Source organism: Pelobates fuscus, chromosome 10, assembly GCF_036172605.1.
Source record: "Pelobates fuscus isolate aPelFus1 chromosome 10, aPelFus1.pri, whole genome shotgun sequence".
Taxonomy (NCBI): Eukaryota; Metazoa; Chordata; class Amphibia; order Anura; family Pelobatidae; genus Pelobates; species Pelobates fuscus.
In genome coordinates, this window is record NC_086326.1 from 150,281,266 (window position 1) to 150,338,052 (window position 56,787).

General features: G+C 44.1%; 1 protein-coding gene across 5 annotated transcripts; it reads left to right on the plus strand.

Annotated features, from left to right (window-relative positions):
• Positions 1–14,260: 14,260 nt before the first annotated feature.
• Positions 14,261–41,265, plus strand: LOC134575185 (oocyte zinc finger protein XlCOF22-like). 5 transcript variants are annotated; one of them, XM_063434417.1, is made up of 6 exons: positions 14,261–14,302; positions 25,443–25,627; positions 27,446–27,590; positions 28,041–28,161; positions 28,336–28,437; positions 38,994–41,265. In XM_063434417.1, the coding sequence occupies exons 3-6, from the start codon at positions 27,519–27,521 to the stop codon at positions 40,697–40,699; spliced, it is 2,001 nt and encodes a 666-aa protein (XP_063290487.1). In that variant the 5' UTR covers positions 14,261–14,302; positions 25,443–25,627; positions 27,446–27,518; the 3' UTR covers positions 40,700–41,265. The 5 variants fall into 5 exon arrangements, with proteins under 5 accessions (XP_063290487.1, XP_063290491.1, XP_063290488.1 ...); XM_063434421.1 differs by having other exon boundaries at positions 27,446–27,584; positions 38,994–41,264; XM_063434418.1 differs by lacking the exon at positions 25,443–25,627 and having other exon boundaries at positions 14,263–14,302.
• Positions 41,266–56,787: the final 15,522 nt, after the last annotated feature.

The window sequence follows — 56,787 nt, forward strand, 5'->3', positions numbered from 1 at the left end:
CAATATCTCTCTATTTCCTATTATCTCCTCCTTATCACATTATTAACACTCTCCATATTGCTATCTTAGCGCTAATGGCCGCCTATTGCCCATACTACTAATAAGGAGTAATATGAGCTTTGCCCTCATCCATCATGGCGCTGGGTGTGTCACCCCAGGCTCATTATAATAAACAATATCTCTCTATTTCCTATTATCTCCTCCTTATCACATTATTAACACTCTCCATATTGCTATCTTAGCGCTAATGGCCGCCTATTGCCCATACTACTAATAAGGATTAATAGGAGCTTTGCCCACATCCATCATGGCGCTGGGTGTGTCACTACAGGCTCATTATAATAAACAATATCTCTCTATTTCCTATTATCTCCTCCTTATCACATTATTAACACTCTCCATATTGCTATCTTAGTGCTAATGGCCGCCTATTGCCCATACTACTAATAAGGATTAATAGGAGCTTTGCCCACATCCATCATGGCGCCGGGTGTGTCACTCCAGGCTCATTATAATAAACAATATCTCTCTATTTCCTATTATCTCCTCCTTATCACATTATTAACACTCTCCATATTGCTATCTTAGTGCTAATGGCCGCCTATTGCCCATACTACTAATAAGGATTAATAGGAGCTGTGCCCACATCCATCATGGCGCCGGGTGTGTCACTCCAGGCTCATTATAATAAACAATATCTCTCTATTTCCTATTATCTCCTCCATATCACATTATTAACACTCTCCATATTGCTATCTTAGCGCTAATGGCCGCCTATTGCCCATACTACTAATAAGGATTAATAGGAGCTTTGCCCACATCCATCATGGCGCCGGGTGTGTCACTCCAGGCTCATTATAATAAACAATATCTCTCTATTTCCTATTATCTCCTCCATATCACATTATTAACACTCTCCATATTGCTATCTTAGCGCTAATGGCCGCCTTTTGCCCATACTACTAATAAGGATTAATAGGAGCTTTGCCCACATCCATCATGGCGCTGGGTGTGTCACTACAGGCTCATTATAATAAACAATATCTCTCTATTTCCTATTATCTCCTCCTTATCACATTATTAACACTCTCCATATTGCTATCTTAGTGCTAATGGCTGCCTATTGCCCATACTACTAATAAGGATTAATAGGAGCTTTGCCCACATCCATCATGGCGCTGGGTGTGTCACTCCAGGCTCATTATAATAAACAATATCTCTCTATTTCCTATTATCTCCTCCTTATCACATTATTAACACTCTCCATATTGCTATCTTAGCGCTAATGGCCGCCTATTGCCCATACTACTAATAAGGATTAATAGGAGCTTTGCCCACATCCATCATGGTGCCGGGTGTGTCACTCCAGGCTCATTATAATAAACAATATCTCTCTATTTCCTATTATCTTCTCCTTATCACATTATTAACACTCTCCATATTGCTATCTTAGCTCTAATGGACGCCTATTGCCCATACTACTAATAAGGATTAATAGGAGCTTTGCCCACATCCATCATGGTGCCGGGTGTGTCACTCCAGGCTCATTATAATAAACAATATCTCTCTATTTCCTATTATCTTCTCCTTATCACATTATTAACACTCTCCATATTGCTATCTTAGCTCTAATGGACGCCTATTGCCCATACTACTAATAAGGATTAATAGGAGCTTTGCCCACATCCATCATGGCGCTGGGTGTGTCACTCCAGGCTCATTATAATAAACAATATCTCTCTATTTCAAATGCGGACATTGTAAAGCCTGTAAATTTATTGCACCAACCAGGTCTGTCTGGAATAAAAGAACTTCAACAGAGATAACCATCAATGCATTCATCAACTGTAGTTCCACCAATGTTATCTATATAATAACATGTGAGTGTGGGCTACAGTATATAGGAAAAACCTATCAGCAACTACGCAGACGCATCTTACAGCATATTAATTCTATCTCCAATTTACACATTGAAACTCCGATTTCAAAACATGTAAGGATCAACCATGCGTCTAAACCTGAAGTCTTGAAGTTCCAGGTACTGCAACAACTGACTCTTAACCATCGAAAGGGTGACATTAATATTTCTTTGCTAAAGGCTGAATCTCGCTGGATCTATTCTTTTCAGACCCTATACCCTAGAGGACTGAATGAAGAATTCAATTTTACTCCGTTTATTCATGCCTAGGAATCTCTGGGAAGATATAAATAAGGAGGGGTCTGTTCCGTCACCTTTCGAATATTTTAACTAGTAGATGTTGAAAATGTGAAGTGTACATTTTCCCACAGCATTACTAGTTTGGTCTCTCTACTTTCATCGTGGCATTTACAGAGAGGGGTTATTCCCTATTGGAGATTGTACAGAATTCCAGATAATGGAACTACAGCACAATTTACAGCACTGGCTTACAACACAATATAACAGGATTTCATTTTTCTCATAAATATCTTTTCTTTATACATGTCTCTTTACATTTTTTCTCTTACCTAACTTTATCTTATTTTTATGCTCATATAAATCCTACATTCCACTAATCAAAGGATCTAGACATTTTAAATGAGAATACTGGGACACAGGGTGTCTCACTGGACCCCGAGGAGAATGTAGTCATACCAAAGGTGTGGGGGTTCTTGATGAACCATTACTTCCTAGAAACACCTAGAAAACGTTTCGTTTTAACTGAATGCCAGCACATCAACATTAGACTGTATGTTGTACAAGGATATTATATCTTAGTGTCTGGCAATATGTGTATATATAGAAACGGAGCAGGTATATAACTACTGATTGTGAACCTCTAATTGAAAATCTGGTTTGATGGTGGATGCTTTTTGTCCTAAGGACACTTCTGCCTCTAGTACCCAAAGACGATATAATCATTACTGTACCAATATAGGGTACAGCAACTTTAATGATGTCGGCTGAAGTGCCGAATCTGTACCCGTTCTCGAAGGGTTAAACTAACACTCTCTTATCCCAGCCCCTCCCCTCCCATTATTGGCTAACAATCGACCAATGGGAGGAGAGGGAGGGATATTTAAACTACCACCAGGCAGTAACCCGGTTCCCCTGGACGAGCCAATGTATTGGCGAAACGCGCGTCGGGACGCCTGATTAATTTATGTTTAATACTAGCTAGAGACGGAGCTTGGAAACTAGGGACAGATAGAAGTTTTCTTTGCAATACTCTCCAGTTGTTTCTCTAGCGCAGGGACGCCTGTCTAAGAATTATCGTAACTTTAGGGAGTTGAATAATAGGGACCGATAGGATGTTTCCTTTACTCTCCAGCGAATCTTGGTAACAATTGAACTGAAGCAGTGAGCTGTTTCTGTGTAACCGGTGGCAGGGACACTTAGCTTAACCACTCCTACCGCTACAGACTAGTGATGTGGAGGTTTTGATCAGGCTTTTCCTGGTCACTACTTACCCCTGAGTGTTACGCTATTTACAGACTACTTAACTGTGTCCTAGCTGCAGTGAGGATTGTTTTCAGCTTATTATAGGGGGCCCTAATCTGTATTTGTTTGGGTTTGTTTGCCTCCAGGGTGACAAGTTGTTGTGACATGAGGATGGTGTTTAAGCCAAACTCCGACAATCTTTACAAACCGGAATAATCACTACTTTTTTACTTTTTTGTTGTAACCACTGTGACTGGTAACAGACTGAGGCTATTCAAGCCCTGATAGTAATAAAGGCTAGTTGACTACAGCCTTTTTAGATTTTGTGTGTATATATATATATATTTTTTCTACTCGATTAAAAAACTTTGTTTCTACTACTTATTTTAAACGATCTATTAAAGGTTATATTTTAGTTTATTAATAAATACTGTGAATGGGTTGCTATAAAATAGACACTCGCTCCATATAGAGAAGAGAGAGTGGTTTATCCTATAGGACACCTCTCCTCCTTTAACTTGGGGTACGAGTTTCTTTGGTTCTACTTTTCTAATTTATTTCTCATAGGGGTTACCCCCCAATAATAATTAGCAACCTGACACTGTCTCTCTACCTGAGTCTCTTTTTTGCATTTCAGCTATCTTTGGGTTTCAATACCATTATTTAAGATAGGGAGACAACTGATACAACTGTAAGATCATTTTTTCCTTTTTTATAAAATGGAATAATAGTTTGGGCTCTATAGCAAACTGATATAAATATGACTGACTTTTTAGGACAAGTTGTCCATCCAGATTTAAGATCTGAAGACGTAGCTAATGTTTTTTCTAACAACCCATTGGGGAACAGTAGCTTTGATCCAACAGATATCAATCATGCATTTTTTTCTATTCAAAAACTATACCAAACCCAACTTAAAGGTTTTTGGGAACTTACTAGTCTAAGGCACTATATTGAACAGAAACTGGTACCTAGAGGTCTGAGGCCAGATATTTTATTGCCAGACAAAGTAAAAACGGAAGAACAGATTGCAGAGTGGAATTCCATTCTGCTAGACTGTTCTGCTAAGATTATGCAATTTCTGATAAAGTTAGAACAAGAGAATTTAGACAAGACTAATGGTGATTTGGATATTGAAATCAAGAAAATAAAAATATTTGATAAGGAACCCACATACACCACTATGGAAGTAAAATTACAAAAAAATTTGGAGAATTTCAAAAAAAATATAAGACAAAAGAAACATTACAAGTTCCAGAGGGACTATAGGGACTTCCAAGAGGGAAATATCTTTAAAAATAAAAACAAACGGAGGTTGAAGAATAATAATATGGGAAACAAAGGGTTCTCCTCCTCAGATGAAACGGAATGGTCGGAGTCAGAGGATAGACCAAGGTTCAATAAAAGATTTACATCTAGACAGAGACAACCTGCCCCTGGGGCCCAACCGAGAGGGATCCTGAGAAATTCTGATAGAAATATCTCTTTCTCAGATGGCTCAGCTCCCTCTGGTGGTGATTATCCCTCAGGACGTGAAGGCCCCTCAGGTCCCTCTGGCCCTATCCAGTCCACGTCTACTACTTTTTTAGACCAGGACTGGCCACGACCACAAAGGGAAAGACTAAGGGACAGAAAGAAGTGGGGGTACAAGATGCACAAATCCAACTACCAATAGAGACCTATATGGAAAACAAAATTATAAATCTATCTAATTTTGAATTGAAACCTAGGCATCTTACCCTATTGTCTAAGGGACTATCGTTTATACCAACCCCTACGTTTAACATGTTCAATTGGGCCAAAGACGTGAACTTATTTGGACGTAAACTGGCCCTACATGCCTACCATGAAAAGAGAAGTCTGAAAAATCTTAAAGAATTAGGCCTGACCCCTGAAGACTCTGATATTTTCCAAATCCTGACAGATTTATCCTCTGAACAGGCACTTGGAGAATCATTGACCGATTTGAAACCACTATCGTGGTTTACCCCCAACCTTAAAGAATTTCCCTGCATTGACATGTTTGTCCAGATCTGTACCAATGAATTAGAGAACCAAGGCATACACGAACCATCCAGGTCCAATCTAAACTATGTAGAAAAGTTGGCTCTACAAGAGCTAAAACAACAAAATGACATGGTTATAAAATCCTCCGACAAGGGGGGTAATATTGTTCTCATGGAGAGGGAACAATATGTGGACATGTGTATGGCACACCTTTCTGATACAGCTGCTTACCAGCTACTTAAGGGTGACCCAACGAAGATTTTCTTTAAGGAACTACAAGAGCTGGCACAGTTAGCTTTAACTGACAAAATAATTACCCAGAATGAATTCAAATACATTGTTGCACAATCTAATATAACCATAGCAACCTTTTACTGTCTCCCCAAGGTGCACAAAGATATGCACAAACCTCCGGGGAGACCAATTATTTCTGGGAACCATAGCTTGACTGAGCGAGCTAGTAAATTCCTGGACAAGATATTAAAACCACTGGTACAGAAACTGAAATCCTACATACGTGATACGAAACAGACCCTTCTGGCTCTAGAGAATCTGACGGTGCCCCCTTATACATCTATTGCCAGCTTGGATGTAGTGGCATTATATAACAACATCCCACACGAGAATGGTATAGCTGGAGTAGCCTATTTTTTGGAACAATCGGGAACCTTTATCGAACAAGAACAAACTTTTATTCTAACTTTGCTCCGTTTTGTGTTAACACACAACTATTTCACCTTTAATGGTAAATATTATTTACAGACAAGGGGCACGGCTATGGGTTCGTCTTGCGCACCCAGCTATGCGAATCTATTTTTGGGATGGTGGGAGGAGACAATTGTGTTTAATGTGTCAAACTCAAATTACTTTCCATCTATACAGAAATGGTTTCGCTACATAGATGATATTCTGATCTTTTGGACAGGTTCTTTCTCCCAATTCAAACAGCTGGTTGATGAACTCAATCGCAATGATATTAACCTCCAACTCACTCATGTCATTGACGAAAAACACTTAGTCTTCTTAGATCTGAACATAAACATACATGAAAATGGGGATGTAAGCACATCACTTTTTAGGAAACCCACAGCAACCAACAGTTTGCTGCACTGGCAAAGCTACCACCCTTTTCATGTAAAGGCCAACATTCCATATGGCCAATATTTAAGGGCTAAGAGAAACTGTTCAAACCAGGAGGATTTTGAAAAAGAAGCGAAAGATTTAAGAACTAGATTTAAGGCATTGGGCTATCCCAACAGAATTCTCAAAAGAGCCTACCAAAGAACCACCAATGTAGACAGATCCGAAAGCCTACATAGACCTCCTAGGGAACTCAGCAACACCCCGAGTCTGACAAGATTCATAGGAACTTTTGATAAACACTGGAACACAGCACAACATGTCTTAAGCAGAAACTGGCCGTTACTACAATATGACACCAGTTTGAGAAAGACCATCACTAAACAACCCTCTATGACTTGTAGACGAGCAAACAATCTTGGTGACATACTAACACACAGTCACCTGAAACCTGGCTCGACTACACCTCTCACCTCCACCTGGCTAACAACCAAAGGCCTTTTCAAATGCGGACATTGTAAAGCCTGTAAATTTATTGCACCAACCAGGTCTGTCTGGAATAAAAGAACTTCAACAGAGATAACCATCAATGCATTCATCAACTGTAGTTCCACCAATGTTATCTATATAATAACATGTGAGTGTGGGCTACAGTATATAGGAAAAACCTATCAGCAACTACGCAGACGCATCTTACAGCATATTAATTCTATCTCCAATTTACACATTGAAACTCCGATTTCAAAACATGTAAGGATCAACCATGCGTCTAAACCTGAAGTCTTGAAGTTCCAGGTACTGCAACAACTGACTCTTAACCATCGAAAGGGTGACATTAATATTTCTTTGCTAAAGGCTGAATCTCGCTGGATCTATTCTTTTCAGACCCTATACCCTAGAGGACTGAATGAAGAATTCAATTTTACTCCGTTTATTCATGCCTAGGAATCTCTGGGAAGATATAAATAAGGAGGGGTCTGTTCCGTCACCTTTCGAATATTTTAACTAGTAGATGTTGAAAATGTGAAGTGTACATTTTCCCACAGCATTACTAGTTTGGTCTCTCTACTTTCATCGTGGCATTTACAGAGAGGGGTTATTCCCTATTGGAGATTGTACAGAATTCCAGATAATGGAACTACAGCACAATTTACAGCACTGGCTTACAACACAATATAACAGGATTTCATTTTTCTCATAAATATCTTTTCTTTATACATGTCTCTTTACATTTTTTCTCTTACCTAACTTTATCTTATTTTTATGCTCATATAAATCCTACATTCCACTAATCAAAGGATCTAGACATTTTAAATGAGAATACTGGGACACAGGGTGTCTCACTGGACCCCGAGGAGAATGTAGTCATACCAAAGGTGTGGGGGTTCTTGATGAACCATTACTTCCTAGAAACACCTAGAAAACGTTTCGTTTTAACTGAATGCCAGCACATCAACATTAGACTGTATGTTGTACAAGGATATTATATCTTAGTGTCTGGCAATATGTGTATATATAGAAACGGAGCAGGTATATAACTACTGATTGTGAACCTCTAATTGAAAATCTGGTTTGATGGTGGATGCTTTTTGTCCTAAGGACACTTCTGCCTCTAGTACCCAAAGACGATATAATCATTACTGTACCAATATAGGGTACAGCAACTTTAATGATGTCGGCTGAAGTGCCGAATCTGTACCCGTTCTCGAAGGGTTAAACTAACACTCTCTTATCCCAGCCCCTCCCCTCCCATTATTGGCTAACAATCGACCAATGGGAGGAGAGGGAGGGATATTTAAACTACCACCAGGCAGTAACCCGGTTCCCCTGGACGAGCCAATGTATTGGCGAAACGCGCGTCGGGACGCCTGATTAATTTATGTTTAATACTAGCTAGAGACGGAGCTTGGAAACTAGGGACAGATAGAAGTTTTCTTTGCAATACTCTCCAGTTGTTTCTCTAGCGCAGGGACGCCTGTCTAAGAATTATCGTAACTTTAGGGAGTTGAATAATAGGGACCGATAGGATGTTTCCTTTACTCTCCAGCGAATCTTGGTAACAATTGAACTGAAGCAGTGAGCTGTTTCTGTGTAACCGGTGGCAGGGACACTTAGCTTAACCACTCCTACCGCTACAGACTAGTGATGTGGAGGTTTTGATCAGGCTTTTCCTGGTCACTACTTACCCCTGAGTGTTACGCTATTTACAGACTACTTAACTGTGTCCTAGCTGCAGTGAGGATTGTTTTCAGCTTATTATAGGGGGCCCTAATCTGTATTTGTTTGGGTTTGTTTGCCTCCAGGGTGACAAGTTGTTGTGACATGAGGATGGTGTTTAAGCCAAACTCCGACAATCTTTACAAACCGGAATAATCACTACTTTTTTACTTTTTTGTTGTAACCACTGTGACTGGTAACAGACTGAGGCTATTCAAGCCCTGATAGTAATAAAGGCTAGTTGACTACAGCCTTTTTAGATTTTGTGTGTATATATATATATATTTTTTCTACTCGATTAAAAAACTTTGTTTCTACTACTTATTTTAAACGATCTATTAAAGGTTATATTTTAGTTTATTAATAAATACTGTGAATGGGTTGCTATAAAATAGACACTCGCTCCATATAGAGAAGAGAGAGTGGTTTATCCTATAGGACACCTCTCCTCCTTTAACTTGGGGTACGAGTTTCTTTGGTTCTACTTTTCTAATTTAATTCTCTCTATTTCCTATTATCTCCTCCTTATCACATTACTAACACTCTCCATATTGCTATCTTAGCGCTAATGGCTGCCTATTGCCCATACTACTAATAAGCATTAATAGGAGCTTTGCCCACATCCATCATGGCGCTGGGTGTGTCACTCCAGGCTCATTATAATAAACAATATCTCTCTATTTCCTATTATCTCCTCCTTATCACATTATTAACACTCTCCATATTGCTATCTTAGCGCTAATAGCCGCCTATTGCCCATACTACTAATAAGGATTAATAGGAGCTTTGCCCTCATCCATCATGGCGCCGGGTGTGTCACTCCAGGCTCATTATAATAAACAATATCTCTCTATTTCCTATTATCTCCTCCTTATCACATTATTAACACTCTCCATATTGCTATCTTAGCACTAATGGCCGCCTATTGCCCATACTACTAATAAGGATTAATAGGAGCTTTGCCCACATCCATCATGGCGCTGGGTGTGTCACTCCAGACTCATTATAATAAACAATATCTCTCTATTTCCTATTATCTCCTCCTTATCACATTATTAACACTCTCCATATTGCTATCTTAGCGCTAATGGCTGCCTATTGCCCATACTACTAATAAGGATTAATAGGAGCTTTGCCCACATCCATCATGGCGCTGGGTGTGTCACTCCAGGCTCATTATAATAAACAATATCTCTCTATTTTCTATTATCTCCTCCTTATCACATTATTAACACTCTCCATATTGCTATCTTAGTGCTAATGGCCGCCTATTGCCCATACTACTAATAAGGATTAATAGGAGCTTTGCCCACATCCATCATGGCGCCGGGTGTGTCACTCCAGGCTCATTATAATAAACAATATCTCTCTATTTCCTATTATCTCCTCCATATCACATTACTAACACTCTCCATATTGCTATCTTAGCGCTAATGGCTGCCTATTGCCCATACTACTAATAAGGATTAATAGGAGCTTTGCCCACATCCATCATGGCGTCGGGTGTGTCACTCCAGGCTCATTATAATAAACAATATCTCTCTATTTCCTATTATCTCCTCCTTATCACATTATTAACACTCTCCATATTGCTATCTTAGCGCTAATGGCCGCCTATTGCCCATACTACTAATAAGGATTAATAGGAGCGTTGCCCACATCCATCATGGCGCTGGGTGTGTCACTCCAGGCTCATTATAATAAACAATATCTCTCTATTTCCTATTATCTTCTCCTTATCACATTATTAACACTCTCCATATTGCTATCTTAGTGCTAATTGCCACCTATTGCCCATACTACTAATAAGGATTAATAGGAGCTTTGCCCACATCCATCATGGCGCTGGGTGTGTCACTCCAGGCTCATTATAATAAACAATATCTCTCTATTTCCTATTATCTCCTCCTTATCACATTATTAACACTCTCCATATTGCTATCTTAGCGCTAATGGCCGCCTATTGCCCATACTACTAATAAGGAGTAATATGAGCTTTGCCCTCATCCATCATGGCGCTGGGTGTGTCACCCCAGGCTCATTATAATAAACAATATCTCTCTATTTCCTATTATCTCCTCCTTATCACATTATTAACACTCTCCATATTGCTATCTTAGCGCTAATGGCCGCCTATTGCCCATACTACTAATAAGGATTAATAGGAGCTTTGCCCACATCCATCATGGCGCTGGGTGTGTCACTACAGGCTCATTATAATAAACAATATCTCTCTATTTCCTATTATCTCCTCCTTATCACATTATTAACACTCTCCATATTGCTATCTTAGTGCTAATGGCCGCCTATTGCCCATACTACTAATAAGGATTAATAGGAGCTTTGCCCACATCCATCATGGCGCCGGGTGTGTCACTCCAGGCTCATTATAATAAACAATATCTCTCTATTTCCTATTATCTCCTCCTTATCACATTATTAACACTCTCCATATTGCTATCTTAGTGCTAATGGCCGCCTATTGCCCATACTACTAATAAGGATTAATAGGAGCTGTGCCCACATCCATCATGGCGCCGGGTGTGTCACTCCAGGCTCATTATAATAAACAATATCTCTCTATTTCCTATTATCTCCTCCATATCACATTATTAACACTCTCCATATTGCTATCTTAGCGCTAATGGCCGCCTATTGCCCATACTACTAATAAGGATTAATAGGAGCTTTGCCCACATCCATCATGGCGCCGGGTGTGTCACTCCAGGCTCATTATAATAAACAATATCTCTCTATTTCCTATTATCTCCTCCATATCACATTATTAACACTCTCCATATTGCTATCTTAGCGCTAATGGCCGCCTTTTGCCCATACTACTAATAAGGATTAATAGGAGCTTTGCCCACATCCATCATGGCGCTGGGTGTGTCACTACAGGCTCATTATAATAAACAATATCTCTCTATTTCCTATTATCTCCTCCTTATCACATTATTAACACTCTCCATATTGCTATCTTAGTGCTAATGGCTGCCTATTGCCCATACTACTAATAAGGATTAATAGGAGCTTTGCCCACATCCATCATGGCGCTGGGTGTGTCACTCCAGGCTCATTATAATAAACAATATCTCTCTATTTCCTATTATCTCCTCCTTATCACATTATTAACACTCTCCATATTGCTATCTTAGCGCTAATGGCCGCCTATTGCCCATACTACTAATAAGGATTAATAGGAGCTTTGCCCACATCCATCATGGTGCCGGGTGTGTCACTCCAGGCTCATTATAATAAACAATATCTCTCTATTTCCTATTATCTTCTCCTTATCACATTATTAACACTCTCCATATTGCTATCTTAGCTCTAATGGACGCCTATTGCCCATACTACTAATAAGGATTAATAGGAGCTTTGCCCACATCCATCATGGTGCCGGGTGTGTCACTCCAGGCTCATTATAATAAACAATATCTCTCTATTTCCTATTATCTTCTCCTTATCACATTATTAACACTCTCCATATTGCTATCTTAGCGCTAATGGCTGCCTATTGCCCATACTACTAATAAGGATTAATAGGAGCTTTGCCCACATCCATCATGGCGCTGGGTGTGTCACTCCAGGCTCATTATAATAAACAATATCTCTCTATTTCCTATTATCTCCTCCTTATCACATTATTAACACTCTCCATATTGCTATCTTAGAGCTAATGGCCGCCTATTGCCCATACTACTAATAAGGATTAATAGGAGCTTTGCCCACATCCATCATGGTGCCGGGTGTGTCACTCCAGGCTCATTATAATAAACAATATCTCTCTATTTCCTATTATCTCCTCCTTATCACATTATTAACACTCTCCATATTGCTATCTTAGCGCTAATGGCCGCCTATTGCCCATACTACTAATAAGGATTAATAGGAGCTTTGCCCACATCCATCATTGTGCCGGGTGTGTCACTCCAGGCTCATTATAATAAACAATATCTCTCTATTTCCTATTATCTCCTCCTTATCACATTATTAACACTCTCCATATTGCTATCTTAGCGCTAATGGCTGCCTATTGCCCATACTACTAATAAGGATTAATAGGAGCTTTGCCCACATCCATCATGGTGCCGGGTGTGTCACTCCAGGCTCATTATAATAAACAATATCTCTCTATTTCCTATTATCTCCTCCTTATCACATTATTAACACTCTCCATATTGCTATCTTAGAGCTAATGGCCGCCCATTGCCCATACTACTAATAAGGATTAATAGGAGCTTTGCCCACATCCATCATGGCGCTGGGTGTGTCACTCCAGGCTCATTATAATAAACAATATCTCTCTATTTCCTATTATCTCCTCCTTATCACATTATTAACACTCTCCATATTGCTATCTTAGAGCTAATGGCTGCCTATTGCCCATACTACTAATAAGGATTAATAGGAGCTTTGCCCACATCCATCATGGCGCTGGGTGTGTCACTCCAGGCTCATTATAATAAACAATATCTCTCTATTTCCTATTATCTCCTCCTTATCACATTATTAACACTCTCCATATTGCTATCTTAGTGCTAATGGCCGCCTATTGCCCATACTACTAATAAGGATTAATAGGAGCTTTGCCCATATCCATCATGGCGCTGGGTGTGTCACTCCAGGCTCATTATAATAAACAATATCTCTCTATTTCCTATTATCTCCTCCTTATCACATTATTAACACTCTCCATATTGCTATCTTAGCGCTAATGGCCGCCTATTGCCCATACTACTAATAAGGATTAATAGGAGCTTTGCCCACATCCATCATGGCGCTGGGTGTGTCACTCCAGGCTCATTATAATAAACAATATCTCTCTATTTCCTATTATCTCCTCCTTATCACATTATTAACACTCTCCATATTGCTATCTTAGAGCTAATGGCCGCCTATTGCCCATACTACTAATAAGGATTAATAGGAGCTTTGCCCACATCCATCATGGCGCCGGGTGTGTCACTCCAGGCTCATTATAATAAACAATATCTCTCTATTTCCTATTATCTCCTCCTTATCACATTATTAACACTCTCCATATTGCTATCTTAGAGCTAATGGCCGCCTATTGCCCATACTACTAATAAGGATTAATAGGAGCTTTGCTCTCATCCATCATGGCGCCGGGTGTGTCACTCCAGGCTCATTATAATAAACAATATCTCTCTATTTCCTATTATCTCCTCCTTATCACATTATTAACACTCTCCATATTGCTATCTTAGCGCTATGGCCGCCTATTGCCCATACTACTAATAAGGATTAATAGGAGCTTTGCCCACATCCCTCATGGCGCCGGGTGTGTCACTCCAGGCTCATTATAATAAACAATATCTCTCTATTTCCTATTATCTCCTCCTTATCACATTATTAACACTCTCCATATTGCTATCTTAGAGCTAATGGCCGCCTATTGCCCATACTACTAATAAGGATTAATAGGAGCTTTGCCCACATCCATCATGGCGGCAGTGGGGTCGCCGACGTCATTTCCGGTGTGTCGGAGCTCCTCCCCAGGCGGTTTCATTGCCCTCACTGACGTCATATGTGTGCGCCGTGCAGATCGTGCTGAGCCGCTGGGAGCGGAGGGTGAGGCTCGGGGTTTCGGGGATCATTGTGTTTATTGGGGTTATTACTGGTTACAGGTCAGTGACCCCGCCCCCGGGAGCATCATGTGACCCGGTAATGCTGCCAATCATTAATCAGTGAGCGGCAGGGAGGATACAGTATCAGTAATGGAATGCTGTCACTAATCAGCTGATTAAACCAATAACCAAATCAATACATCATATATATAACATGGAGAGAGAGAGAGAGAGAGTAACATGGAGAGAGAGAGAGAGAGTAACATGGAGAGATAGAGAGAGTAACATGGAGAGAGAGAGTAACATGGAGAGAGAGAGAGTAACATGGAGAGAGAGAGAGAGAGAGAGAGTAACATGGAGAGAGAGAGAGAGAGTAACATGGAGAGAGAGAGAGAGTGTAACATGGAGAGAGAGAGAGAGTGTAACATGGAGAGAGAGAGAGAGTGTAACATGGAGAGAGAGAGTAACATGGGGGGAGAGAGAGAGAGAGAGTGTAACATGGAGAGAGAGAGTAACATGGAGAGAGAGAGAGAGTGTAACATGGAGAGAGAGAGAGAGTGTAACATGGAGAGAGAGAGAGAGTGTAACATGGAGAGAGAGAGTAACATGGGGAGAGAGAGAGAGAGAGTGTAACATGGAGAGAGAGAGTAACATGGAGAGAGAGAGAGAGTAACATGGAGAGAGAGAGAGTAACATGGAGAGAGAGAGTAACATGGAGAGAGAGAGAGAGAGAGAGTAACATGGAGAGAGAGAGAGTAACATGGAGAGAGAGAGAGAGAGTAACATGGAGAGAGAGAGAGAGAGTAACATGGAGAGAGAGAGTAACATGGAGACAGAGAGAGTGTACCATGGAGAGAGAGAGAGAGAGTGTAACATGGAGAGAGAGAGAGTGTAACATGGAGAGAGAGAGAAACATGGAGAGAGAGAGAGAAACATGGAGAGAGAGAGAGAGAAACATGGAGAGAGAGAGAGAGAAACATGGAGAGAGAGAGAGAAACATGGAGAGAGAGAGAGTGTAACATGGAGAGAGAGAGAGTGTAACATGGAGAGAGAGAGAGAGTGTAACATGGAGAGAGAGAGAGTGTAACATGGAGAGAGAGAGAGAGTAACATGGGGAGAGAGAGTAACATGGGGAGAGAGAGTAACATGGGGAGAGAGAGTAACATGGGGAGAGAGAGAGTGTAACATGGAGAGAGAAAGAGAGTAACATGGAGAGAGAGAGAGAGAAACATGGAGAGAGAGAGAGAGTGTAACATGGAGAGAGAGAGTGTAAGATGGAGAGAGAGAGAGAGTAACATGGGGAGAGAGAGTAACATGGGGAGAGAGAGTAACATGGGGAGAGAGAGTAACATGGGGAGAGAGAGTACCATGGAGAGAGAGAGTGTACCATGGAGAGAGAGAGAGTGTGTAACATGGAGAGAGAGAGTAACATGGAGAGAGAGAGTAACATGGAGAGAGAGAGTAACATGGAGAGAGAGAGTAACATGGAGAGAGAGAGTAACATGGAGAGAGAGAGTAACATGGAGAGAGAGTGTAACATGGAGAGAGAGAGAGTGTAACATGGAGAGAGAGAGAGTGTAACATGGAGAGAGAGAGAGTGTAACATGGAGAGAGAGAGAGTGTAACATGGAGAGAGAGAGAGAGTAACATGGGGAGAGAGAGAGTAACATGGAGACAGAGAGAGAGTAACATGGGGAGAGAGAGTAACATGGGGAGAGAGAGTAACATGGGGAGAGAGAGTAACATGGGGAGAGAGAGTAACATGGGGAGAGAGAGAGTGTAACATGGAGAGAGAAAGAGAGTAACATGGAGAGAGAGAGAGAGAAACATGGAGAGAGAGAGAGAGTGTAACATGGAGAGAGAGAGTGTAAGATGGAGAGAGAGAGAGAGTAACATGGGGAGAGAGAGTAACATGGGGAGAGAGAGTAACATGGGGAGAGAGAGTAACATGGGGAGAGAGAGTAACATGGGGAGAGAGAGTACCATGGAGAGAGAGAGTGTACCATGGAGAGAGAGAGAGTGTGTAACATGGAGAGAGAGAGTAACATGGAGAGAGAGAGTAACATGGAGAGAGAGAGTAACATGGAGAGAGAGAGTAACATGGAGAGAGAGAGTAACATGGAGAGAGAGAGTAACATGGAGAGAGAGTGTAACATGGAGAGAGAGAGAGTGTAACATGGAGAGAGAGAGAGTGTAACATGGAGAGAGAGAGAGTGTAACATGGAGAGAGAGAGAGTGTAACATGGAGAGAGAGAGAGTGTAACATGGAGAGAGAGAGAGAGTAACATGGGGAGAGAGTGTAACATGGAGAGAGAGAGAGAGAGTAACATGGAGAGAGAGAGAGAGAGTAACATGGAGAGAGAGAGAGAGAGTAACATGGAGAGAGAGAGAGAGAGTAACATGGAGAGAGAGAGTAACATGGAGAGAGAGAGTAACATGGAGAGAGAGAGTAACATGGAGAGAGAGAGTAACATGGAGAGAGAGAGAGAGTAACATGGAGAGAGAGAGAGAGTAACATGGAGAGAGAGAGATCATTAATCAGTGAGCAGCAGGGAGGATACAGTATCAGTAATGGAATGCTGTCACTAATCAGCTGATTAAACCAATAACCAAAACAATACATCATATATATATATATATAACATGGAGAGAGAGAGTAACATGGAGAGAGAGAGAGAGTAACATGGAGAGAGAGAGAGAGTAACATGGAGAGAGAGAGAGAGAGTAACATGGAGAGAGAGAGAGAGAGAGTAACATGGAGAGAGTGAGTGAGAGTGTAACATGGAGAGAGAGAGAGTGTAACATGGAGAGAGAGAGAGATCATTAATCAGTGAGCAGCAGGGAGGATACAGTATCAGTAATGGAATGCTGTCACTAATCAGCTGATTAAACCAATAACCAAATCAATACATCATATATATAACATGGAGAGAGAGTAACATGGAGAGAGAGAGAGTGTAACATGGAGAGAGAGAGAGTAACATGGAGAGAGAGAGAGTAACATGGAGAGAGAGAGAGAGTAACATGGAGAGAGAGAGTAACATGGAGAGAGAGAGTAACATGGAGAGAGAGAGAAACATGGAGAGAGAGAGAGAGAAACATGGAGAGAGAGAGAAACATGGAGAGAGAGAGAGAGAAACATGGAGAGAGAAACATGGAGAGAGAGAGAGAAACATGGAGAGAGAGAGAGAAACATGGAGAGAGAGAGAGAAACATGGAGAGAGAGAGAGAAACATGGAGAGAGAGAGAGAAACATGGAGAGAGAGAGAGAAACATGGAGAGAGAGAGAGAAACATGGAGAGAGAGAGAAACATGGAGAGAGAGAGAAACATGGAGAGAGAGAGAAACATGGAGAGAGAAACATGGAGAGAGAAACATGGAGAGAGTAACATGGAGAGAGAGAGAAACATGGAGAGAGAGAGAGAGGGTAACATGGAGAGAGAGAGAGAGAGTAACATGGAGAGAGAGAGTAACATGGAGAGAGAGAAACATGGAGAGAGAGAGAAACATGGGGAGGGAGAGAGAAACATGGGGAGGGAGAGAGAAACATGGGGAGGGAGAGAGAAACATGGGGAGAGAGAGAGAAACATGGGGAGAGAGAGAGAAACATGGAGAGAGAGAGAGAGAAACATGGAGAGAGAGAGAGAGAAACATGGAGAGAGAGAAACATGGAGAGAGAGAGAAACATAGAGAGAGTAACATGTAGAGAGAGAGAGAGAGTAACACGGAGAGAGAGAAACATGTAGAGAGAGAGAGAGAGAGAAACATGGAGAGAGAGAGAGAGAAACATGGAGAGAGAGAGAGAGAGAGAGTAACATGGAGAGAGAGAGAGAGTAACATGGAGAGAGAGAGTGTAATATGGATTGCTTCCTAGCTGGGACCAGGGGAAACTGGTAGGGGAACTAGCTTTTTTTAGTCCTTACAAGGATGTTCCCCGTTGCATCCCCTGCAAGCTGGAACAGCAGACACGGGTTCAATCTTACTTCCCTCCAATAACCAGATGAAAACACCGTTCTGGAGGTTAAAACATTGACAATCTTTATTTGGAACACACAGCTTTCCATTCAGTACAACACAATCCCAGGCAGGAAGGGGTTGGGTTACAAACCCGGAGTCCTTCTCCCCAACTATAGGGTGCAGATGGGACAGCGGTCTCTGTCCCAAACCTACAGGGATGCTGGACGGCCGGTCCAGATCCCTAATCAACCCCGCAGGAATACCAGGAGGAGGAGGTAAGCGATCCCTCCCCTCCACACCTAATTCCCAACTGGGTCCTGGGGTTCGTGAATGGGACTACAAGAAGAGCTGGCATTAGGGCAGAGCGCCGCTGGCCTCTGCCCTACCTGCCCCCTTGTTACAGGGCAGGACTATATACCAGCGGAAGAACTGGCATCTGGGCAGAGAGCAACTGGTCTCTGTCCTCCCCTTTCCCTTTGTCCAGGGCCTGAATACTTGTAGGCCACCCCAGCAGAAGTGCTGGCAACACGGCAGAGACCCGCTGGCCTCTGTCCCCCAAGTACTTACAACTCTATGCCTGGGAACACAAGGAAGATCAGGGGTGACGGACGCACACTACGCAGCCTGGGACTTACAGGACAAAGCCGAGCAACAGAGATGTACAGGTCAAGCGCTTGTTTGTAGGTGGGCTGCCAGACTAACTCAGGTAGTGACCGGCAGCAGGTCAGGTACCTGGTTAGTCTTCCCTTGGGGGGAAAGATATGTGATGGACTGGACCCCGTTACGGGTTCTTGGAGGGAAATACTTGCCAGCCTCTTGCCCTGTGACTATGGCCCCTGTGTTAAATCCTGGTTAAACCACTGTGTGTGCCTTTTCTACTTGTATGGCCACAATTCGAACTTTCGAAGCGGCACTTCAAACTCCCAAAGCCATTTGAAGTGCCATTCGGCCACGAGGTGGCGGCCATCTTGTTCGCATGGACCAAAACCGTGAATAGACTTCAGTGGGACTTAGCCGCTATTCTATGGAACTATTTTTGGCTATGGGACCATGCCTGCGGTCGGTAAAAAAATGACTTCTATAACATTTCTGTACCCCTGAACTGATCTGGGTGATTTTGGGATATGTTGGTCACCCAGATCAGCGCTATTAAGGGATGTGGGGATACTATGTGTTTTGGGGTACTTTTTGGACTTTTTAGAAATGTGTTTTTTTTGTTTGGAGATTATTGAGTTCAGTATAGTTCTTGGCTCCATTATCTCCTAGTTAAAGGGGAAGGCTTATTGTATTGTATGTGGGAGTGTCATACATTGTAAACGTGTTCTCATTGGTTTGTAAGTTTGTGTCCCTGTCCCCAACAAGGTCCATGTGGGCGTACACCTTGCTTGGGGATTGTCATAAAAGGCCAGTGTGGCACCATTAAAATTGTGTTCCTGCTTAACCCTCAAAACGTAGCCTCGTCTTGTGCTTGTAGGGAACGTGCTTCACAGCTATATCACTAGCTCTTGTAAGAGCTTCACAGCTATACTCTCTGGAGGAGAGGCCTCCCACTGAGTTCCTGGATCCAGGAGTTTGGTCCAGGACGGGAAGGGACGGCGAGACCCCAACCAAGCTGCGGCAGTTTGTTGGGTCTATGGTGTTTATGGTGTCCTGTGTGGTGCTTACGGTCCTCAGTGCCTGCTAGGAAGCATTGATTGGCGGAGGTACCCAGTCGGGGTGCCAGGTGGTCCATTACAGACGGTGAGACCCTGTGGCGAAACTGACCTCGCCACGTGTCCTTGGAGGGGGCTGCTTGCCTGCCTCTTGCCTTTGGACTATGGACCAGACTTTATGTGAATGTGTTAACCCAGATAGCTATACCATGGAGCCTATTCATATAATGAAAGACTATGGGAAAGACTTTAGCTCCATGGCAATTGTACTGTGTGAATAGGATCTGAAATGTCTGTGTGTTATGGATAAAAAGTAACTTTCTGTATTTTAAAGTGTTTTATGTCTTTCTGTAACCATGTGGTTAATGGAGTCTGCTTCTAGCCCTGGATAATTGGATTACTTCCCTCTTTGTCTCCAGGATAGAGGCCTATGTAAAACCTGTCTAAACCGGTTTGCCATGCGGCTAGAAAGGGACAAAAGATACTTTTAGTAACTTTTGAATCCCTGGTCAGATTCATGCCATTTTTTAAATATGTTGTTCCCCTGAATGGATTGATTGTGGATATGTATTTTTATGTGAATGTGATGTATGGTTTTAGAGTTATGAAAGTTGTGTAAAAAGTATATTTTAAACTGTATGCATAATGGGATTATGTGTCACACTAAGGGGAGGGGATGTGTGGGTTGCACCCGTGATACTATTGGTCATTTTATGCCTCCCCCTGGGTGTGGCGTGTATGTGTGAGATGGAAATAAAAGCCAGGCTAGATGAGCCAGTCCAGAGTTCCTGTTTTACCCTCAAAGTGAAGTGTCGTCTCATTCTTGGGGGAGGATTTATTGCATGCTGTTCCAGTTTGACTGTTAGGAGTGCAAACCTATTCGTATGGTTCCTATTCAACTGTCTACAGCATTCAGAGGCTTGAGAGGATTCATATGCTTCTCTGATTCGGTGATTGTGGTGTCTGCCAGAGTGCTTGGAGTCCTCAGGAAATGCTAGGAGCATCCTTTAACGGAGGTACCAAGTCGGGGTGCCAGGTGATCCGTTACATTGGTGGCAAGCGGTGGGATGGCGTCCTAGTGCGAGGTAAAGCAGCTCGGAGACACAGTTCATTTGGAGTTACAAAGTGAGGGCGACGCTAGTGTTCATACAGCGTCCCTGTCTACACAAAGATTTGGGAAAATGGGGTTCGTGGATCCCTGGGCACTCACACCTGAGGAAGAGAGTGAATTGGAATGGAGAGATAATGCCCGGAAAGAATTGTGGTACGATGCCCTGGAGGAAGTCCAGTATCAACGGCAGCAGCGCCTTCCTGGTGTCGCATACCGGTTGGAGGAACAAATGGCCTGGCGGATGCCGCTTCTGGGAGACCAACCTGGAGGGCAGCGGGTAAGACAACTCGAGTACCTCGTGGAAAGGGAACTGAGCCTGGACGCCTCATACCGGGCACTGTGGTGGTGCACTGTCCAGCCAGAGACGTGGAGGGCAGAGGGCATCCAGCCAGAGGGGGAGAACTACACTAGCCCTGGCCTGTTGTGGAAAGCCTTAGCGGAAGACGTCGACTTCGGCAGTCCAGCAGAGTCACGGTACTGGGCTATCTTTCATTACCGAGGGGAGATGTTACAGGGTCCGAGATCTATGGGACTCGGGGAAGACCTCCGCCCTTTCGCTGCCATGGAACGAGAGCTGGAGATGGACTATGTGGAACTACTAAACTCATGTCAGCCACAGAGCATTGATGCAGAACGGGAAAACTGGGTGGCAGACCCAGACCTGCCAGCCTACAGCTGGGAAAACGAGGCAGAGGTACCCCCTGCTTCACTACCAGTTGCAGAAGTAGGGGACCTCATAGACTGGTCCTGGAGAGACCCACAGATGGCAGGTGGAGATGGGATCGAGATCTCTCTACCGGCCCTACAGGGATGCTGGGCAGTCGGCCCAGATCCCCAGCGGCAGTGTGTGTTACAGGGGGCTGAAGGTGCTGTCCTTGCTCCCCAGCGGCAGTCTAGCACACCAAGGGGAGACTGGAAGCCCCACAACAGTGCAGATGGGACCGCAGTCTCTGTACCTACACCACTGGGGATAAGGACAGTCTGTCCTGATCTCCAACAGCAAGACAAGGTATTGGAAGGGGAGGCAGTCGGTTTCCTCCGCCAGCAGAGAGAACGTCAGGGAGAGGAGCCTGTTACCCCCTCTCCCCAGCGGCAGTCTACAGTTCAGGGAGAGGAGCTGGTTACCCCCTCTTCCCAGCAGAAGCATAACCCACCATGGGGAGACAGTAAGCCCCACACCAGCGCAGATGGGACCGTGGTCTCTGCGCCCAAGTCACAGGGAGCTGAAGGTGTCGTCCTTCCTCCCCAGCGGCAGTGTGTACCCCAGGGAGCTGAGACCGTCAGTCTCGCACCCGAGCAGCAGGACAAAATAATGAAAGGGGAGCCAGCTGGTCCCCCTCTCCACCAGCAGAGAGAGTGTCAGGGAGAGGAGCCTGTTAACCCCTCTCCTCAGCGGCAGTTTACCGTCCAGAGAGAGGAGCTTGTTAATCCCTCTCTCCAGCGGCAGCCTAACCCACCAAGGGGAGATGTTACACCCCCCAACAGTGCAGATGGGACCGTAGTCTCTGCACTTGCAGCACAAGGGGTAGGGACGGTCGGTCCTGTCCCCCAGCCCCAGAGCTGTGTACCCAGAGGGGAGACGGTCGGTCTCCACCTCCCACAACCAGGCTCCAATCAGGCTACTTCAGTGGTAGCGCTGGCACCAGGGCAGAGTACCGCTGGTCTGTGCCCACTCAGCAACCCACCAAGACAGTCTACCAGCTCCCCGCACAGCTGTGGTGAGGAACCTGGATTTGGGCAAGCTGCTACTTTATCCAGGTGGAGTAAACATTTATTGTGGGTGGGAGGTACTGCTGTTTGTGCTTCGTGGGTGGGTTGCTGGACTAACCAGGGCACTGACCGGCAGGAGGTCAGATACCCTGTTAGTCTGGGGGGTAAAGGGGAGAAGTGTGGCGAAACTGACCTCGCCACGTGTCCTTGGAGGGGGCTGCTTGCCTGCCTCTTGCCTTTGGACTATGGACCAGACTTTATGTGAATGTGTTAACCCAGATAGCTATACCATGGAGCCTATTCATATAATGAAAGACTATGGGAAAGACTTTAGCTCCATGGCAATTGTACTGTGTGAATAGGATCTGCGCGCTATTCGGTAGTTTTGTGCGCTCAGATCCCAGCTATCTGGGGATATGTGAAATGTCTGTGTGTTATGGATAAAAAGTAACTTTCTGTATTTTAAAGTGTTTTATGTCTTTCTGTAACCATGTGGTTAATGGAGTCTGCTTCTAGCCCTGGATAATTGGATTACTTCCCTCTTTGTCTCCAGGATAGAGGCCTATGTAAAACCTGTCTAAACCGGTTTGCCATGCGGCTAGAAAGGGACAAAAGATACTTTTAGTAACTTTTGAATCCCTGGTCAGATTCATGCCATTTTTTAATATGTTGTTCCCCTGAATGGATTGATTGTGGATATGTATTATGTGAATGTGATGTATGGTTTTAGAGTTATGAAAGTTGTGTAAAAAGTATATTTGAAACTGTATGCATAATGGGATTATGTGTCACACTAAGGGGAGGGGATGTGTGGGTTGCACCCGTGATACTATTGGTCATTTTATGCCTCCCCCTGGGTGTGGCGTGTATGTGTGAGATGGAAATAAAAGCCAGGCTAGATGAGCCAGTCCAGAGTTCCTGTTTTACCCTCAAAGTGAAGTGTCGTCTCATTCTTGGGGGAGGATTTATTGCATGCTGTTCCAGTTTGACTGTTAGGAGTGCAAACCTATTCGTATGGTTCCTATTCAACTGTCTACAGCATTCAGAGGCTTGAGAGGATTCATATGCTTCTCTGATACGGTGATTGTGGTGTCTGCCAGAGTGCTTGGAGTCCTCAGGAAATGCTAGGAGCATCCTTTAACGGAGGTACCAAGTCGGGGTGCCAGGTGATCCGTTACAGACCCCAACCAAGCTGCGGCGGTTCGTGGAATCTAGTCGGGGTGCCAGGCGGTCCGTCACAAGTGGTTTTGCCACCAATCAGGAGAAAGGGCACAAAAATCCGTTTGAAGGGATTATCTTGTTTTGTGTGGGAGTATCCTGGACCTGAGAGCCAATGTAATGACAATGTGTACTTAGCCATAGTCCCCTCTTAGGTCCAGTGGGGAATGCCCCTGGAATTTGTCACGGTAACCCCTTGCATGGGGACTTGCAGTTGGCCTGAATAAATTCATTCCTGTTTTACCCTTTATCTAGTAAGGCTGATGTTTGGGTATGCGTCTGATTGCATCTGGAGAACGTTTGAATCAACACCCAAACTGCGAGCTATAAACACTCCGCTTTTAGCAGTTCGGGAGGAACCGGAAGCGAACGGGTATCTAAAATACCAGCGTTCCAATAGAGCGGATAATGGAGAGAGAGAGAGAGCGAGAGGGTAACATGGAGAGAGCGAGAGGGTAACATGGAGAGAGTGAGAGGGTAACATGGAGAGAGTGAGAGGGTAACATGGAGAGAGTGAGAGGGTAACATGGAGAGAGCGAGAGGGTAACATGGAGAGAGCGAGAGGGTAACATGGAGAGAGCGAGAGGGTAACATGGAGAGAGCGAGAGGGTAAATGGAGAGAGCGAGAGGGTAACATGGAGAGAGCGATAGGGTAACATGGAGAGAGCGATAGGGTAACATGGAGAGAGCGAGAGGGTAACATGGAGAGAGCGAGAGGGTAACATGGAGAGAGCGAGAGGGTAACATGGAGAGAGCGAGAGGGTAACATGGAGAGAGCGAGAGCGTAACATGGAGAGAGCGAGAGGGTAACATGGAGAGAGCGAGAGGGTAACATGGAGAGAGCGAGAGGGTAACATGGAGAGAGCGAGAGGGTAACATGGAGAGAGCGAGAGGGTAACATGGAGAGAGCGAAAGGGTAACATGGAGAGAGCGAGAGGGTAACCTGGAGAGAGCGAGAGGGTAACCTGGAGAGAGCGAGAGGGTAACCTGGAGAGAGCGAGAGGGTAACCTGGAGAGAGCGAGAGGGTAACCTGGAGAGAGCGAGAGGGTAACCTGGAGAGAGCGAGAGGGTAACCTGGAGAGAGCGAGAGGGTAACCTGGAGAGAGCGAGAGGGTAACCTGGAGAGAGCGAGAGGGTAACCTGGAGAGAGCGAGAGGGTAACCTGGAGAGAGCGAGAGGGTAACCTGGAGAGAGCGAGAGGGTAACCTGGAGAGAGCGAGAGGGTAACATGGAGAGAGCGAGAGGGTTACATGGAGAGAGCGAGAGGGTTACATGGAGAGAGCGAGAGGGTTACATGGAGAGATGAAGAGAGAGAGTAACATGGAGAGAGAGGGGGGTAACATGAAGAGAGAGAGAGATAGAGGGTAACATAGAGAGTCACTGTTAAATAGCCTGCTAGACCCTGCATTCCTGAGAGTAATTCAAGTTTAATTTATAGAGTTAAGAGTTATGTAAGTGAACATCTGAAAATCTATCCATTTTTTTTTTCTTGCAGGCCATGACAGTCACAGTCAGGCATGGTGTGGCTAAAGCTGCATGGACAGAAACAAAAATCCTAATTGGCAGAGCATTGAGGTCTATACACACAAACTGCTTTGTTGTGTTAAAGTAGTTCTGGTGACTATAGAGTCTTTTTAAAGCTAAAAATGGCTGTAAAACTCCTCTATATTTCAGCACTGGGTAAGTCTCCACTAAGCAGTCACTCCATTGAAGTAATCTGTAAGACTTCTGTCCAATCCATTGTATTCTGCATGTAGGGCACATGTGGAACAGTTGGCACACATGTTTCTTACAGTTCAGCATGATATCTGCTGATTCTCTATGAAATCCATTAAAGTGTTATCCCAAGCACCATGTTTGGGCTGGCTAATGGCAATCCTGTGCACATTTTCATGCAGTGTGCCATTTATTGGTAAGAGTAGTCAGCAGATGCCCTCAGCCAAAGAATGACGACATGATTAGCCAGAATTGCACCTCTAGAGGGGAAATCAGCTTGGGGACCCAAGTAAGATACCAAACCTTTTGCTAGACAGAAGGCTGTAGTGGTTATGATGATTAGAGTAAACCTTTAAGAGTGTTCAGCATAACCTTGCTGGGCATGATATGTTGAACGTGAAGACCTTTTCAAAGATCTTTATTAGGAAGAGTCTCATCACTAGAGGTGCGGTATCAGATAAATGTAAACATTACTGTTTCTCAAGACAGCATGTGTGCACTATGCAGCGGACCTCCTGTTAACCCGACCGGTTACCTCTGCTAATTCTCTTCCTTCAGCCGGTCAGTAGAGTATAAATTGACCCATTCTCCCCCCCCCCCATAACTGGACGACACAGAGTCCTGGAGGTACAACACGATTTTATTGCGCCACACTCTGCTTTTATGCATATGGCCATACCACCACCAAAGCACAGGGTTTCCCACACTAGTCACCAGGGGATCTTCTTCCCAGGAGCCTCTGTGCCTGGGAGTCCGTGCACGGGAAAAAGGAACCATCCCTTTGTCTCCCAAGCACAGGGAAGTCCTCCAGCGGGAAAAGAGCTGGTCTCTTTATCCCTCAGGCTCAGGAAAGCCCGCCAAACTTGCCCATGCTCCAAAAGTGCCCACACCAATCTCAGGGATCCCCACAACGGTCCTTCTGTCAGCTAGGTCTCGGTGTGACACCCAGACAATGGAAGGGTCTCCTTTCGGGGTATGCTCCCCCTGGCTGGCGTTCGTCTGTACGAATGGCGGCCACCCGGCAGAGCACACATTAATGACTTCCCTTGCAGTTTCACACCTAGGTTGCGAGTGCGAACGTTTTGATTAATTGGTGTATATGTTCTAATCAGGTGCTGGGGAGGTCCTCGTTCAGGAGACGAACGAGTCGGGAAACAACCACGAACGCTCCCCCTGGTTGGCGTTCGTCTAACGAAATGGCGGCCAGCCAGGGGAGCGCTCATTAATTGTTTCCCTTGTGGTTTGCGGTTTCGCACTTATGTTGCAAGGAAGGAACGTTCTAACTTAACATTCTAAATGAGGTATCGGGGTGGTCTTTGTTCGGGAGGTGAATTAATTCCCTTTGTGGAAGCATTCCCGAACGGGGAGCGGGCACAATACACTGTAATAGAAAAAGGAATTCCATGAACACGAGCCGTTCCACCACTAAAATGACTACATCAAGATAAAGTGGTTTTTAGTACCTATAGTGTGCCTTTAAGTCTGTATTATTGTATTAATTTATTTTATCCATTTGGCTATCTGTTCTGCCAGTGTACAAATATTGTAAATTCCTGTAGATTTAGTTTGAAAAAGGCAGTGAATATATTTAATTATGATGTGTGTAGACCACCTTATTGATATACCCTCTGTATATATCAGGATAGTGTGTGTGGGATCCTTTCATTTTGCATTGGGCAGTAAAATTAACATTTTCTTTCATTTAAACTCATTTGATGATGGAGATTGCCTGACGGTTATATTTGTATTTATGAGGTTAATTCCTTTGATGTGTGTTACCAGCCTCAACTAGAATCAGAGTGCAGTGTTTGGACAAAGCAAGTCATCCAGTGACTCGTGGATAATAAACTAGAAAATGGTGAAGGCACTTAGGACCTGCTTGGATCAGGTCTCAGAGATGGACTATCAGTTGAATGGACAGGTAAAGGTCAAATTCAGAAAATACACTTCTCTTGTCTTATCTTATCTTCCTGCCTTTGTGATAGAAAAGCATAACTCAATGTTATGGGAGAAGAAGACAAAGAAAGGCAAGCTTTCACCCTTTGTTAACTTGACAAAGAAAATGCCTTAAGCTCCACCCCTTTGTCACAATTGTCAAGTGTAGGAAAATACATAAGACAAAGTAGTTCCTTCTTTGTCTTATGTTTTAAAGAGAAATAGATCAGAAATTAAGAAAAGAAGATCATATCTTGAAAGAGGTAGAGTAGGGTAAACACAGAAGAAAGGCAACTTTAAGCCACTATCCTGCTTTAAAAGTTAAGGTCCATGGTACACTCACCAGTGGCGAGTAGGAATTTTGAGCCCTGAGTATAATTTATGTCTGGACAATTCTGGTGTAAATTGATGATCTGTTACAATAAAATGTCTTGTTTATCAGTGTGAGTTTGAGGAAGTGGCCGTTTACTTCTCCGAGGAGGAGTGGGACTATTTAAATTATGAAGAGAAGGAGCTTTATCGGGATGTGATGATGGAGAATTACCAGACCCTCAGCTCTCTGGGTAAGAAAACGTCACCCTATTTAGAGGAAATCTTTCTCATAAGAACATATTCATATCTGGGACAAATTGACATTTCTTCACATATGTTCCTAACTCATCGTAATCATAATAAATGTGTATCGCTTGAAAGATCTTTACATTCTAATTGTTAATAATGTGTCCCGTTAAATACAGGAAGGATTCACATGACGCCTTTGATTATATCAGCGATTGAGCGAGGGGAAGAGCCGTATGTCAGGAGCCACCTGCAGGATAGTCTTTTGAATACTGGCCCAGGTTAGTAATAAACATGTAGGTGGTATTAGGCTCTTTTCTGGGTCAGAGATCTAGGGGTTTTATTTTTTTTATTTATTTTTGTTATGCTGCTTTGTAGGACCCTTTGTAATTGTTTGGCGAGCTACCTAAGCCCAGGCTATTGTAAAGGTCTCTGTTCCAATGCATAGTGCTCCGTATATGTCTCTTTAGAAGAAGACAGTGTATACCGCGCCCAGTTTCAGTGTACAAATATTATACGAACATAGGTCTTTAAGTTGTTTAACACGGTTGACCTCAGAATAAGAACAAAAATAAACAATAGTGCAGCACAGTATGATGTATATAGGTAATGATTTTAAATTCTCGTATATAGTCAACTCATATTTGTTAGAGCTAACTTAGAGCTCTGCTGTTGTGCGCATGGACAGTATAATTCCCATCTAAGGATATATGATAATTCAGCCGACACAGGTGTGTGTGTATGAGTGCAGTGTGTGTGTATGAATGCAGTGTGTGTATGAATGCAGTGTGTGTATGAATGCAGTGTGTGTATGAATGCAGTGTGTGTATGAGTGCAGTGTGTGTGTGTGTGTATGAGTGCAGTGTGTGCAGTGCGTGTGTGTGTGTATGAGTACAGTGTGTGTGTATGAGTGCAGTGTGTATGAGTGCAGTGTGTGTGTATGAATGCAGTGTGTGTGTGTATGTGCGCAGTGTGTGTGTGTATGTATGCAGTGTGTGTGTGTGTGTGTGTTGCAGTGGTGGGGGGTGGGCAATTTTATTATTTTATTTATTATTTTTTTATTATTATTTTATTTATTATTTTTTCATTATTATTTCTTCTTCTTATTTTTTATTTAATTATTATTTCATTTATTTTTTCGTCCCCCCTCCCTGCTTGCTAGCTGGCCAGGGAGGGGGGCTCTTACTCCCTGGTGGTCCAGTGTCATTGGCAGTTCAGTGGGGGGGGGGCTGTGGGGGCTGCAGAGAGCGTTACTTACCTTTCCTGCAGCTCCTGTCAGCTCTCTCCTCCTCCGCGCCGTCCGGTCAGCTCTTCTGTCAGCTCCCACTGTAAGTCTCGCGAGAGCCGCGGCTCTCGCAAGACTTACAGTGGGAGCTGACAGAGGTGCTGAACGGACGGCGCGGAGGAGGAGGGAGCTGACAGGAGCTGCAGGAAAGGTAAGTAACGCTCTCTGCAGCCCCCACAGCCCCAGTCTGTATTATGGCAATGCAAATTGCCATAATACAGACTATGACTCGAGTATAAGCCGAGTTGGGGTTTTTCAGCTCAAAAAATGTGCTGAAAAACTCGGCTTATACTCGAGTATATACGGTAATAGTGAGAGCGTGGAAATTCCCATCTGCCCCAAAAATAACTCATTTTATATCTGAAATAGATAAACAATATACGTATGAAAACAAATTTACTTCCATTTTCCTCCCCACTAAAAGCTTTAAAGAATAGGAAAACCTGGTGATCGACCCAGAAAAAGCCTTCTGTGTGAGCTGGGCCACGATAAATGCTTCAACACTATAGTTACCTTGTTTGATGTTCAAAACTGGAAACCGTGACAGGTCGCTCCGAGCACCACACGGAGGAAAAACAATTACACTACCCCCCCCCCCCCACCCCACCAAAACGACTGTAGTGTATCCTAACGCTACATAGGGCGAAAGGGGAAAAAAACTACACCAAACAAGCCTCCCTCTGGGCTCACGATCGGGGAGATGTGGAGTCAAGCATGAGGCGCCAGCGGAGCCAACATGGCGGCACTACATGGCGGCTGCTCAGACTTCTCCGAAGACATGGACGAGGAGGACCAGCTGACTCCCACCCCGTTACAGAAGGCGAAACAAAGTGGCACAGGAGCGGGCTCAGAGCCGGTAACCACGGCAGCCCTAAAGGCACTGTTGGTAGACCTGCAAAAACACATCCACGAGGATGTCATGGAGCTACGCGCGGACCTAAGAGGCCTGACAGGCCGCATTATGAAACTGGAGGGATGCTCACAGTCCCAAGCCGAGGACATTGCCACGCTACAACAGACAGTGCAGAACCTACAATTGCAGACCCTACAACACGAACGCCGCCTGGCGGCTCAAGAGGACTCCAGGCGCAGGCATAACATAAAGATTAGGGGAGTCCCTGAAGAGGTACCAGACACTGAGCTGCCGAAAGTCACGGGGCACATACTATCAGCAATACTGCTGCACAGACAAGGCAAACCAATTACCCCAGAGGAGGTCTTCAGGGTCCCCAAGCCACTGAGGGCCCCGGCCACCGGCACGAGAGATGTAATAGCCAACTTCTGCAGCGGCAGGGACAAGGCAGCGGTCCTCTCAGCCCTACAGGGCAAAACCCCTTTCCACTTTGAGGCCATGGACCTGGCCTTCTTTGCGGACCTGTCCAGCGGCACCCTAGCCTGACGGAGGTCACTGCGCCCTCTCACCTCCATGCTCCAACTGCACAAGATTGACTACCGCTGGCGGTCATCCCGAACCCTGATAGTACTGCAGGAGACGAACACGCACATCGTACAAGATATTCAAGACGCTCCAGCCCTACTGCGGACTCTAGGCCTGCCGCATGACTCTCTCTCCCAGGAGGGGCCACCCAACAACACCTCCCCGACCCACACCTGGAACCCGGCAAGGGTCAGCCCATTCATACCTCAAGGCTCCACGCCGAATTCATACGCAGTGATCACCACTTAAGGTCTTCATTCTACATCACATGAAGGGTTCCCTGGCTTTCCACCAGGCCATCAAGGGTACAACATGCACTCAACACTGCCACCAGCAATGAACCCTTTTTCACTGCGTGTGGGACACGGATCACCGTCACAAGGCATCACTGAGCTTCCACTCGACATCGGCTGGTGACACGGATGCCCAGACAGATGCACGGACTCAGAGACTGCACCCTCTGCTGGAAGCATACGCACGCCACAACCCCAGGAACATTTGGCAATCATAGCTACAGCCTCCAACCCACAAGAGCAGTAGAATGACCATTAATCCCAAGAGCACCCCAACCAGGGACACAAAGCTTTTCCCTCTGCTGGGCATAGGCTGAAGGGAAACACAAACACAGGGTAAGCCTGATGACCCCTGCTCAAACCCCTTCTGCCACAATGGACGCAATCCAGTTCCTTCTGCAGCCGTTAAAGCCGGACACTCACAAGACTCATTACATGCCTGCGTAATCCTCTAAGCCTGATATTTCTCCCCTCCTGTTATATACGTTATATATGTTATTACCTCGCTAGTTACTTACTAGATATAACAACACAGGCTTCTCACATGTTTAATCCAAGCAGTCAGCTTATGTGTACTTAAGCACAGTGTCCCTAAAAGTGAAGCTTAGAATGAACATGCCACATGTTTGTATCGCTGTGCTATATCAGGCAGCAACGTAAGAAACACTAAAAAAACAACCATACTGAGTCAGTAAAAACAGATAGGCATGCTCTCGCAGTGCCCATGAAGGTGCACCTATCATTGACGCACATGCTTTAAGCCTACTCACTTAATCATACACACTTGCATGTCTCTATTACAAAAGCATGACCTAACGTACACACCATTAATATTCTATTATTTTTTTTTTTTTTAATTAAGCGTAGCTCTCAGTATCGGGTACCCTAACTACAGTTAAGTAGTTTTGACGAGCAGGATCGAACAAATCGGCAACTTACACTATGAGCCCTAACCAATCGTACACTACTGAGGGCAGTAAATAGAAGCGCATGTATAAGCTGGCTTAAAATAACCTATAAAAATGTGCAGCCACATTGTTAGGCAAACGTAGTTCACCCACACAATGCAAAGCTAACCTGATTAGTGCTGTATACATGTTTACTCTCTTGAAAAAGCAACCTTAAACACCACTCCTACTGTTGTAGGCATGACTAGCCTAGCCTCCTCGTCTACACACGACCTTTGAAGCATAAACTGCTACACTGCTGGAAATGAGCTACAGGGAGATGTTTTCCATGTTTAATATAAGCTAACCTATCCTCCTAAAATGTTGAAGCATGTCATTACTATTCTACCATAAAATTGTGCTGTCAATTGTATGCCACAATGATGTTTAACACTGTTATGGTCTGGCTTGTCACAGCTGTCGTGGCTTTCACAAGCGTATTGTTATGCTCTGCACAGAAAAGATAAAGAATAAAAAATAAATGGAAACCGTTCCACTGTATTCTCTATGTTTTAAGAATTTATGTGTTTTCTATATATATATTTTAAATCACCCGTTTTTTTTTTTGTTTGTTTTTTAACGAGACCTTGACCCCGCATTGGAATAACTCCTACCATTCCCTTCTCAGGTCCAAGACCTGGATATATTGAGCAGGTGAGGTATGGGTTATCTTGCCACTGTTAACAGCTAGTTCATATTAACCCCTCTCCCCCTTTTGTTCCTCTTCTGTACCCCTATCTCCATATGAAAATTCTATAAAAATTGATTTATGGTTCATCCATTCCCTCACTTCTTTGTTAAAATAAAGACTAGGGAGGGGCGGGGCCGGACCGCCATGCTGATCGGTCGCATGGCGGAGGGGCTCCTGAGAAATCGGGCCTTTAGGCCATAATAAGCAGCCATCCACACTCGCAAACAGCAAGACACTACTCACACAGCTGTGGGAAGGGTAGCGGACCCCGAGATCGGGAGTTTCGGACCCCCCCACGGGAAGCCCGAGACTTCGGAGGCCGCGGCCTACTCTGGGGGTGGCAGGGTGGACGGCCGCTGCCCTGTCTCCCCACTATACTGCCCAACGCTGGACTGTTGAATGCCTGCCGGCCCCTGTTCCCCCCCCCTCTGGGCCGGGGGGGTCATCCCGGTCCACACTGGGGTGCACTCAAGCCGACCTACATGCTGACTAAAGGGCGCTGAACACACAAGGCCCACAGCCCAAGATGGCGGCGACTCAGAGCACCTGCCTAACCGCTCCTGCGATATGGAGCCACAACAGCTGTCTGAACAAAGGTACAGCGACCTCAGCGGACCCAGGCCAAAGGGAGAAGGGCACCAAGAAATCCAGCGGACCCTCTGCAACACGCACCTCCCTAGCCGAGATTGTGGCCGGAGGGGACTCATGGGTCATCGTCTGTCCAAGCGACACAAGCATGGAGCTCCCCACAGCCTGATGCGGACCGGGCAATATTGGAGCTGACTGCTCACCTCATGCCATCTGGGAATAGACACTCATGGACGAAGCATGCAGTCGTACCTGGCCCCCACCAACTTCTCCCCGCCGGGGTCCGCATGGACACATAACAGCAAGACAGCTCAGCCCCAGTGGTCTCACTTAAGCCTGTTTCCTCTCGCTCAAGACAAAGAGTATACTCACCTTGCCTGTTACGCCACTCCATGGGGACTATGCACCCGACAGCCCAGCAAGCTCCCTGTAAATCGGGAATCGGATGAAAGGGCATAAAGCATGTCTCACTCACCAAGCGGTGGACTCCTGTACTTAGCACAGAAGCAGCTCACTCATGTTTAAGACAGCTCCCTTTGTTTGTTTATTTTTATTTCGCCTAGCAGAGCACAATTAAAATTCACAGCATAGACCAGACATACTGCACAAAATGCATCACACTGTACACTCAGATACAAAGATAAAAGTGTTTAGCTATGATCTGTAATGCAATGTCCTAGCCTGACCGTTAACCCTAATGTGACTCATAGGTGAAACATACCTGTGAATCAAACTACTACTTTCCTTTGTTTTTATAAGCGCAAGTTATTACCCTGTTTATATTACTATCTGTAACAAAAAAAAAGTGCAATGTCATTAATGCCATGTGATTAAACGTGTATGCAAACCCGATTGCACCAGCTATTGTGGCAGTGCACATCTGCATGTTAAACTTATGCACAAATAAAATAAAGAATTAAAATAAAATAAAGACTAGGAATAGCCTACTGGATAAAATGGGTGTCCTTAAGGCCACAAACTTGATGCTCTTCTGCAAAATGGTGGCCAAAACCTCATCACCTTTCAAAATAGATAAATTCCTCTCAACAACACCACGAATATACTGGAACTGTCTACTGAAGGTTGTTAAAAATTAAGTCTGTCCCTCATTTAGACCTTTATCAACATGTCTATATCTGTTTGGTCGTAACAGTTCATTCCTATCCTTATTCTGGGATATCTCCATCACTTTCGTCTCCTTTCGCAGAACTGGATTCATGTGTAATTTTATTTTGTTTATTTTGTTCGGTTCCCAAACCGAGACCAGCCCAGAGACCAATTAGAACGTGGAATGTTATGTATTTTGTATGAAAACCGCAACGGAACCAATTAATAGAATGTTCCACTGGGTGGCTGCCATTTCGTGCATACGAATGCACGTGGTCAGGACAATGGATGGCGGCCATTTTGTCTCTTGAACGCTGGCAGCGGGACTTGATCGTCGAGTGCCTGGAACTGATTTCGGCCAGGCACTTCCGCGAACACCGGTCATCATGGACCTGCTGTCTGTTCCCATCACACTACACTAACATGAACAGCGTTCGGGAATTACAGACTACTGAACACGGGGAGCATTCTACACAACTCGGCTTTCGTCTAACTTATGTGGTTTTCATACAAAACCCCATGAACGGAGACCAGCTCTTGCCACAAGTTCCCTGGAACTATTTTGGACTTCAACCTCATGGCAGACCGTTCAGAACTTCCCAGCGATGGCGATCCAAATCTACTGAACAGATCTGGGTGATTTTTGGATATATTGTTCGCCCAGATTCAGGCTATCCAGTGATGTGACTGGAAACTTGTGGGGTTTCCTAGTATATTGGGGGTACTTTTGGGGTGTTTGTTACGATTGCCTCCGGTCTAGCAGGAGGTTGGATCGCTTGGATGTCCTGGTTCCCGAAGTTAGAGAGTCAAACGATTCTTCAATCGGTAGAACCGGTAAGTGTAGAATATCCCACTAGCTATAATAAAGCTAGGATTCCCGGATCCCTACAACACGAGACAAGGCTGCGAGTTGAGGGTAAAATGAACTGGCTTTAATGGCACACAAGCATGGCAATTTATGCAAGTCCCCAGGTCCAGGGACAGCCCCCTATGGACCTGATGGGATACAGGTACAGTACAAAGATTCAACATATCACAATACAATGTATCATTCAAACTAGTACTCGCCCAGCTTGGAGATAATGAGGCCAACGGTTATACAATCTAATTATCTCCAAGCGCCCAAAAGACCATGCTTTATTGTGTCCTAGAAAACAGCATAAAAATATATAACTTTGACATTTTAGGGAGAATATAGTTCATTACACTATTCATTCAGTAGCTCAGATCTGGGTGCATCAAGTATACGAATTGCGCCCAGATCCCATGAACAGAACGGGAGGTTTCTGCCATAGAAAGTCCTATTCGGCACTTTGGTCGTGAACCCCTGATGGCGGCCATGTTTTGAGGTTGGTCAATGGACAGCGGGACCTCGACTCAATACTTATGGAGCGGAGGTCGGATACATAGTTGCACAAATCCCCGCTCTCAGTCTGGTTGTCCCGGACGTTCGGGAGACGAACGGAGACCGCCCGGAAGGGGGTACTTAACCTTATGGGGGTACTTAACCGCAAGAGCAACGTTCTAATTGATGCCACACGCCAAAATGTAGGTGGTCCCCATTCGTGAGTCTTTCGGCAGTTTCCCATCGGGGAATTGTATACGAACATGGGTCCCCTGGGACCGTCAATTAGTTGGTGCTTAACCGCAGACCGCAGCGCCTTGGGCGGTTAATGAGCGGCACACTCCGCTTGTAGGGTGGTCGGTCATTCGGTACTTTTAGAGGTGACGGGGTTAAGTGGCGGCACACGCCACAGGCTGGTGGGTCCGTCGTTCGTACCGACGAATGGGTCTTTATAATAGTTTGTGCAATGTGTTCGTATGGTCTGAATACCGGCATAATAGGGTTTTTAAACGAAAGAGGTGAGGTTGTAACAGTATATAGAGTCTTTGTAACAGTGTTCAAAAGTTTTTATATTTTTCTGTCCCTGAAGATAATTGAGTTTGTACAGTTCCTGACTCAGTTATCTCTCAGGGACAGAGGTGGAGTTTACCGACTGTATAAATTTGATGCCTCTATTCCATTAAACCAGTCTTCTCCCAGCTTTAAGCCTTGGCTCATGTGTGGGGGGTTTATGCTACACCAGTGATATTCTGCCTGTGGGATTATTGCCGTTTTATATTGGAAAAAGGGTATCCATGGCAGTGATACTCTGGCAGACCACCACATCTCCAACGCCCTACTAATGGCTCACTGTGGATATCCCCTTTTTCTCAGTCTGTATCTTAGTTGCGCAGTCTGTTGCAGTAAAGTGTCTTCCTGTGTCCAGCTCCTGCACAATCTACTAAACTGTCCAACAGGAATATTTTTGATAACTTGGGTCCATGGGTTTTCTATAAGTGAACGTTAGGATACTACCATCTTTATTTACCACAAAAGAGACATGTAGACAGTTAATCTCTTTCAGTACTGGTGGGGGCATTTAGTATACTGCTATGTGTGGATATTTTGCATTGTTTTAATTTTTTACAAAAAAAAAAGTAGGTTTTTAACCATTGAATCACCGAACAGTAAGGAGCCTTTAGCTACAGTGGCTTTACCTTCAGTTTTTAAAAATGATTATACAAACCCTTATTATTAAGTATTTTTTGTGTCAATCTTTTATTCTGCAAATAGTGAACATAACAGGTTTGCCACGCCACGACAGCGGGCCAAACACAAGTATTAACATACATATTATGGCATTGTCGGGACATTCAGATTTCTTGCACGTTTTTTGTGTTAAATGTAGATTATACCATGCTAGTCAAGGATGTCTAGGTTGAGTAAGCATATAGCAGTTAGCTATTTTGTGATAAGGTCTATACAAATGAATTAGAATATTATAGACATTTGGATATGGGTGTTCGTATTATCAAGTTGGATATCCCTGAACAGGTTGTTGTAGAACACTATAAGTCAGGCTGGGTATTCATGTGTATACTACAGTGGCTTGTAGAAGTGAGTGTTGCAAGCTAAACAGTTTCAAGCTTAGGCAACCACGGGTTCCACTTCCTCGTGTAGTTTTACATGTGGGATAAGCCGGCCCTGCCACCCAAAGATGGGTGTAACGGTGGGTGCGTTTTGTGTGAATGCGTCCGTCAGATCTGATGTATGCCAGTGCCAGGTGTGTGTCTTGTGCGTGTGTCTGCATTATGTGATATTCTATCGGCTAACATTGAAAGTATGGGTTGGCAAGCTGCTATTATACCAGCTTTCAGCCGAGCAGTTATGTTACAAGATGTGGGCATGTACAATACTCAAGTCCTCAAATTATGGAAAACAGGTGTAGAATTGGAATTGCACTTTTTTGTAATTTGTATATGAACAAGCTTAGACGTATAGCAAATGCATATTTGATTATTCAGATAATTATGTTGATAATGAGAATTACTGAGTAGACATTCCTTAGTACACAAATTCTATCTAGCAAATACATCGCCATGGACTACACATGGAATTAAAACAAGCTAAGACTTTTACTATTCAGGCGCTTATGTTTCAGGTGGTAACAGAAGAAAAGTGAATGAGTTAAAACATTATGCTTGGAGTTGTGGATCAGAGGGTTGTTTCTCTGCAGCATCATTGAGAGTCAATTGCTATCTATGTGTAGAGGTCAAAAGAATAAAGCTGTGTGAATCAACCTGAGCTAGTATTTTCCCGTGCAGATATAAACTTAAATCAGAGAAAGCCCTCTAATCATGACAGAATAAGGAGATGTATACAATTAAACAAAGCATATCATAAGTATGAGTAACAAGGAGAATAAAATGAACAAGAAGATTGAGGGAATTATGCCCATGAGTGGTAGCATGCAATTCCTAACCTTAGAGTAGGAGACAAAAATGCAAATAGCAGGAATATCATACCCCAGAATATGAAATCATAAAAGGAACGCAAGTACAGTTCTGTGGTAGGTTTGATAAAACCTCTTCCTGGTGTCTTCACCCTATGCTGCGTATGGGTCTCTGCCAAGTGTCCTTGGCAGAAGGGATTGCTCAGTCCTTGGTATCTTATTCAGCCGATGCCCGTCAGGGGTAACCCAAATTCCTGCAATGCAGGAAGGTAGTGTATTATGAAGTTTTTAATCTCCTATATGAAGGTATATATGCAATGCAGAAACTCCCACTATAGCTATTTACAGAGTAACACTCCCCCTACCCCCCAATTTTATGTTAAACCTTTTATAAACAGTTTGACAAACAGCAAGGACAATGGGCATGGTGTCATCATAAAGACTATGTTGTATTGGTGATTGTGCTAAAAGTCCCCTGGTGCACCCCCTAGTGTAAGTAGTCAAATGTTTTCTAATGATTTGTCTTTTCACTTGGGTTCGCCAGGACCCGCTCCCTGCCCTTTTCCTTCCGGTCTTAGTGACAGTAGCACCCTTTTGTGGTGTTTGAGAAGGTCATTAGTGATCCATTTATGAAAACATTGTCAGTTCTTTAAAGTGTGATAAAAAAATAAAAAGTATAGTGATTGATTAACCCCAAGTAAATTTCTTTCAGGTGGTTCCATCATCAGATGTTATGTTGAGGAATGTCACAAGAACACAAATTCACTAAGAACGAGTATAAATAAATATTTTCTTAAAACTACCAAATACTCTAACTTACAAAAACCAGTGACTCCTTCGGAATCGTGTGTGTCTACAGAAGAGAGAAGCAGAGAAGCAAAACCTTTCTCATGTTCTGAATGTGGGAAATGTTTTCGTTATTATTCAAAATTTTCGACACACCTGAGAACTCACACTGGAGAAAAACCTTACTCATGTTCTGAATGTGGAATTTTTTTTAGACAGCGTGCTCAACTCATTATACATCAGAGAACTCACCGGGGGGAGAAACCATTCTTGTGTTCTGAATGTGGGAAATGTTTTAGTCGTAAATCAAGTCTTGTTACACATGGGAGAACTCACACTGGGTTAAAACCTTATTCATGTTCTGAGTGTGGAAAATATTTTACCATGCATTCAAATCTTGTTATACATTGTAGAACTCATACTGGTGAAAAACCTTACTCATGTTCTGAATGTGGGAAATGCTTCATACAGCACTCACATCTGACTTTACATCAGAGATCTCACACAGGGGAGACAAAGCCTTTTTCATGTTCTGAATGCCAAAAATGTTTTACGTATAACGCACAGCTGGTTATTCATCAGAGAACTCATAGTGGAGCAAGACCATTCTCATGTTCTGAATGTGGGAAATGTTTTAGCCAACTTTCATCCCTTGGTAAACATCAAAGAATTCACACAGGGGAGAAACCATTCTCGTGTTCTGAATGTGGAAAATGTTTTAGCCGTAAGTCGAGTCTTGCTACACATGGGAGAACTCACACAGGAGTAAAACCTTATTCATGTTCTGAGTGTGGAAAGTGTTTCAGCATGCATTCTAATCTTGTTATACATCATAGAACTCATACTGGTGAAAAACCTTACTCATGTTCAGAATGTGGGAAATGCTTTATTCAGCAGTCACATCTTATTTTACATCAGAGATCTCACACAGGGGAGGAGAAACCTTTTTCTTGTTCTGAATGCCAAAAATGTTTTACGTATAACTCACAACTTGTTATTCATCAGAGAACTCATAGTGGAGCAAGACCGTTTGCATGTTCGGAATGTGGGAAATGTTTTAGCCAACTTTCATACCTTGTTAAACATCAGAGAACTCACACAGGGGAGAAACCATTCTCTTGTTCTGACTGTCAGAAACTGTTTAATCGGCATTCAAATCTTCTTAGACATCAGGAAACCCACACTGGAGCAAAACCATTCTTATGCTCTGACTGTGGTCAGCGGTTTAATCAACATTCAGATCTTGTTATACACCAGAGAACTCACACAGGTGAGAAACCATTCTCATGCTCTGAATGTGGGAAATGCTTTATTCGGCAGGCTAGTCTTGGTAAACACCAGAGAACTCACAGAGGAGAGAAACCATTTTCATGCTCTGAATGCAGGAAATGTTTTACACGCCATGCAAATCTTATTATACACCAGAGAATTCACACAGGGGAAAAACCTTACTCATGTTCTCAATGTGGGAGATGTTTTAGCCGGCACTCAAATCTTATTACACATCAGAGAACTCACACAGGCGAGAAACCTTACCCATGTTCTCAATGTGGGAAATATTTTACCAGGCATGCAAATCTTATTATACATCAAAGAGCTCACACAACAGGGGCCTTTTTCTCATATCCTTAATAGGGAACATGTTTTAGGCTCAGCGTTAAAATCCTACACAGGAGATAATCTCTCTTATACATTCCCTCATTTAAGGTTTATACTCTGTGTGATTTGTTGATGTCTATGAAGAGCACTTAAATCGTATAAAGCTTCACTGAAGGAACACTCTTTGTGAACTGTAGCGGGTATGGTGCCAAGAGTGTCCTGGAAATCCTCCCCCCTAAGGAGTCAAATGTATTGTAACTGATTGACTTTTTACCTGGTGTCCACTGGGTGCTCCTATACATGTCCTCTCTCTCTCAAAATCTCTCTTCACTGAACTAAATCCAGAGACTAGGTTTGCAGAGAGCAGCCAATGTGCTGCATATTTTATGAGCTAATGGAAGCTCGGGTGGGGGGGGCATCAGCACGACACTCGTGGCACCATAATCCAAACAGTGCATTGTAGTGGTTATGGTGCTTAGAGTATTCCTTTCATAAATACTATAACTGTTATTTATGCCTTGTTTACCATCTGAAATTTTACATTGCATCAAAGCCTTTGTCATGGTCAGGGCCGCCATCAGGGCATGACAACCATGACAGTTGTCATGGGCCCGGCGGTCCTGGGGGGCCCGGACTGCTCAGGGAGTCCCGGGCCCCACATTCCATTTGTGCACATATAGATAGCGATTATCGCTATCTATATGTTCACCTCGGGCCCCGGCTACCTGTAGAATGCAGACAGGGACCAGCCAGCACCATCTTAACTCTTCAGCTGCTCCTGCCCGTAACTCTCGCAAGCTCCGCGGCCGGCAGAGCGTTGTCACGGGTTACCATGGCAACGCTCCGCGCGGCAAACAGCACAGCTCGCGAGACTTACAAGCAGGAGCTGCTGGAGTGTAAGGATGTGCTGGCTGGTCCCCGTCTGCATTCTACAGCGTCTGGCTCCCTCTACCGGACCACCAGGGATGCGATCTCCCCCCTCCCTGGCCAGGTAAGAAGCACACACTAAAACCACAACAAACACACTGCATACACACATTAAAACCACAGCACACACACTAAAACCACAACACACACACACTGCATACACACACTAAAACCACAACACACACACACTGCATACACACTAAAACCACAACACACACTGCATACACACACTAAAACCACAACAAACACACTGCATACACACACTAAAACCACAACACACACACTGCATACACACACTAAAACCACAGCACACACACTGCATACACAGACTAAAACCACAACACACACTGCATACACACACTAAAACCACAACACACACACACTGCATACACACACTAAAACCACAACACACACACACTGCATACACACACTAAAACCACAACACACACTGCATACACGCACTAAAACCACTGCATACACACACAAACCACAACACACACACACTGCATACACACACTAAAACCACAACACACACTAAAACCACAACACACACACACTGCATACACACACTAAAACCACAACACACACTGCATACACGCACTAAAACCACTGCATACACACACTAAAACCACAACACACACACACTGCATACACACACTAAAACCACAACACACACACACTGCATACACACACTAAAACCACAACACACACTGCATACACACACTAAAACCACAACACACACACACTGCATACACACACTAAAACCACAACACACACTGCATACACGCACTAAAACCACTGCATACACACACTAAAACCACAACACACACACACTGCATACACACACTAAAACCACAACACACACACACTGCATACACACACTAAAACCACAACACACACACACTGCATACACACACTAAAACCACAACACACACACACTGCATACACACACTAAAACCACAACATACACACACTAAAACCACAACACACACACACTGCATACACACACTAAAACCACAACACACACACACTGCATACACACACTAAAACCACAACATACACACACTGCATACACACTAAAACCACAGCACACACACACTGCATACACACACTAAAACCACAACACACACACACTGCATACACACACTAAAACCACAGCACACACATTGCATACACACACTAAAACCACAATATACACACTAAAACCACAACACACACACACTGCATACCCACACTAAAACCACAACACACACACACTGCATACCCACACTAAAACCACAACACACACACACTAAAACCACAGCATACACACACTAAAACCACAACACACACACACTGCATACACACACTAAAACCACAACACACACACACTAAAACCACAGCACACACACTGCATACACACACTAAAACCACAACACATACACACACTAAAACCACAACACACACTGCATACACACACTAAAACCACAACACAAACACGGACTGCATTCACCATACACACACTAAAACCACAACACAAACACGCACTGCATTCACCATAAACACACTAAAACACAAACACACACTGCTTTCACCATACACACACTAAAACCACAACACAAACACACACTGCATTCACCATAAACACAGTAAAACCACAACACAAACACACACTGCTTTCACCATACACACACTAAAACTACAACACACACACATACTGCATTCACCATACACACACTAAAACCACAACACAAACATGCACTGCATTCACCATAAACACACACTGCTTTCACCATACACACACTAAAACTACAACACACACACTGCATTCACCATACACACACTAAAACTACAACACACACACACTGCATTCACCATACACACACTAAAACCACAACACAAACATGCACTGCATTCACCATACAAACACTTAAACCACAACACAAACACACACAGCATTCACCACACACACACTAAAACCACAACACAAACACTCTGCATTCACCACACAAACACACAGTTTATCTAAAACACACAAAACTACATTCATTATACAAATGTGCAATCTGTATACATTTTACACACCACACAGGCCATGCTTGTGGGTGGACTCAGAATGGACCCTCGGGGGCGGGCCCAGGGGGCCCACACTTTGAACTGTGTCAGGGGCCCCGAAATTTCCGATGGCAGCCCTGGTCATGGTAATACCTTTTTTGAAAATTAAACAGCTTTCTTTCTTATAGTTGGCACTGTTTATATGTTTAGCATTGATTCTTATTCTGTATCTACAAAGTATATAATATGTAAATATACAAAAGCACTTGAAAATGTCCTTTATTGGTGAAACACACTGTTTAGTATTTGTGTTATTTCTTTTAGCATTAAAGTATATTTGGTTTTCATTTATTATATGTGCTAGAACATTTATTTCTTTTTTTTTTTATGCTTTTTACTAGTTTTGAACTATTTTATATGTTTTGGGCACATCCAACTTCAATTTTGGACACCTACTCCAATCCATATTGCTGGTGGGGTTAAACCACCCATGCACAGATATTTGAGCGATATACTGCTCTATCAAATGTGAGCAAAATACATCCATTTATTTTTATAAAAATTGTACTTGTAGTGAGCACTATTGTATATCCCCTTTTTTTTTTTTATATATATAACCATCTGTACGCTGCAATATTATCCTTCAGAGTTTTATATCCATCAGTGGGGATTGTACCGCTGCAAGCAATTTTACTTAGAGCTAGTTTAACCCCTTAGAACTTAGAAACTCCGTATTTTTTTTACTTACCCGGTCGCCGGCGATCCCACGCCAGCGATCGCGGTTGGGTGGACTCCCAGGGAGCCCCCCGCGGCACATCTGTCTTCCTGCAGCCCCCCCGACCATGTGAGAGTGAGGTCCTTGTGAGGACCTCACAATCACATGGCCGGGTTAGCTGCCTGCTGCATTGCCAGCAGGGGTACTAACTGTAATGACAGTCCCCCTGCTGGCTGGAAATAAAACAAATGAAAGTTAAATAAGTGTAAAAGAAAAAAAATCGATACTTAGATCATATATGTATATTGTATATATACACACATACACTGTCTAGGTGTATTTTACTATTACTATATATATAATGATATATATATTAATATCAAATTACACGTAGACTGATACTGATTAAATATATATATATATATATATATACAATTATCTCCAAGGACAGAGGCAAAACTCCATTAACCGCATGTTAGTAAAAATACATAAAATTACATACGGTTACATGTAACACATAAAACATACACATCCTACATATCCCCAGATAGCTTAGATCTGAGCGCACATTATTACCGAATGGCGCTCAGATCACATACATACAGTTCAATTCGTTACACGAATAGGCTCCATGGCATGGCTATCTGGGGTGATGCTGTTCATACGGTTAAACTACCGAATGAACAGTCAGTCGGTTCCACTACCGAATGCAGAGGTAAGGAGGCTGGCGGCTCAGCGGTGTTTGCACAAATAAGTGTCCGTTTTCAGTTCCATAGTTTTGGCGCTGAACACCGCTGGCCGTTTGTGAGGTAAAATGGCCGCTGCCACATGTTCGGCAAACAAACAAAGGCCACCCAGCATTCATCAATTAAGCTGCGGTTAACGCAGCTTCTGGGCGGTCAATTGACGGCACACTCCAGTTCTCAGGTGGTCCATCCATCGGTAGTTTGTTCGGTAGATTGAATCTACCGAATACCCCGGCAGAAAGGCACGAATAAGTCTTTCAGCATGGAAAATAAAAGGTTTTAACTGCCGGGCCATAGTCTAAAGGGAGCAGGTGAGCAACCAGGCTTCTCCAGTGCACAGTGGCGAGGTTGGTTCCGCCACAGTGTCGGTCCGTATAAGACTGAACAGCTCCGCTTTCCTGGCAATAACAATTTATACTTAATTGCAAAACCATACTACATAATGTGGCATAAATATTTATATGCTCAATTACATATCCATATTGTGTAAAATAGCAAAGATGGTCATGTACTCAGTCCAAATCAAATAACATGAATAATATACATTCAGTTCTGAATTCATGCTTTTTAAAAAAATAATTAATATATTAGTTTAACCCCTTCAGGACGGAGTCAATAGTGCACGTTCTGATCAAAACAAAACGTAAACAAAAACTGGAATTTGCGCTATATGTCTGTTCACCCGTAGTTCCCCTCTTTCAAATTATATGCACCCACACTTATTATATATCATTTTGTTCAGGAGAAACAGGGCTTTAATCTATCATTAACTATTCATATATGGAACATCATTTATTATGAATAAAAGTAAAAAAAATGTGAGAAAATAAGATTTTTTTTTAAATTTGCATTTCCGTCTGACATTTTAACTGTGAATGTTATTATACTGTTAGGTTTTACTGCAAAAAAAATGCACATATTTGTAATCAGCGATGTCTCACGAGTACAACAGTACCCCCCATTAACAGGTTTTATGTTGTTTTGGAAAGTTACAGGGTCAAATATAGAACATTACATTTTCAAATAGAAATTTGCCAGATTGGTAATGTTACCTTTGAGACGGTGTGGTAGCCCAGGAATGAGAATTACCCCCATAATGGCATACCATTTGAAAAAGTAGACAAGCCAAGGTATTGAAAGTGGGGTATGTTTAGTCTTTTTTAGTAGCCACTTAGTCACAAACTGATGATCATGTGACGGGACACGTGATGCACGCGCAACGTATGACGTATACGGAAGCGGTAGAATATTGAACGAACCCAGATTTTTACTCCGACAAGCGATTACACCTGTGAAGAAGGAACTCTGGACGAATAGAAACAGAAGATTAGAAAACACCCACTATTCCACCAATGACTTGAAGGGATTAGCCCTATATAAGATTATTTGAATGTTAGCTGTTTTATTTCTGCACTTGTTAATTGATTGTTTGCTGAAAGAGGTCCCTGAGGAAGTCCTTTTGCATAAGGACGAAATGCGTAGGACCAGCAACTCTTTCTTATATTGTTTTTATGAATTTTTATTTGCATACCTCCTGATTTTATAAGTGAATAAATCGCCTTTGAAGTATTCCTTTGGCTGAAGTTTGTGGATCTTCTTGCTGACCTGGATACCCTTTTGGCTATCACTTGAGGAGGGACGATTACAACCCCCGATTTACATCGAGGGGAGGCACCCATAATATGCTTTATCTTTTTGGAATATGTGAGTGCATATTAATCATCAGGTGTTTCAAAGTGTCTATGTTTTGTCCTCTTTCATAGGTACACTAGCAGGATCCCAAAATATCTTATCAATCACACAGTCTTGTTAAAAGGTTATCAGCTGGGAAATAACCTTGGGAAGCAGTGTACCAAATAAGTTTTTTGTGTTTTATCACTTTTTCTCACGGGTGTCCGTGTGTTTTTGTTGTGTTATTAATTAGTCTGTGTCTGATTCCCGCAATGTTTCTGGAAATCACATGGTCGCAAGTTGTATTTTCGGATCATGTGACCATATTTTTCTACTCATACCTCCATATATGGAACTTGTTATTATAGTATTATGTTTTCAAGTCATGTAGTTCAGATATTGCTCTTTGTTCCCTAAACCTTGCATAATGTGACCTGAGGTTGCGATCATGTGATTGTGATGCAATTTAGCTAGGAAATATTTTAATCACTTCCCGTATATAAGCACTGGATGCCAGGACCATTGTTATCACTTGAAAAAAAGTCATGTGTTTGGCAAAATATATTTTTTTATTTTCTTACTGTGTTTTTCTTCTATAAACCTCTGGATTGTATCTACTTCTTGTCCATTGGATTCAAGAATTGATCTGGTCTCCTCCGTGGATAATACTATCCATGCTTGTGTCTCAGAGAGGTAAATTGTAAGCAGTATTATATTTTGTTATTATTACAGTTTTTTTACAGTGAGCACCATTTACAATTCTTCGTACGTGTTGCATAAACTACTATCACCCCTAACGATATCTGCCTTTTACTGGAGCTAGGATGATACTGCTCATAGCTAAAATATTAACCACAGATATCTCCTGCTCTTTGTTAATCATCACCTACTGGTAGGTCTGGAAATAGTTGGTCATGGACATCATTTTCATAATTTTGGCTGTGTCCACCACCACATTGGATTTGAAATGAAACAACTGAGATGCAATCGAAGTGCAGACTTTCAGCTTTCCTTCAAGAGGTTGAATATTAATAATAATAAATATTGTATACAACATTTAGGAATTGCAACCATTTTCATACACAGTCCCCTTATTTCTGGGGTTTTAATGTAATTAGACACATTAACACAATCATAAATAAAATGTAAATTTTTAATACTTTGTCAAAAATCCTTGAAGTTTGGAACAAGTGGACATCACCAAACGCTGGGTTCCCTCCTTTGTGATGCTTTGCCTGCAGCTGACGTCAGTTGTTGTTTGTTTGTGGGTCTTTCTGCTCTAAGTTTCATCTTCAGTAAGTGAAATGCATGCTCGATTGGGTTGAGATCAGGTGTGTGACTCGTCGTTGCAGAATATTCCACTTCTTAGCCTTAAAGGAGCACTAGAGTGCCAGGAAAACGAACACTACCCTCAGGGCCTTCCTCCCGCTGGGCTGAAGGGGCTAAAACCCCTTCAGCCACTTACCTTTCTCCAGCACCGGGCTTCCTCTGTGCTGGGGAACTCTCCACCCCCTGCCAATGTATTCAAACCGCCCATAGGAAAGCATTACGCAATGCTTTCTTATGGACATCCAGCGTCTTCTCACTGTGATTTTCCTAAAGAGGACTAAAGTATCCTAGGTGGGGATAATACCACCAGCACCCTACCCATCGAGCAGTAAGTCTGCTCAAACAAATGTGAGTACATTTCCTACACTGTAAATTATCCTAAAATTGTATTTCTACAGTGTGCACTATATTTGCCATTTTTTATCTTCTCGGTTTCAATCTTTTACCTTCTGCGAAGAATCTACCTACCACATACATCCTAGAAGTGGGGATCATTCTACTTCATGTTATACACACCAGAGCTGGATATAGCTCTGGTAAATGTGAGTAAAACAGATTCTATATAGACTTTAAATATATCCTATATTATACTGTACCATTGGAGTTCTCCCATTTATGTTTTACAAGTACTCCTGGAATCGCAAGCACTCCACCTTCAAAAATCTCTGATTTTATCCAGTCTGGTCGTTCCTTTCAAGACCCTGTATCACTTTCTACATATCATTGGTAGTTGGACTATACTTGTTTTATTGTGTATATATCACTTCTGTTATTTTCTAAATTTTGGTATATTCCATTTAACTAAGGCGCAACCTTCCAGCTTCCAGTGGGTAGATCTCTCCTAGTCCAGAGAGCGAAGCAGGCTGCTCTTACAAGAGCAATCATTGTGATACAAGGAAGTATAGTAATTATAGCAATCCCCAGAGTGAATATAGCTTTCCAATCCCCCCAAACATGAGCCAAGATTTCATGAAGGGGTAAACTGTTCTGTTTAATGGCAGCGACAACTGGCCTTTTGTGTCATTCCCCATGACTTGAGAGTAGACTACAGTAAAAACAAACATACACACAATTGCATTGGTTCTCAGGTCCAGGACACTCCCATTCAAAACAAGACAGACAATATCTCTCCTATGCCTGGGAGATAATTGAGTCAGGAACTGAACTAACTCAATTATCTTCAGGCACAAAAAACAACTTTTAACAACACCTGAAAGTATCCCCAAAACCCATGGAAACCCCACAAAAGTTACATCCCCTGATAGCCCCGAACTGGGTAACCAACTTCTCCAAAAATCACCCAGATAGGAGTAGGACCGACTGTCCTCCCTCCTGTCACTCCCAGCTGGGGTTGGGGATCCCATAAGGTCCCCCTGTAATTGAGAAGAGGGACCAGCTGTCTCCTCTTTCGGTATCTCTGGCTGCCTGTAAGGTAAGCTGCCACTGGGGAGAGAGACTGGATGTCTCTTCTTCCTGGAACGCTGCCTGGTGCTGGGTAGTGGGACCGACTGTCTCCACCCCCAGTGTTGATGGCTGCTGCTGGGACAAGGGGCCTACAATCTCCTCTCCCTGTAACGCTGGCTGCTGTTGGGGAGAGAGATTGGTGGATTCTTCTCCCTTTAAATCCTGCTGCTGCTGGGGAGTTGGACCAACTGTCTCGACTCCTGGTAATGCTGCCTGTTTTTAGGTGGTGGGACCGACCATCCCCACTACCAGTGATGCTAGCTGCTGAGGAGAGGGACCAAAAATCTCCTCTCTCTTAGTTACCCAGCTGACATCATCCTCTGCGTTGCATCTAGCAGGCAGCTCCAGTACCCATTCCAACCTGATCAGACAGGTGATGTCTGCTCCCAGTCCTGCAGTATTAGGAATCTCCAGCCCATCTATACGGTATTCCTGGATATCGCAATACCATGACTCCTCTGGGCTCCCAAAATCACTGACCTCCTCCAGTGCCTCCCACAGCAGACCAGGGCCATCATAGTCATAACCCTCTGGACCATCACTCCCATCCATCCAGGGGCACCTCTGCACCGAGTACCATCGTAGTGCCGGTACGCCTCATCCAGCCATAGTTCTGCCCCGACCAGGTAGTGGAGTTTCACGACACATCTCCCAACACTATTTTAATTTAAATCCACCCAGCCTCCCTGGGAGAGCTGGAGTGGATTACTTACCTGCAGACCAGTGTGGCTGCAGGTCGGGCAGGCAGGGGGCGGACAGGCAGAGTTGGCGGCGAGGGAGCTTTAATCTTGCTGTTCAGCTCCCTCGCGCACTGCTTAGTGATGCTGGCAGCCGGTCTGACGTCATATTCCGGCTCACGGCTTCATTAAGCGGCGCAGAGGGAGCTGAGCAGGAAGAGCTCAGGTGAGTATTCTTCCTCGCAGCCCGCCGCCCACTGCCAGCCTCGGGGGGGGCTCAAAAGTGGCCAGCGGGCCAGCTCTTGAGCCCCCCAGGACACGAGGCAAGCAAGGGATCTTGCCGCCCCCTGAAAAATGCCGCCCAAGGCAGATGCCTTGTTTGCCTCGTGTAAGATACGTCTCTGAGTATAGTGATTGTGATGGAGCTCCCTGTACCCCTGGCTGGGTACCTCCGCCTAGGATCGCTTCCTAGCTGGAACAGGGGACAAACCGCAGCACTTCTGCCCACAGTCGCCGTGGCTTGACTGGGGCCCTGAAACCGCTCCTTCCTGGAGCCGAATGGGGAATTCGCTCTAGTCACCCCCAGGCACTGGACGACACTCAGTCCTGGGAGCTCTAGTCCTTAAAAGGACTTTCCCCATTGAATCCGCTGCAAGCTGGAAAAGCAGACACAGGGGTAAATCTTCCTTCCCTCCAATAACAGGACGACACACAGTTTTGGAGTGCAAGCTGGAATAAATTTTAATGGTGCCACACTTGGCCTTATATGACAATCCCCATGCAAGGGGTATGCCCACATGGACCTGATGGTGGACTGATTTACAACATCACAGACTAATAACAATAAGGTACAAGGCACGACACTCCCACACAAAGCACACAATCCCTTCCCTCTGCCTGGGAGATAATTGGATCAGTAACTGTACTAATTCTAATCCAATTATCTCCAAGCACAGAAAAAAATATATACTTTTTTATAAAGTCCCAAAAGTACCCCAAAACACATGATATCCCTTACAAATGTTACATTCCCTGATAGCCCTGATCTGGGTGACCAACATATCCAAAAATTTTGACCGACCGCAGGCATGGTCCCATAGCTAAAAATAGTTCCATAGACCGCAGCTAGTGCCGCTGGAGGACCGACCGGGAACCGCAAAGTCTTCAGGCTTAAAATAGTTCCATAGAATCACAGCTAAGTGCCGCTGGGGAATTGACTGGGAACCGCAAAGTTTTCATGTTGAAAATAGTTCCAGGGCAATCGCGGCTAAGTCCCCCTAAAGTCTATTCGCTGTTTGGGTCCATGCGAACAAGATTGCCGCCACCTCGTGGTTGTCCATAGGAATTGCAGCCACCCAGACATAAACCTAGACCACTGCGTTGGAAATTGCAACAATGTGTCAATTAGGCTTAACAGGTGGTCTCCGGTTCGTGCGACTGCTCAGTTACTGAACCATATAATTCCAATAGACAAACGGAAACTTTTATATCACAGTTTACAGTGTCCATAGTCTGTGGGCAGGAGGCTGGCAAGCAGGCCCCTCCAAGAACTTGTGGCAAACTCACTTGAAAAGGGGAGTTTGTCACAGTGATTATAGCAATCCCCAGAGTGAAAATAGCTCTCCAATCCCCCCAAACATGAGCCAAGACTTCATGAAGGGGTAAACTGTTCTGTTTAATGGCAGCCACAACTGGCCTTTTATGACAGTCCCCATGCAAGGGGCACTCCCCCCTGGACCTGAGAGTAGACTACAGTAAAAACATACACACAATTGCATTGGCTCTCAGGTTCAGGACACTCCCATACAAAACAAGACAATCCCTCCCCTATGCCTGGGAGATGATTGAGTCAGGAACTAAACTAACTCAATTATCTCCAGGCACAAAAAACACTTAACAACCCCCCCGAAAGTACCCCCAAAACCCATGGAAACCCCACAAAAGTTACATCCCCTGATAGCCCCGAACTGGGTAACCAACTTATCCAAAAATCACACAGATCGGTTCAGGGGTTCGGGCTTTCCACGGAAGTCATAATTTTGACCAAACGTGCACATAGTCCTATGCCCAAAACAGTTCCAGAGAATCAGGGCTAACGGTTGGGCTTTCTGTCTGGAGTACAAAAGTACATAACTTTTAAAGTGCATTGGGCAAGGTATATTACAGGGCCCATAGTCCTGAGGCAAGAGGCTGGCCAGCAGGCCCCTAAAAGAACCTGTGACGAGGTTCAGTTCTTCACACAACACTACTACATTTGAAGACAACTACCATTACTGTATCCTGGAGTAGGAATTATAATGCCCAAAGCAGAGAGTCTAGAGCTTGTACGAAAGCTGCCATTGCCATTTGTCTCTCTTTATTTATTTATTTTTTATATTTTTGCTGTGCGTAAGATAGGTACATAGAAGCCTGAGGTACCTCAACGGCAGTCCTCTGGCATCATAACAAGCTTTACAATTGGGGTAGTACAAGAATGTCAAACTCGTGTTGAGCATCTGCTTCAGAGTCCCATTGAACCGCTCGCAAAGACCGTTAGTCTGGGGGTGATATGGGGAGCTCATCAGGGGTTTTATGACGCAGTCCTTCCATAGCTGGTGGGTCACTTCGGCAGTGAACTGGGTATCCTGATCAGATGGATTTCCCTGGGAAATCCTATTCGAGAGAATATCAGGTCCACGGCTACCCGGCTAAAAGGTTCTTCGATTATGGGCATAGGGAACATTTTAGCTTTAGCGTGGTCTCCCCTCTTACCCACCCGTTGGCACACTTCGCAAGTTTGGCAATATCGGCGGACATCATTGTATACTCCAGGCCAAAAAAAGTTCTTGGTTACCCGGTACGATGTCCACCAAATTCCCAAATGCCTAGCTAAAGATACATCGTGACCGACCAGCATCAACTCCAGCCGGTATTTCTGGGGGACTACCAGCTGGCGTTTTTGTCTGGGCCATGGGGCGTTCACCTGGGAGTCGGTGACCCAGTACAACCTGCTACCCTCCCACACAAACTGTTTCCCCCTGACACGGCTTTCTCTCTATATTTCTGCAATGTGGGGTCTCCTGCTACTTCCTTCCCAAAATCCTGAGGGGTATCCAAGGGTAGGGGCTCTATCGTCAAGGTCGGGGAAGTGGTTCTTACCTGGGTCTGGCCATTAACCATTACTAATTGGCGGTGATGCTGCAGGTTGTCTGTACTGGCCGCCTGCACAGGGTCGGCCTGAGGGAGGAACCCCAGGGGTACTTCTCAAGTTAACTCCCGGGCTTCCCAGGTGATAGGGACAGTTTAGTCAATGCAGTGGACGGCCACGCGTGGTTTGGGGACCCCTTGCCGGGCTCCAATTGGGTTTGGGTGGCTCCAGGGGCAATCCCTGAGATAGTGTCCCACTTGCTTGCATCTGTAACAGCTGGGCCCCGTCGTCTGTGGTGGTCGATATATCTCTGGAGTGGGTTGAGGAGTGGGTTGATTGCTCCCACCTGTGGTTGGTGCTTGGGACTCGTTTCGGGGAGGTTGAGGTCTAGGTTGAGTCCGTTCCGGCTTGTGAGCATCAGTGTAGTCATCTGCAAGTCTAGCTGCCTCTGGTAGGGTGAGGGAATTACGGTCTCTCACCCATTCTTTAACATCTGGTTGGAATAGGTTGAAGAACTGTTTGAGTAAAATCAGTTGAAGCAACTCCTCTAGGGTGGTAGCCTGACAGCCATGAATCCAGTGGGTGGCTGTTCGGTGCAGCCAGGAAGCCCACTCTGTGTAGGAGTCAGTATCCTTTTTTGGGGGTTTCTAAACTTTCACCAGTACGCTTCGGGAGTTAATGTGTACTTTGCCAAGAGGGCTTCCTTCAACCTCTCATAGCTGTTTATATCCTGGTCGGGAATGGCTCTGAAGGCTTCTGCCGCCTTGCCGGACAATTTTCCAGCTAAAATAGGGACCCATTCCCCCTCCGTTACCTTATGGAGGGCACATTGTCTCTCAAAATGTGCTAGATAACTGTCAATTTCGCCTGTAGTCTCATCAAAGACTTTAAATACGTGGTATTTTCCGCGGTTTGGGGTTAAAATTGGATATATTGTTCAGGATAACTTCTGTAGGATGTTGTGCCTCCACCAGGCGTACTTGTAATTCACGTTGTTTTAGTGCATTGTCGTTTACACCGTCGATGATTTGCATTATGATTTCGGGAGAGGGATTTGATCCGAACAGTGCTAACCGTTCCCTTATTTCCCTGTCCACTTTGCTTTCGTCCGTACGAACAGCCGGGGTCACCGTGACCAAGTTTTCCCTGTCCAGCTCCATTAGTTCGCTGATAATGAGATGCTTAGCTTTATTGCTGGCAATGCCCCCACGAACCTCCAGTAATTCCTTTAAGGTGTTGTGCATGAGTTGTGTGTAGCAACCTTTCATGCACAGTCCTCCAGTGTCAGCCTTAAATTAGAAATCTAGGGAAAAGGGACCATCCCGCCGCTGCCACCAAATGTGGCAGTCTGCCAAGGTATCACCGCCACGGTGTCAGGGTCTTACCTGAGTTGGGAGTCTGTAGCGCAGATATGTTGCTCACCCTTGCAGATAGCCACAGGCTAAGGTGGTCAGGTAAGAATTTACCTGGCCTGAGGGTCTGTGCACGGGTCTGTGCAGAATTAAGTTTCAAGTCGCAGCACTGGCAAGGACTCAAACAGCAGGATCGTCAAGGAAAAGCCGAGGTCAAAGGATGCCAGAGGACAGGAACAATGAGGAGTAGCCGAAGTCAAGGGATGCCAGAGGTCAGAGTAAACAATGTCACAAGCTGGGGTCAAAATGAAGCAGAGTAACAATAGACAGGAACACTGGTATGGAACACACACAGCAGGATCAAAGACTTGACCCAGTTCAGAGGGCGAGGCTGAGTATATATACCCTGCTGATAACTGATCAGGGTCAGGTGAAGCACAGCTATTGTCAAGGATCGGCCCCCACTGCTGCAGACAAGCCAGGAAGAACAGAGCTGGAATAGCGTGAAAATAAACAAAGCTGCTGTGGCTCAGAGGTAGGAAGCAGGACCAGGACTGTGAAGTTCCTCAGTTCAAATCCCCTGTTGGGCACTCCTGGGACGACCACGTCTGGCTGTCTGTATGTTGTGGTGAGAACCGTGACACACAGATACCCTTTTCCCATGGAAACAGCAACTAATTCCCACACATGAGCCAAGGCTTAATGCTGGGTAAAGGCTGATTTTAATGGAAATACAGGCATCAAATTTATTCAGTCCATAAACTCCTCCTCTGTGCCTGAGAGATAATTGAGTCAGTAAATATTCTAAACTGAATTATCTCCAGGTACAGAAAAAAGTAAAATATTGCAACACCCCGAAATACAGGGAAACCCCACAAAAGTCACACCCCTGGATAGATCCTTTCGGTCGTTTTGGAACGCCATTGCAGGGAAGTTCTGAACGGTCTGCCACGAGGAGTAAGCCCAAAATAGTTCCATGGAAATGGTGGCAAGAGCCGGTCTCCGTTCGTGGGGTTTTGTTAGAAAACCACATAAGATAGAGGAAGACTGGTTCTTGTAGAATGCTCCCCATGTTGGTAGTCTGTAAATCCTGAACGCCGTTCGTATATGTGAACTGGAACTGGAACGGGCCGTAGGTCCATGGTGACCAGTGTTCACGGGAGTACCTTGCCATAATTAGTTCCAGGCACTCGACGACCAAGTCCCGCTGCCAGCGTTCGGGAGACAAGATTCTAGTAATGATTTCCTTTGCGGTTTTTGCACATAACGTTCTATGTTCTAATTAGTTTCTGGGGTGGTCTTGGCTCGGGAACTGAACGAAATTAATGAAGACAGAACAAAATAAACGAAAGGAGTTGAAAGTGATGGGGATATTCCTTCACACTGTGTGTTACTGAGTATTACTGTGTTACTGTGTGTTACTGACTGTTACTGTATGTTACTCTGTGTTACTGAGTGTTAATGTGTATTACTCAGTGTTACTGTGTGTTACTGAGTGTTGCTCAGTGTTAATGAGTGTTACCGAGTGTTACTGTTTTACCGAGTGTTACTGTGTCTTACTGAGTGTTACTGTATCACTGTGTTACTTAGTGTTACTGTGTGTTACTGAGTGCTATTGGGTGTTACTGTGTGTTACTCAGTGTTACTGTGTGTTACTGAGTGTTACTGTGTCACTATGTGTTACTAAGTGTTACTGTGTCTCTGTGTTACTCAGTGTTACTGTGTGTTACTGAGTGTTACTGTGTCACTGTGTGTTACTGAGTGTTACTGTGTCTCTGTGTTACTCAGTGTTACTGTGTGTTACTGAGTGTAACTGTGTCACTGTGTGTTACTGAGTGTTACTGTGTCTCTGTGTTATATTGCTATCTTAGTGCTAATGGCCGCCTATTGCCCATACTACTAATAAGGATTAATAGGAGATTTGCCCTCATCCATCATGGCGCCGGGTGTTTCACTCCAGGCTCATTATAATAAACAATATCTCTCTATTTCCTATTATCTCCTCCTTATCACATTATTAACACTCTCCATATTGTTATCTTAGCGCTAATGGCCGCCTATTGCCCATACTACTAATAA

Coding starts and splice junctions, on each gene's coding strand:
- LOC134575185 (XM_063434417.1), top strand. CDS start 27,519: ATGGTGAAGGCACTTAGGACCTGCTTGGATCAGGTCTCAGAGATGGAC. Junction 27,591..28,040: donor AGTTGAATGGACAGGTAAAG/GTCAAATTCAGA, acceptor CTTGTTTATCAG/TGTGAGTTTGAGGAAGTGGC. Junction 28,162..28,335: donor CCAGACCCTCAGCTCTCTGG/GTAAGAAAACGT, acceptor CGTTAAATACAG/GAAGGATTCACATGACGCCT.